This window comes from Marmota monax, unplaced genomic scaffold (assembly GCF_021218885.2).
Source record: "Marmota monax isolate L192 unplaced genomic scaffold, Marmota_monax_Labrador192_F-V1.1 WCK01_AAM20220418_F8-fsc00202, whole genome shotgun sequence".
In the NCBI taxonomy this organism is placed as follows: Eukaryota; Metazoa; Chordata; class Mammalia; order Rodentia; family Sciuridae; genus Marmota; species Marmota monax.
The window spans coordinates 3,127,964-3,200,052 of record NW_026695005.1 but is presented as its reverse complement, the minus strand read 5'-3'; the positions used below and the strand labels follow the sequence as shown (position 1 = coordinate 3,200,052).

Below are 72,089 nucleotides of genomic sequence, written 5' to 3'. Positions count from 1 at the left end.
TTTCTTCTTCTAATTTTTTTTTTGTAATTGGGATTGAACCCAGGGGTGCCTAAAACACTAAGCAACATCCCAGTCCTTTTTATTTTTCTTTTCTTTTAATTTAATTTTTTAAATTGTCAATGGACCTTTATTTTACTTATTTATTTATGGTGCTAAGAATCGAACCCAGTGCCTCACACATGCTAGGCAAGCACTCTACCACTGAGCTAAAACCCCATCCCTTATTTTTTACTTTGAGACAAGGTCTTGCTAAATTGCTTAGAGCCTCCTTAAATTGCTTAAGATGACCTTGAACTTATGATCCTCCTGCTTCAGTTGGGATTACAGGCATGTGCCGCCATGCCTGGCCTACTAAACTGCTTTTGAGTCATCTTATGGAATCAAGCTGGGATGATTAGTTATAGGGGTCTGAATGAGCAGCAAGATCAGCACAGTTTGAACTGCACCTCCAGTTTGCAAACTGCTTTTAGATTTGAAAAAGATAAGTGTTCAAGAACACTGTTCTTGTAAAGGAGGAAGTATGTTTGTGAGTGTGTGTGTGTGTGTGTGTGTGTGTTGGAAGAGGGTAGGGAGAAGTGCAAGTGATGATGACACTGAGAAGTTAAAAGTTTAGCAGAACTGAGTGCAACATGGTCAGAATTTTCTCCATAAATCTCTTGGATCCAAGCCAAGGAATATTTGTGGGATTAATCACATTTGCTTTCTGTTACAAGAGACTCTCCTTATATAGTATACTCTTATGTAGTATACACTCATTAGTCCCATAAATTTTCATGTTGCTTAGATGTCTTCTTTTTGCTCTGTATGTTCATTCTGTGCATCCACAACCATACATTCAGTTTTGATTTGTATACTGATTAATCCCCAGGCTGAACTCTCTGCTTATCTCAGACCATTATAGCTAATTGACCTAACTTGATTCAATCAGATGACTCAAAAGCAGCCTAGATTCACTTGTTAAAGCACAGGATTTTCTATCTAGACTCCTAAGCCTATTTCTTTCCCTTTGTTCTTTATATTGGTGAGTGGCACCACTATCCATTCACTTGCCCAAGTCAGAACACAGGAGGTAGGGAGTGGTCACCTTCCCATCCAATGCTGAATCTGTCCTGCTTACTAATTTGACTTCTTTAATATAAACTTCTCCTTCTCTCCCCTCCCAATTCCACTTTCCTAATCCTCTCTCTGCTTTTTTAATGAATTGAAGCAAGACTCCTATCGTGTCATCTTCTGTATTGTTTTCTAGACAATTACCTATTTTTTAGCCAGCATGATTTTTTAAATACAATTCTCTAGTCATTGTTGCTTTCCTGCTTAAAATCACTAATGCTTTATATTACCCTTAAGTTCCAAATTCCTTAGTTTGAATTTTGGCCCTCAAGTGCCTTCCCAGCCTTATCTTTGATCATTCCCTCCTTGCTACCTCTTATCCTACTAAAATTTTCTATTTCCTTCCACAGGCCATGATACCTTTTCCTTCGGGCCCTTTGCTTATGCTGTTTCCTCTATTTGAACCTTTTCCCCATTTTCCCCACTCTTCATCTCACCATCATCTGTTATTCATTCGTCTTTGGGTATTGTTGAAATGAACTTTTTAAACACTACCTATACACTTTTTCTCTCTCCACTACAAATCTGGTTGAGATGGTCCTCTTAAATGCTGTTACAATACCTATCAATTCTCATAATTCCTATCAGTCACCACAAGGAATTGTAATTGCTTGGTTGCTTATCAATATCCCTGACTAGACTGTTGAATTTATAATTATTCTGGCCCATGGAGGATAATTGTAGAGGGTCTGGATGAATGGAAGTATGAATGAATGAATGAATGACAAGTTTCCAGGAACTCTGTCATCTGGATCAGTGTGACTTGAAGCAAAGGTTCAGTGTTCATGTCTATAATTAAAATCTGATTGTTACTTTAGGAAGATTTCATTTTAGCCCTGAATTTTGCATTTTTTACAAATTAATATTCTGTTCTTTTAGTTGCTATTTTCTATTTGTAGTTTAGGAGAGAGAATCTACTTTTTGTTTTTAAAAGATCTAGTTCTTCCCTCTTGTAAATAAATCATTGCTTTTTTTTTTTAATAAAACTAGTTAATTCAGATCCAAATCAAGGGGGAAATTGACAAAGTGGTGACATACAGGATATCCACTTAAATATTATGAACACTTGGATGGATAATCTTATATTTCATGTAGTAAAAATGTTAACAATAGTAATAACAAAAAATCACATGGTATCATCATTTGCTCTCATTTTGCTATTTTGATATAGATTGGTTGAAGCTATATATCTCAGTTGGACAAAAAAATGGCTTATTTCTGAGAATTTTAAGGAGTTTCTATTTTGGACCATAATAAATAGGCTGCCTTTTTGTTGTTCCTGTCAGGACTAAGGCCTGATGCATTACAGCTTTTAGAGGACAGGACAGTCCCTAATGATTTTAAGTCTTTTGTAATTATGGCAAATAATTTCCTTCATAGTTTCACTACTTTTAAGCTGTGGATTCCTGTTCCAATGAAAGTATTGTTGCATTATTTAGATTAAAGAATTCAAATTTATTGTAATAATCCTAAAACATAAAATTATTAGTTTCGATAACAAGCTGGGGTTCAAGAAAAGGAAAGCAAATTGGGAAATTTTGTTAAGAATATGGTCACTTGGAGCCCAGCCTAGTGGTGCATTCCTGTGGCTTGGGAGGCTGAGGAAGGAGGACTGCAAGTTCAAGGGCAGCCTCAGCAACTGTGTATGGCCATAAGCAATTTAGTGAGACCCTGTCTCAAAATAAAAAAGGGTTAGAGGTGTGGCTCAGTGGTTCAGTGGCCCTGCGTTCAATCCCCAGTGCCCCCCAAAATTATTTTTTTCTGGATTCTCATTTAAGGTCATGTCTTGAGCCTATGTACTTCTCTTTTCCTGCTTCCCTCTCCTACAGTCCACCTAAAGAAACAAACATGTTTTAAAAAAAAGAAGAAAGAAAAAGGAAAAAATGGGAGTAATGTTGTGAAACTACTGGAAAAGAGGGAAAAAGTATCCTCGATATGTGAGAAATGTGAAGATTCCCTGATGTGAAACAGGGAGCTGAACTGAAGCAAAAACTATTCAGGCTGGAATAAATAAAAATGAGGTAAACACGGAGGGAGGCTCTCCTGAAGTAAGTGGTTGATTTCTTCAACTTCTCCTAAAAAAGTTTCCATTTTGGAACAAAAGTGGTTTAAATAAGGATGTGCTCTTAGAGGGCAGTAAGTGAGGGTTAAATATTATTTTAGAAACTATAGTAGCAACCCCCATAGTATGTTTCCCTAGATCTTACTTTATTCATGGATAGTGTACTAAATGGACTTAAAATCAAAGAGGAAATAAAAATAAAACCAAAGCCCATTTAGAAATTATTAAAAGTCAGATATCATGTGTGAAGATCTATGGAATATGATCCAAACCATATTCAGAAAAGAATTCCAGACACATGAAAATTTTAATATAGAGACAAGATTGAAAATAAGTTGGTGAATGTATACTTGTTATTTAACGGTTGGGATGTAATGTGTTTAAGAATTCTGAAGGTGAGCCTGTACTGACCAGGGAAGCATAGCTATTAAGTGAGTAGTGACATCAGGGTTCAATGAATCTTTTAGAAGAGTTACATAAAGTCATTAAGAGCCTTATAATTCTATATTGCTCCAAAGCACAGAATGACAGGAAGTTTTCTTCTTTTCTTTTTTTGAGGCAAGCATAATTCTGATCTCAAAATCTGAAAACAAAAGCACTCAAAAAAATTAAAGATAAATTTCAAGCATAGAGACATAAACACCTTACGTAAAATAGTTTCAGATAGTAAATATTTGAAAAGTAAGCAAACACATTGCTTATAGTGAAAATAAATTTTTGTCATCTACAAATGATGAAGCTCCTTTTAATTTCTGTTAAACAGAAATTATTTGTAATGTAATTTACAGATAAGATGGTGAATAATATCTACCTAACTATACCTACAATGGCATCATATGGGGTAGAATTCAACTTGTGGCAGTGTGGTTGACCTCTTATCCCATGGAATGTAATAGTAACTTCCACAGGGAAAGTCTGATAAATAAGTAAAAATTAGCCTAACACCTGATTTTTCATATTGAATTCTCTTTTGCCTCTTAAGATTTTGAATTGGTTATTTGTGTACTTGTCTTATTTCCCTTTGCTTTCATGAAATAAGAACTATAATTATTCACCTTTTTTTTCAGCCTAGAACATGCTTTTTTATCAAGCAGGGGATAAGAAAATGCTTGTTGACTAAATCTAATCGAAGGGGCTGAGATAATAGAGAGAAGTTCACTGGTCTTGGAGGTAAGGGTTTGGTTTCAAGGCCAGCCTGCCTTTCTTCCTCCTTCCCTACTCAGCTAGCACTTCCCCTCTGGGGAAACTCTGATGCCTACTCTATCCTGCATTCTGAATGAGCTCACTCCCCTGTGTTTTCCCACAAACCTGTGCTTCCCTCTCTGGGGGTATGTAGCACTCTCCTGTGTGTCCTCTGTAAAGACAGTGGATACCTAAGTTAAGACTCTTTTTTCTGTGTTTGTAGAGACTAGCCCTGATCCAGTATGTAGCAAGTGTAAACAATTTGTTACAGGAATGGATGGTTTAACTTCCTTGAGATTAAGTTTATTCCATCTGAAAAACAGGAATGCGAATAATACATGATACTTAGAATGGAGAAAATTTTCACAGGCAAATGCTGTTCCATAACTATGCTAATATAATGAATATACTAATGCACAAGAATAGAATCTTAGTAAATTCTACATTAATATTTTAACCTCTAGAAGTTGAAGCTTTTAATATTTTTCTCAAAAGTTGTCCAAACTTGACACCTGTAGGAAAAGTTTCAATTCTTTTGCATCTTATTTGAGGTGTTTTACCAAGAACAGATTTTCCCTTAAATTTTAAGACTATTTATGATTTGGAGACCTCTGACTTGACTGTAGTTTTTTTTTTTTTTTTTTTTTTTTAAATAGAGCCAGCCCTATCATCAAATTTCCCAAGAGATGACATGTGTGTGATTGAAGAGTTTTTCAACACCCACAGCTTAGTTCAGATGATGTGTCATTATTCATTCCTAGGCAGGTAAAATGGGAATTTGATTTTCATTTTGTAAGTGATAAAATGAGAACTTATTAAAAATGAAAGTTCCTGCATGCCATTTCCAGAATTTGTTGTTTTTAAACCCTCCTCTTGTGGACGTGACATAAAATGCTTTGTAAAAAAGAAATTAAAAATGTTTTGTGGAAAAAAAAGCCAACCGAGCCTTCATAGGCAGTGGCCACAGGACTGAAACGGGGATTGGGAGAGACAGTCAGGACCCACCCGTTGCATTGGTCATCCGGCAAAGGGAACGAACGGTCACCATTTGCATGGGATATCACCATGGCAGAGAAATGGCGTCACGGGCGGAGGAGATAACTGCATTGAAACCAGCGCGACAGCATCAAATAAATCTATAAGAGTAAACAGTAACTCAGCAGTCAAACAGAACAAGAAGTAACATGAGCAGCATAAAAAAGCAAGGAAGAAAAGGAGTACAAACAATGAAGGACAGCCTAAATATTCAGGAGGACCTAGAGTCAGCAGAAAAATGGTCATATAAAGAACTCAAGGAATACCTTAGACAGATGGAATGGAAACTTAAAGAAGATACGAGACAGCAAATCCAAACAGTGAAAGAACACTTTGAAAATGAATTACATAGACAGATAAAAGAAGAAGTTAAGCATCTTTATCAGGAGATTGAGATTATAAAAAAAAACCAAACAATAATTCTAGAAATGAAGGAAACGATAAACCAAATTAAAAACTCAATTGAGAGTATCACTAACAGAGTGGAGCAAGTAGAAGCCAGAACATCAGATAATGAAGACAAAATATATCATCTTGAAAAGAGCCTAGCCAACTCAGAAAGGCTGGTAAAAAATCACGAGAAAAACATCCAAGAGATATGGGATAACATAAAGAAACCAAACCTACGAGTCATCGGGATAGAAGAAGGTACAGAGATTCAAACCAAGGGAATGAGTAACCTGCTGAAAGAAATAATTACAGAAAACTTTCCAGAAATAAAAAAGGAAACGGATATACAAATTGTAGATGCATACAGGACACCGAGCACACAAAATCACAGTAGACCAACGCCAAGAAACATTGTTATGAAGATATCCAATATACAGAACAAAGAGAAAATACTAAAAGCTACAAGAGAAAGGAGGCAGATTACATTCAGGGGTAAACCAATAAGGTTAACAACGGATTTTTCATCACAGACGCTGAAAGCGAGAAGATCCTGGAACAATGTATTTCAAACACTGAAAGACAATGGATGCCAACCAAGAATTCTGTATCCAGCAAAATTAAGCTTCAGGTACGATAACGAAATAAAAATCTTTCATGATAAACAAAAGCTAAAAGAATTTGCAGCCAGAAAACCAGCATTGCAAAGCATCTTGAGCAAAACACTACACGAGGAAGAAATGAAAAACAATAACCAAAACCATCAGTGGGAAGTGCCTCTATAAAGACAGAGGGCGGGGGGAGAGCTAACCATGGAGAAACAAACTAAATTTAAAAAAAAAAAAAAAAAAGAAGATAAATAATCAAACATGGCTGGAAGTACAAACCATATATCAATAGTAACTCTAAACATTAATGGCTTAAACTCTCCAATAAAGCGACATAGGCTGGTAACATGGATTAAAAAAACAAATCCAACAATATGCTGCCTCCAGGAGACACATCTGATTGGAAAAGACATACACAGGCTGAAGGTGAAAGGTTGGGAAAAAATATACCATGCACACGGTCCTCGTAAGCAAGCAGGGGTGGCCATCCTCATATCGAATAAAATTGACTTCAAGACTAAATTAATCAAAAGGGATAAGGAAGGACATTATATACTGTTAAAAGGAACCATTCACCAACAAGACATAACAATTATCAATATTTATGCACCAAATAATGGTGCTGCGACATTCATAAAACAAATTCTCCTCAAGTTCAAGAATCAAATAGACCACAACACAATAATTATGGGTGACTTCAACACACCTCTCTCACAATTGGACAGATCCTCCAAACAAAAGCTGAATAAAGAAACTATAGAACTCAATATCACAATCAACAACCTAGACTTAACTGACATATATAGAATATATCAACCATCATCAAGTGGATATACTTTTTTCTCAGCAGCACATGGATCCTCCTCAAAAATAGACCATATATTATGCCATAGGGCAACCCTCAGTAAATATACAGGGGTGGAGATAATACCATGCATTTTATCTGATCATAATGGAATGAAACTGGAAATCAATGATAAAAGACGGAAGGAAAAATCCTACATCACATGGAAAATGAACAATATGTTACTGAATGATCAATGGGTTACAGAAGACATAAAGGAAGAAATCAAAAAATTCTTAGAGATAAATGAAAATACAGACACAACATATCGGAATCTATGGGACACAATGAAAGCAGTTTTAAGAGGGAAATTCATCACTTGGAGGTCATTCCTCAAAAAAAGGAAAAACCAACAAATAAATGAGCTCACACTTCATCTCAAAGCCCTAGAAAAGGAAGAGCAAAACAACAGCAAATGTAGCAGAAGGCAAGAAATAATTAAAATCAGAGCGGAAATCAATGAAATTGAAACAAAAGAAACTATTGAAAAAATTAACAAAACTAAAAGTTGGTTCTTTGAAAAAATAAATAAGATCGACAGACCCTTAGCCATGCTAACGAAGAGAAGAAGAGAGAGAACTCAAATCACTAACATACGGGATGAAAAAGGCAATATCACAACAGACACTACAGAAATACAGAAGACAATTAGAAATTATTTTGAAAACCTACATTCCAATAAAATAGAAGATAGTGAAGACATTGATAAATTCCTTAAGTCATATGATTTGCCCAGACTGAGTCAGGAGGATACTCACAACTTAAACAGACCAATAACAATAGATGAAATAGAAGAAGCAATCAAAAGACTTCCAACCAAGAAAAGCCCAGGACCTGATGGGTATACAGCGGAGTTTTACAAAACCTTTAAGGAAGAATTAATACCAATACTTTTCAAGTTATTTCAGGAAATAGAAAAAGAAGGAGCTCTGCCAAATTCATTCTATGAGGCCAACATCACCCTGATTCCGAAACCAGACAAAGACACCTCAAAGAAAGAAAACTACAGACCAATATCTCTGATGAACATAGATGCAAAAATCCTCAATAAAATTCTGGCGAATCGGATACAAAGGCACATCAAAAAAATTGTGCACCATGATCAAGTAGGATTCATCCCTGGGATGCAAGGATGGTTCAATATACGGAAATCAATAAATGTTATTCACCACATCAATAGACTTAAAAATAAGAACCATATGATCATCTCAATAGACGCAGAAAAAGCATTCGACAAAGTACAGCATCCCTTTATGTTCAAAACATTAGAAAAACTAGGGATAACAGGAACTTACCTCGACATTGTAAAAGCTATCTATGCTAAGCCTCAGGCTAGCATCATTCTCAATGGAGAAAAATTGAAGGCATTCCCCCTAAAATCTGGAACAAGACAGGGATGCCCTCTATCACCACTTCTATTCAATATAGTTCTCGAAACACTGGCCAGAGCAATTAGACAGACGAAAGAAATTAAAGGCATAAAAATAGGAAAGGAAGAACTTAAATTATCACTATTTGCAGATGACATGATTCTATACCTAGAAGACCCAAAAGGGTCTACAAAAAAACTACTAGAACTAATAAATGAATTCAGCAAAGTGGCAGGATATAAAATCAACACGCATAAATCAAAGGCATTTCTGTATATCAGCGACAAAACTTCTGAAACGGAAATGAGGAAAAACACTCCATTCACAATATCCTCAAAAAAAATAAAATACTTGGGAATCAACCTAACAAAAGAGGTGAAAGATTTATATAATGAAAACTACAAAACCCTAAAAAGAGAAGTAGAAGAAGATCTTAGAAGATGGAAAAATATACCCTGTTCATGGATAGGCAGAACTAACATCATCAAAATGGCGATATTACCAAAAGTTCTCTATAGGTTTAATGCAATGCCAATCAAAATCCCAACGGCATTTCTTGTAGAAATGGATAAAGCAATCATGAAATTCATATGGAAAAATAAAAGACCCAGAATAGCAAAAGCAATTCTAAGCAGGAAGTGCGAATCAGGCGGTATAGCGATACCAGACTTCAAACTATACTACAGAGCAATAGTAACAAAAACAGCATGGTACTGGTACCAAAACAGGAGGGTGGACCAATGGTACAGAATAGAGGACACAGAGACTAATCCACAAAGCTACAACTATCTTATATTTGATAAAGGAGCTAAAAGCATGCAATGGAGGGAGGATAGCATCTTCAACAAATGGTGCTGGGAAAACTGGAAATCCATATGCAACAAAATGAAACTGAATCCCCTCCTCTCGCCATGCACAAAAGTTAACTCAAAGTGGATCAAGGAGCTAGATATCAAATCAGAGACTCTGCGTCTGATAGAAGAAAAAGTTGGCTCCGATCTACATATTGTAGGGTCGGGCTCCAAATTCCTTAATAGGACACCCATAGCACAAAAGTTGATAACAAAAATCAACAAATGGGACTTACTTAAACTGAAAAGTTTTCTCTCAGCAAGAGAAACAATAAAAGAGGTAAATAGGGAGCCTACATCATGGGAACAAATTTTTACTCCTCACACTTCAGATAGAGCCCTAATATCCAGAGTATACAAAGAACTCAAAAAATTAAACAATAAGAAAACAAATAACCCAATCAACAAATGGGCCAAGGACCTGAACAGACACTTCTCAGAGGAGGACATACAATCAATCAACAAGTACATGAAAAAATGCTCACCATCTCTAGCAGTCAGAGAAATGCAAATCAAAACCACCCTAAGATACCATCTCACTCCAGTAAGATTGGAAAGCATTATGAAGTCAAACAACAACAAGTGCTGGTGAGGATGTGGGGAAAAGGGTACTCTTGTACATTGCTGGTGGGACTGCAAACTGGTGCGGCCAATCTGGAAAACAGTATGGAGACTCCTGGGAAAGCTGGGAATGGAACCACCATTTGACCCAGCTATTGCCCTTCTTGGACTTTTCCCAGAAGACCTTAAAAGAGCGTACTACAGGGATACTGCTACATCGATGTTCATAGCAGCACAATTCACAATTGCTAGACTGTGGAACCAACCCAGATGCCCTTCAATAGATGAATGGATAAAAAAAATGTGGCATTTATACACCATGGAGTATTACGCAGCACTAAAAAATGACAAAATCATAGAATTTGCAGGGAAATGGATGGCACTAGAGCAGATTATGCTTAGTGAAGCTAGCCAATCCCTAAAAAACAAATACCAAATGTCTTCTTTGATATAATGAGAGCAACTAAGAACAGAGCAGGGAGGAAGAGCAGGAAGAAAAGATTAACATTAAACAGATACATGAGGTGGGAGGGAAAGGGAGAGAAAAGGGAAATTGCATGGTAATGGAGGGAGACCCTCATTGTTATACAAAATTACATATAAGAGGTTGTGAGGGGAATGGGAAAATAAACAAGGAAAGATATGAATTACAGTGGATGGGGTAGAGAGAGAAGATGGGAGGGGAGGGAGGGGGGATGGTAGAGGATAGGAAAGGTAGCAGAATACAACAGTTACTAATAGGGCATTATGTAAAAATGTGGATGTGTAACCGATGTGATTCTGCAATCTGTATTTGGGGTAAAATTGGGAGTTCATAACCAACTGGAATCTAATGTATGAAATATGATATGTCAAGAGCTTTATAATGTTTTGAACAACCAATAAAAAAAATTAAAAAAAAAATGTTTTGTGAACTGTGGAGAGCTAGTAATATACTATAATATTATAGTATATCATGAAGGAATTATGTCTTGATTTTATGTAAAGATGGAGAAAGTGTTCTTTGGAATTTATTAAAAACCAAGGAAGAGAATAGTTTAGAGACTCAGTAAAATCTTGCAGTGAAAGAACTGTTTCTTTTGTCACTGTCTTCTCAGCACCAAATCTGGTCCACTTCTCTTAACAGATTTGCTTGTGTGCCTGGTTATTCTAGGGTCCAGACATGTCAGGTTACCTCAGGAGACAGTGGTGTAGTGTCACGATCACACAAAGTCTGAGAGGAGAGCCAGGAAACTCTGAGCAAGCCTGTGGGGCTGAGATCAACATCATCTGGGGGCCTGGGGATTTTAGTCATCTGTCGTGCTTGTGACTCAGCACCTCTCTCTGCCTCCCTAGGTTGATTTCTTGCTATTCCTCTCTTTGGTTTTTTCTTTCTCCTCTCCTCGTTTCTGCCTAATGACTTCTGCTTATTCCCTTTTATCTTTAAAAATACAAATGAATAACAATTATTCAGATTTATTGCCAAGCAAAATCTCATTTTTATTCTCACAACAATCTGGTAGGGCGTCTTTTTCGTCTGTTGATTATCTGAGTTCCCACATTGATGCACAAGGACTCCCAAACTTATCTCCATAGGAAAATACTACTGAATTGAAAACCAATGCCATTTCACTTAAAACATCCTCCCCATTTAATATTAGTTTTGGTAATTAACAATCATCAATATACTGTGTAAATGAAATGCAAAGCATAATAGTAAAATTTGCAAAAGATGCAGAATTTCATAAAGTATATGTCAACAGGAAAATCATTGATAAATGAAGGCCTGGGAGTGTGGGTGGTTAACAATTAGAGAAGAGAAAATAAACATGGATAAACAAAGAAAGATTTGGGTAGTAAAGTCTTGGGAGAAGTTTTAAAGGTTTGGAATATAGTTTTCGAAAATGTAAAATTTAACATGAACTATGTTATTATAGCATTTTGTTTTGACTCTCCTAACTCAATGACTTGACACTTTGCTTATTCGAATACCTGACATTTATTTAAAATTGTAATTTAAGTATTGGTAATACTTTAAAAAATACATATCTGTTTAAAATTCTAATTTTATTTTTTAAGATAAAGTTATGGTCAAATATCTTTCCATCATTTGCTTAGAAATTTTGGATGTTCTGTAATGAATTTTTTAAAAGTGACTTCTCTGTTATCCATTATTCTTTTTAAAATAATGACTACCTCCTATGCTATTACTTTTCTGATTTTGAAATGAGGAAAATGAAGTCCACAGAGGTTCACTTGCTTGTTTTAAGATTTTGTTATTGGGCTGGGGATGTGGCTCAAGCTGTAGCATGCTCGCCTGGCATGCGTGCGGCCCGGGGTTCGATTCTCAGCACCACATACAAACAAAGATGTTGTGTCCGTCAAATACTAAAAAATAAATATTAAAATTCTCTCTCTCCCTCTCTCTTTAAAAAAAAAAAAGATTTTGTTATTGGTAAGGGAACTGGGATTAGAATACAGACATACATACAATTTCACATATTTTCTTAAATATTAAGTTAAACTATTTCTATACCCTATTAATTTCCTTTTTATGTCTCAAAGGTTCCCAGAGAGATTCTTTTAGGCAGGTCTGTCACCAGATGGTTTAGAGTGCCCCTAGTGGACAGACCTCTGCTTCCAGAACATTCTTAGACTTCTGGTTGTCCTGGAGTCAGACACAGATCCTATTCAATCAGTTAACATTAGCTTCATGGCAAGGTTATATAATGCATAACTTAGTTACTTACTGTCAAGGAATTGTTTTTAATTCTTTGCAAAGATGCTTCCAGTGTGACTCTCATTTTATGTCTTCTCATAAAAGGAGCAAATAGTGCAGTAACTCCTGGCATGGCCTATTTAATTTCTACATTTTTCAAATGCACTATCTAAATAAAAGATTTGTCTATAGTTTCACCTTATTTACAAAGAAATGAGTGAAAACACAAGATTTCATTATCTTATTCACTATTCTACCAGTCTCTGTCTTACTGTCACAAAGCTATCTGAGGTAGAAAAGGGAAATAATATTACTGTATATTTTAAGGGTGAAGATACTGAGGTTGGTTTGGTGTCTGATGGTTAGTGAGAGTTCAGGACTAGAATAATTCTGCTTCCTGGCTCAGTGCTTTCCCCAGTTTCCATGATAAAGAGGAAGAAAAAGGCAGGAATGAAGGATAGGAGAAAGGTATTTTACAATTATTAAGTGCAAATAATGTGCTTAATTTTCACACTATTTAAAGGAAGTTTTAATTTTCAATTGTTTTGCATATTATGGTTGCAGAGAACTATTTTATATTCATCCTTTCTCTGTGTCCAGAAGATTAATATTACATTTATTTTATGTGTGAAGAAGTTATAGAAAAGTCAAACAATGTAGACACATTAGGAAAATTAGTTGGCAAATTCAATAGAATAGTCATCTGTTCATAATCTTAGTATCTGGCAATTATTAAGATAATTGACAAAAGAGAAATTACCTGGATTAATTACCCCTTTTACTTAGGGCACCTTTAACAATCTCATCTGATTTTTTCATCTTGATTCAGCAACATATTTTATTTATTTATTTTTCTTTTTTAAAATCGTTTTTCTAATGACTATAGATCACATAGGTGTTTATGGGATTTAAGAATTTGATTTATTTTTAGTTTTTGGTCAGAATAGTTTTTATATTTTTCTATGTGGGAAAATAATACTCAGTTCTTCTTTTTTCTTTTTTGGTAGTTTGGAACTGAACTACTGAGCCATATCCCCAGTCCTTTTTTATTTTTCATTTTGCAATGGGGTCTCACTAAGTTGCTTCCCTCAGGAGCAACTTCCCTCTTCCCTCAGACACCCCAGTCACTGGGATTACAGGTGTACAGCCACCATACCTGGTTCCTTAATTGCTTCTTATGCTCAAAATCAGTGATATGTTTTACTTATCATTATAGGTTAGGCTCAAGGATTTGTGTGTGTGTCGGGGGGAAGGGGACAATGATAAAAATCCTGTGTCTTTACATTTTTAACTGATACCCTGTCTTATTGTTGCATTTGTGTACTCAGGAATATGTGCTTTCTGCAGAAGGAATGTTTATAGGTAGAACTTTTAACTCTGTTGTAGGCAATTATCTGAAATGGAAATTTCCTGAAACTTTCTGATTTTATCTTATTACCCATTTCATATTTAAACCACATTTACCAAATGAAAAATTTAGCTTATGAACCTCTTTTGGAAAGCTCCTGAAATAAATAAAAGTTATTTTTAGACACATGTCCTTGATGTGAATGCTTATCAGCATGGTATTTTTGTGACTCTTGGCACATTAAACTTCCTGATTTTCCTGACTGGTCATGTGAGGGCAAATTAAGATTCAATATGAAGAAAAATATTTCTCTGATGGCAATTGTGTTTAATGCTAAGGTATAATAAATATCTGTGGAATATCACATCTGACTTTGAAACAGAAAAATACTGGTAACTTTCTAAGACTAATTGACAGGTAGACAGGGAGTATTTCCTGGGGATTGAAGTTCACATATTATTGAGAGCCTTGCAGTTAGCCAAGCACTGCATTCCACCAAACAGGACTGAACATGACTCGAGTGCATTCACATATTATGCATAGCAGTGTATCATTTATCTTACCAAATATTTATTGGGTTTTGGTCGTATATTTTATTTAATAATCTTTGTTTGGCTGAATCACTCTAAAATAAGATTGAACAGAATTTCTGGCTAGATTTTCAATTTTCATCACTTTTGTAAATTATCTTTTACCTTTGAGACCATTAAAATATTACATTTAGCAAAGTTTAACCAAATAAAAAATACTAAGGAAATGTTTATCTCTAACATTTGTATGGCATCTTAAAATACAGAAATAAAGTATCTTTGTTAGTTACTACCTTTGACAGTTCAAACAATAATAATTTAATTAGTCTGGGTCCATATTCCTTCAATTATAAAATAACTTTTACCCCATATGGTACTTGGAATGATTAGGTGTTCTATAAATACTAATTTATGTCTTTCATGTTCTTAATATATGTTTTATTATTTCATACTTGTAAATGCAATTATTTAAATTCTAAAAAATGATATGTTGTTTATTATGTTTCATGAAGGCATTTTTTTTTAGAATCTACAAGTCAAGAATCCTGTGTTTTCAAAATTCTTTGCTGTTTTTCACTCTTCCTGGTTAAATTTGTATTCTCTACTAAACAGATGATATTCTGTATTAGCAGTGCTCATTAGCCATGTATCCTGATAAAGTCCATGTGTATACATGCCAGGCATTCCGCATACCAGGTACAGGGAGTGGAACATCCTGAATGGGCAGGCTAAGTCTGCATGATGAGACTAGTTAAAGATATGAGGCTTCTGAATTTCAGTGAAGGCTCTACCCTGAAAGATTTGCAAGATCAGATACAAGTTTCTAAGTACTTCCACAGATATAGAGCAGCTGATGGTGAAATAGAACCAATCCTATAAGATGCCTGAAGTGCAATTCTAACATGCACCTTTGCAATGCATAACTCTATTTTGTTTTAATGTTTTGGCAGAGTTTATTGCCAAAAACCCAAATTAAAAGAGGAATGACTTGGAGTGGGTTTGGGGTAAGGTGAAAGGAAGGTTTATTGGTTTTTTTTTTAAGGAAGAATGGGAAAATAAGGGAAGCACAATGGCTTTTAAATAAAACCCATTAATTACATCAATTTTTGTTAAGAAGTAATGGTCCTTATGACTGCTTCTTTCTGAAATTCAAATTCTTCTTTTTTATTTTTGGGTTTTTTTCAGCTTGTATACTGGAGGAAAGCTGACCAGGTGTGTTAAGACACATCTCACAAGATGACTATCTACTTTTACTGCACCTCTAAGGCCCCTTGGATTCTTTGGGTGGGGTGGAGTAGAAGAGAGGAACTTACTTTGTTTCCTAATTATTCCTGTTTCCTTCCCCCTTGAAATTAATTCTGCTAATAGTGCATTTATATAAGGTTTGAGTGATGTGGGAAATACCTGAGGGTTCAGGTGGTATTTAGGAGAGACAATAGTAGTGACTAAGAACTCATAATAGGCTGAGCCCAGTGGTACACAACTGTAATCTCAGAGACTTGGAGGCTGAGGCAGGAGGATTGCAAGTTCAAGGCCAGCCTCAGCAATTTAGTGAGACCCTCAGCAACTTAATGAAATCCTGTCTCAAAATAAAAAACAATTAGGAATGTAGCTCAGTGATAAAGTACCCCTGAGGACAATCCCCAATACCAAAACCAAACCAAAATAACAAAAAACCCCTCAAAGTAACTTTGTCTCTTACACTTTATACTTTAAAATTAGTACTTAGTAAATCAGAGCAGAGATATCATTTTAAAGAACTCATTCTCAACTGAGCTTACTTTTGCCCCAAAGGATATTTGGCAGTGCCTAAAGATATCTTTCCTTGGATTAACTGTTCTTACCTGTTCTTCTAAACCTTTCTTTCCACCTTACTCCACCCTGCCCAACTCCAAGCCAATTCTTTTTTTCATTAGTCTTATTGCAGTGAACTATGTCAAAACCATGAAATGAAATGAGACCACATATTTCAGAGGTAAATGTTAACAGGAAATGCGGGAGGGTGTGTGCCTGTGTTATTGGCATTGGAAGGTAGAAGCCAATGGTGCTGCTAAACATCCTGCAGTGCAGAGGACAGCTCCTCCACAGTTATCTAGGCTGAATGTCAATAAGGCTGAGACTGAGAAACCCTGTTGTAGAAGAACAACTTGCTTTCAAGAGAGTGAATCTCAACTATGAAGAAATTAAGGTATCACTACATAATCTTTAAAAGTATTGATTGTAATGATGAAACTTAGTTTTTTTTTTTTTAAGACAATTTTTTTGGCAATACCTATCTAAGCACTGTTCAGGAGAATCTTCATTCATTCATTCAAAAAACACGGAATGCCTCCTGTGAGGCAGATCCTGTTCTAGGTGTTCAGTGTGAATTATGGGGCTTTTTTTAATATTAATTTTTTGGTTGTAGTTGGACACAATACCTTTATCTTATTTATTTTTATGTGATGCTGAGGATTGAACCCAGGGCCTTGCATGTTCTAGCTGAGCCACAACCCCAGCTCATACGGGGCTTTTTAATATCTCTTTCCTTTTCAAGAAGATGGGCCCTTGAGGCCATTAGACTTGTTGTCATCAAATATTCAAATAAAAAGTAACTGTTTACATTCCCTGTTCTGAGCCTATGCTTACCAAGTTCTTCTTAAAGCTTTGTTTTTGCAAATCATGTGTCCAAAGGAGAATGTGCTATTGAGGCCAATGTCCCTCTGTAACTGACAATTACATTACTTTGTGTGTAGTCCATTAGAATTGGCTTCTGACACCCACATGTGCTCCCTATCTCTTGCCATGTGATGCACTGTCCTCCCATGATACTCTGCCAGCAAGAAGGTCACCATCAGATGAGATGCCTACAACTTGTGCCTCCAGAATCCCTTGTAGTGTGAGAATTTCTTTGGATGATCTACAGGTGTACTTAGCCTAGAAGAAAGCAGGACTTTCTGTGAAACCCTAGAAGAGATTAATTACTGTGTACAGAGCAAATGCCATTTCATTGCCATTGTTTCCAGCTCACATGGTGGCTCTTCAGAGGACTGCCTCGGTGGAAAGCCATCAGCCAGAGTCTGTGATTAGAATCAAATCTCCTGGTACTTTCCCATGAACTGGTATACAACTGAACACCCAAAAGGGATGGTAAATGAGACTCCAGATCACAGACAAGGAAAGTCCAGTAGTCCACAGCACATTACACAAGATCTTTGGATTAATTTGGGGTATGGGAAAAAATTTTAAAATTGAGAAGGAAAAGATGAGTGTTAGGTTTCTGGCTTGAGTAAGTGGGTGACTGTACTGTCATTTATTGAAAAGAGGATGATGGTAGAAGAATGTATATGGGGGAAATTTGAGAGTTCTGTTTTGGACATGTTAAATAGAAATGAATGCCATTTAGACAGTTCCAGAGAGATGCCATAGCTGGTAATATAGATTTTTTAAAACGAAGCAGGTTGTATCTAAAGATGTAAATGAACTCAGAATGAGCAATTCATTTGACAAGAAGATCCTTAAGACAATGTAGTTCCAGGAGAGAAGAAAATGTCTCAAGGAGCAGTGATAGTAAAACAGCTGATACTGTTAAGAGTCAAAAAAAAATAAAGGACAGAGAAGTGAAATTGGTTTGGATGTGATGGAGGTTATTGGTTATCTTGCTTAGAACAGTTTCTGTGGAATCATGGGGACAAAGTCAGGCTAGAAGAGTGTCTTAGTTTTTTTTTTAAGACACTGCTGTGACCAAAGGACCTGACACAAACAATTTTAAAGGAGGAAATTTCAGAAGTCTCAGTTTATAGATGGCCAACTTCATTGCTTTGGGCTGATGAAGGAAGAACATTATGGCAGAAGGGTGAGGTGAACGAAAGCAGTTCAGGACGTGGCACCAGGAAGCAGAGAGAGCTCTGTTCACCAGGGACAAAATAACTACCACTCAGTTAATCCCGAATCCCTATCAGGGGGTTTAATGCAGTGATTAAGTTAAGACTCTCAAAACCCAATCATTTCATCTTTACATGTTGTCGCATACATGTGCTTTTGGGTGGATACCTCAGACTTTTTTCCTGTTCTTTTTTTGTTGTTGTTATTGTTGTTGTTGTTACTAGGAATTGAACCCAGGGGCACTTAACCATTGAACAACATCCCCAGTCCATTTTATTTTTTTATTTTGAGATAAGGTCTTGCTAAGTTGCCTAGGGCTTTGCTAAATTGCTCAGGCTGGCTTTGAACTTTCAGTACTCCTGCTTCAGCCTCCTGAGCTGCTGGGATTATAGGTATGCGTCACTGTACCCAGTTTACACCATACCAATCATATTGATGAGGAAAGGAAGTTTGGAGATGAAAAGGATGACTTCAGATATCATTTTCGGTATTTTGTTGAGCATACAAGCAGAGAAATGTGTTTGTAGCTTGCAAAGGAGGTGTGAATGAGAGAACAGCTCTTCCTCTTTCCATTTATCCTTCTATACATCTACCCACCCATTCTTTTATTATGTATAGTTATCACACTGAGAATTTGGAGGTTATTATATGCTACAGTCCTTGAAACTTCACAAGTGTGAAGTACATAGGAGCAGGAACACCTCATCTATTGGAAGAAGAGGAGAAAAGGTAGCATTTACACTTCGGAAGACTTTATTTGATGGGAAAATGAGGGAGTTCTCATCCAATTCCTTTTACTTGTGCAATGAAATAAGTCAGGTCATCAGCAGATAGTCGGAGGGATGGTCAGGAGTGTTGGAGATTTGAGAAGAAGAATTTTAAGTATTAGAGAGAGAGGAAAATTCAAGAGAGCAGCAGCATGCCAAAAAGGTGGACAATGGGATGAGCTGTCACATCAGAGGAGAATGTTATAGCACTAACGTTATTGAGGATCGTTAGTCTGTGGTAATAATACATAGCAGATGAACTTTTAGTTGGCTTCTTCATTGTTTTTAAATTCTCTTTAGGCAATGCACCTCTTATTGTCTGTACTTGGCAAGGACAACTTCCACTGCTGATCCCTATTTGGGCTACTGCAAGGGAATTAAGGACATTTACAGGGAAGAAAAGACCATGGACTCCAAAGAGAAGAACAGATCTATCTCAAAAGCTATTTGTGAATTGAAAAATCTAAATCCTCTCTCCACCAGGTGCTCCCTGTACTTACAGTTCTAAATAGTATCATTACTTCCATTTTACAAGTAAGGAATGTAGGAAGTTCACAGAGGTGTAAGCCACGCAGGCCCAACAGTGAGCTGGTGGATAACAGGCATGGCTGAAAGCCAAATCCAGATTCTCCATCCAAGGCGTTTGTGCTTCTTCTTCTTCTTCTTTTTTTTCTGTTGAGCTATACATCATCTCTAAAGTCCTTTCATTTTTTGACCCTTAAAGGCCAAAGACTATAGCACAAGCAGTTATAATTAGTGTATTATTGTTTAAACATAATAATGTGAGACTGGTAAATATAGTTTGTTTATATAAATATACAATAGGAGATTTTATCTTGATATGTGATCCAAGAAAGAGAATTGTGAAAGGCTAAAGATGAGTGTCTGATATCTATTCAGACTTATAAGATAATGAGTGAGTTCCATGGGGTCCTTTTTTTTAATCCATATGCTTGACAAGTTCATTTTTTTCTTTTTCATTTTTCGCAGTACTAGGGATTGAACCCAGGGGTGCTCTACCACTGAGCTATACCCCCAATCCTTTTTAAATATTTATTTTGAGACAGGGTCTTACTAAATTTCTCAGGCTGGCCTATAATTTGGGATCCTCCTGCCTCAGCCTCTCAGGTCACTGGGATTACAGGTGTACCACTGCACTTGGCACTTATTATTCTTTTTTAAGTGTCTCATTTTAATATATTATGAAGTAATTCAGGTGTCTAAATGTATGTAAAGAACAATAAAGACACACATGTAAATACCATCCAGCTCCACAAGTAAAAAATTGCACTTATGATTTTGCTCTGTGGGTTATTCTTGTCTCATGCCACCTCTTTTCCTCTAAGAAATAACTACTCTATGGAATATGGTATTTAGCAATATGTATATCATGTAGCATCTGTAAAACTTCACTGTACACTTGTGAAAGAATGTATATGGAAAAGCAAATAATATCTTAGTAGTAGCATTGGGAAACTAGTTTTGATCTCATAGACCCCTGAAAGAAGGGCCTTAGAGAGCCTCCAGGGTTCCCTAGGCCACACATATTCTAGAATTCCTGCTCTCAATTATATACTTAGCAGTGGAATTTTGTGGTTGTGTGGTAAGTACATCTTTCGCATGTTTGCAAACCGTCTTCCAAAGGGTGTACATTAACTTAAAGTCACCAACATAGTTCATAGTTTTCTACATTTTGACAGGCATTTGATGTTACCAGTCTTTTTAATATTCCCCTCCAATTTTATTTGTTTTAAGTGGTACCTTATTGTAATTTTAATTTCCTTCCTTCCTTCCTTCCTTCCTTCCTTCCCTCCCTCCCTCCCTCCCTCTTTCCTTTCTTCCTTCCTTCCTTCCCTCCCTCCCTCCCTCCCTCCCTACCTCCTTCCTTCCTTCCTTCCTTCCTTCCTTCCTTCCTTCCAGGATTGAACTCAGTGCACTCAACCATTGAGCCACATCCCCAGTCCTATTTTGTATTTTATTTAGAGACAGGATCTCACTGAGTTGCTTAGTGCTTCACTTTTGCTGAGGCTGGCTTTGAACTCTTGATCCTCCTATCTCAGCCTCCCTAGCTGATGGGATTACAGGCCTGTGCCACCAAGCCCCGGTATGTAGTTTTAATTTTCATTGCCATTGTTATTAGCAAAGTCCAACAACTTTTCATACATTTATTATCAATTTCAGTTTCTGTTTCTGTGAATGATCTGGTCCTTGTCTTCTTTTCCGTTTAGTTTTGTCTTTTCATTTTTCTTTTTTATTAAAGCTTTACTGAGATGTAATTGATAATTTATAAATTTAATATATATAAATTGACATACTAATATATTTTGAAATGATCACTACAGTCAAGCTAATAAATGCAACTTTATGTAGTTACTAATTTTGTGGCATGGAAAAGCACTTAAAATCTACTCTATTAGCGAAATTTGAAGTAGACAATACAGTATTGTTATAGTTGCCAGATGTTTATTATATTAATGAGTTTGTTGTGTGCCAGTCATTTTTGTTAAGAGTTAGGTATACAATCAGAGTTGATATTCAAAATACCTAAAAAATTCAAAAAACTCTCATTAATATGTTCTGAAAACAGCCTTTTTCAGTTATATAAATTGAAAATTATCTCTCCCATTTTGATCCTTTTCATATATTTTAATATTATCTTTTAATGTTTTAAGTATCTGAATTTATAGTTTTTTTCTTTATAGTTATAGATTTTGGGGTTTTATTTTAAAAATGTTTTCTATCTTGAAGCTATAAAGGTATTTTTCAATATTTTCTTCTAATGCTTACAAAGTTTATTTTTTAAATTTAGTTTGTTCATATATCTGGAATTGACTTTTGCATGTAGTATCAGGTAGGAATAATTTGTGTGTGTATGCCTGCATTATTTAATGAGTGCTTTACTTTGCTCCTCTGATCTAACACTCTGGCATTGTTTATTTTTTAAATAGGTGTTTATGTATGTGTATGTGTGCATGTCCATGTATTTCTAGGTTTTAAAACTAAAATTCTTTTAATCTGTTTCTTAATTCTTATAGTAATATCATATACCCCCCCCTCTTTGTTGGTTCTGGGGATTGAATCCAGGGGTTCCCTACCACTGAGCTGTGTTTCCATCACTTGTTATGTTTTTACTTTGAGACAGAGTCTTACTAATTGCCCAGGTTCGTCTCAAACTTGCAATCCTTTTGCCTCAGCCTCTGCGTCACTGGGATTATGGGTCTGTGCCACTGCATTTGACATTGCTAGGTATTTTGAATATCACCTCTGATTGTATACCTCTTAACAAAAGTGACTGGCACACAGCAAACTCTCATTAATCAGTGTCATCTAACTAAGAGATAGAGCCTTGATGGGCGTGGGTGATAATGGAGATCACTTCAGAGGCCAGACTGGGGAGAGCTTTCTGTATCAGGATAAGGAATTTGGCCTTTATCCTGATATTCACCAGAGCTTTAAATAGGGAAGGAATTTTATGAGGTCTGAATTGAGAGCATATGAAAATTAAACTGAATTATCCTTAGGTATTGTAGATCTCTAGTGAACCTGTGAAGTGGAGGTTCAGAGGGATGGAATGAAATAAACCCCTCCCCTTTTGTTGTTGCTGAGGTAGAAGCATGCTAATAAACTATAGAACCAAACATTGTGTCTCCAGAAGCACTTGGGTCATTGTGTGTGACTCTGTGTGCATGTAATATGTGTATGTTCACATGCACATGGGTTTGACTGGAGATTTTGAATTAGGTATATTGATTTGGCTTTTTTTTTTTTTTTTTTTTTTTTGGCATTACTGGGGATTGAACCCAGGGACACTCTAGTGTTGAGCCACATCCCTGGTCCTTTTTATTCTTATTTAGAGATAGGGTCTCTCCAAATTGCCCAAGCTGGCCTCAAATCTGTAGTCCTTCTGCCTCAGCTTCCTGAGCTACTGGGATTATAAGTATGTGCTACCATGCTCAGCTGACCAAATATCTTGAAGAAGATTGGTTGAGATTACATTTGTTGCTAATACTGGAAACTGACTCTGGATAATTTAAGAGAAATAAAAATATTAGTATTCCTTGGATTGACACTGGGATTGACACTATCCTAATGTCTAGAGAGTAAATTTATCAACTAAATATGGAAAGGTCAAGAACTGGAGTAACTCTAAAGCTTAGTCTCAAGAGCTCATAGATGTTTTCTATCAAACATGGCCATTATTGTGACTTGATACAAGCCATCTTAATCTTTGGGTCTCCCAATTCCAAATTTCACAGTGCTTTAGGCTGAGGTTTCTCTTAAATATGCTTCTATCTGATCTTTGTCTTTTAGTGAGAACAGAGGCTGTTGATATTTCCCAATATGTATACTTCCTTTCCTTTTATAGCAGTAATACACCTTTTTTTAAAATTTATTTTTTAGTTTTAGGTGGACACAATATCTTTATTTTACATTTATGTGGTGTTGAGGATCGAACCCAGTGCCTCGTGAATGCAAGGCGAATACTCTACCACTGAGCCACAACCCCAGCCCCAGTAGTAAGACATCTTTTATATTTTAAGAAAGTTAGTTTTTGTCTATCATATGTATTACTAACATTTCCCTGTTTTCTCTGTTGTATATTTTATTTTTTATTTAAATACTTTTTTCTGCCACATAGATGCTTTATCGTTAGCCATATTTATCAATTTCTTTCCCTTTATGACTTTGGGGTTTTGTGTCATTCTTAAAAAGGACTTTTATACTCCAAGATGATAAAAAAAAGTTAGTTCATAAATTGACTCTTGAAGAAACAATAGGGGAATTTATTTCATTTTTTAGTAAAGAAATTGGAGAAGGAATTGTAAGCATCACATATAGAATATGTAAAATCACAAACATTTCTGATTTATTCAGGAATAATTTTCAAAACTGAGTTTAATGAGATCAGAGAAAACTGCATTCATCTGGGAGTACATGCCTTGAGATTGTAACTGTGCAAGTTCTGTTTGCAAAGCTAAGAAGTTTAGATGTTTGTCTTAAAACCCATGCAGAAATAATAGGTTTTAACCAGGGTATAATATGATGAGATTTGAGTTGGAAAAATCTTGGGTGATAGTCTGAACAAGTGGGTGATAAAGAAACTGACAATTGCTCTCATATGAGAGATAACAGAGGTAGAGAGAGGTGGGAGGTATAATTCAATGTATTTTTGAGGTTAAATCTACAATGAAGGCTGAGAGTCAAATCATACAACTGATTCAAATTAAATTAAATATTTCTGACAAGTGTTGATATTATGCAGTGTACAATAGGCATGTGTTAATTTATTTTAATGAGTGAGCAAAATTATGTGAAGAAAAGAAAGTTTGTGGGTGGAATATAGAATATTATATTTAGACAATAGTCTTAAATTCTATGTAGCTTCAGTCCTCATCAAGCCATCAGCAACAGGCTTTCAGCACAGTTCCTTTAGCACCAGTCAGTTTTGGAGACACTCTGCTACCTGGACTGTGAGAGTCAAGTGAGAAAGTCAGAACAACTCGTTCTGTTCTGAGGTAACAAAGGTGTGAGGGAGAATGATCAAGAGACATTTGGTTCCATCTCAGGAACACTGAAACTGCTCTGCTGAATATTTTGTTTGTACTTGTTCTGTCAGGAGTCTGCCTTCTTTAAAAAAAAAAATGTGTTTTTCTTCCTTTTAGAAGTTCCAAATGGGAAAAGATGTGGGGTGGAGCAGGATGACAGAGGCCCCTACCACCTGTACTCTCCTCTCCACACCCCACTGGGTCTCAAGTCTCCAAGGTGCATAGCAGACTCCTCAAGTGAAGGTGAGGATGTGAGATAGTTTGAAATTTTCCCTTGGTGATTCTAATATGAGTTTCTCCCCTTCTACTCTTATTCCTCCCATCAATCCTGAAATATCACTGTTTCAATGCCAACAGTTAAGGACACAAACACAACTCCTGGGTGGTGAGAAAGGCATGCGATTATATTCTTAGAATGTATGCAGTGCCAAGCTGGAAAATGTAGTCTTATATATATATCTGAATATGTGTGTCATAGATTTTTATTGACCTAGGAGCTGTTTTAAATAGGGTTCACATATCTTTAGGAATACATCAAAACCAAGGGCAAATACAAATGGTTTTATTCACCCTGGGAAACCTAAGTATGTGCTTTCTCTATACTCCAGCTTCACTGAGGCAGCACAGAGATGAATAATTTGGATTCCAAACATACTGGCTTATTCAGCTAAGTGAGATATATTAGCAATTAACTTACATGTTTGCATTGATAGACTTAGCCCAGTAGTTTAAGATGCCAGCTGGAGTTATGCTAACATTTTTCCTTGTTCTATTAATTGTAGTTATTAAGATTCTGCATAATACGCAATCTTTCTTGGCACCGAGTGCTGTTGCTTTTAATATGCAAATCTAGGATATTTAACTTGTGTGCATGGGCGTGGTCATGAGCATTAATACACGTGAACACACATGCACACACAAGGCAAAGAAGCTGATTTCTGATAATTCTTGGATGTATTTCCCTCAGATGAATAAATGACATTTAGACCTCTTTAATGTAGTTGACAGAGAAAAAGAAGGTACATAAATAAGTTATCTTGTTTTTATCATTTTTCATGAATTTAAATATTGGTCTGTGACATGAAAGATTTTATTTTAGGGCTTACTAGAAAGCACTAAGGAAGTTTGAAGGTGTTGTATTAGTCAGGCTAGGATAGACTGTGCTTCACAAACAAACCAACTCAGAAATATCAGTGTTAATAATATATAGCCACCTTCTCCATACCTCACAGGTTTTCAGGCAGCTTGCTTTGAACCATGATTCAAGGATACATCTTGACTCTATCATCTCAATGGTAGTTTTCCACATTCTTTGAGGCAAGAGATGAAAATTGGTGCAGTGTTCCTCTGGGGTTTCGACTGGCTCAGCCTAGAAGTTACATACATTGATTGTATTACACATTCTTTGCATCAGAGCTAGTGATATGGGCCACCTATATCCAGTAGAACTAGAATTGTGAAGTGCGTACTTATTGATGAGAATTGCAGATTTATGCTACACTTGTGCCATAATGGCTGAGATAAGGGAATAAAATAGTGAATTTGTAGGGTTAAAAGCTAATTTTATTCAAAAGATTTTGCTCTTGTTTTGTTTGTGTGCTTTACAGAAAAGCACAACTAATGAGTGCTACCTGGTTAAAAGCTTCTGTGTTTTGTAATTTTTCTGAGATTCACATCTGCTGGGATCTTTATATCCTTTTGATTTATGGTTGTCATGCATCTAGGTGATCAATATATAAAAAATGACATGTGCATCTGAGCTGTGATACTGTGTTTGTGATACTGTGTTCAAGATGTGGCAGATAACTTATTAGCATTTTTAGATAATTTTACCTGAAAGAGGAAAAACACTTTTTTTTAGATCCTGTGGATTGAACCCAGGGCCTCACACATGCTAGATGAGTACTTTTATCATTGAGCTACAACCCCAGACCTTTTAAATTTTATTCTGAGATGGGCATCTTTCTAAGCTTCTCGGGTTAGCCTCAAAATTGCAATCCTCCTCCTGCCTCAGCCTTCCAAGTAGCTGGGATTGCAGGTTTGCACGACTGCAACCTGGTGATGAGAAAACATTTTTAAAGAAGATGTTTGGAAATTGGTAAATTTTATAGTCATAAAAAGTAAGAGAGAGATTATTGATATTGAGAGATTAAATCATTGGCCTACTTTTCCTCCCATAATAATTACTTTCCTTATTTTTCAAAATGAAAAAAAAAATATTCTTTTCATGTAAAAATACAAATATAAAAGGAAAATATACAAATATAAAATGGAAAAGGTAAAACACATTATAACTCTATCATCCCTAGATAATTATACTGCAGTCTAGCAAATAGCTCCCAAGTCTCAGTAGTCTGTTTTATTTATTTTTAAAAAATATATATATTTTAGTTGTTGATGGACCTTTATTTTATTTATTTGTTTATATGGAGTGCTGAGAATCAAACACAGTGCCTCACACATGCTAGGCAAGCGCTCTATCACTGAGGCACAATGTCAGCCTTCAATAGTCTATTTTAGTAAATGTTTATTTCTTGCTTATACAGACTCTGTAGATCCTCTTTATCAGATGCCTCTGGGCAGCTGTCTTCTAAACCTCAGGCATCTAGGCCACCTGCAGTTTGTGATGTTATAACAGAGGCCTCCAAGGTCTCTACAAAAGTAAAGAGAGTATGGAGAAAACACATCACTGTATTTTTATGTAAGCTCTCCAGCCTGGAAGAGACATACCACGTCGTATTTGTTCATGTCATATGGCCCAAACTAATCACATAGTTCCATTTACAGGAAAGGCAGCTTGGAAATTAGTCACTTCCCAGCAGGAACTTTGGAGTCCACAGAGAGAACATGGATCTTTGGAGGTCAGCTGCTGTCTCTGCCATACCACTGTGGATATGGGTCTTCTTAGATCACTCTCCCTAGACTCAAATACACTCAATTTCAAAAAAATGGTGTCATGCTATCATAGAAAACATACTAAACATTCAGTTTGAAAGCTAGACTAATAGTTCTTAGTAGTAAAATGTACCTCATTGAATTTGATGCTCTATTAAAAATGTCTATATGGAGAGCTTAGTACTGTGGTGTATGCCTAAAATCCCAGCTACTTGAGTGATTGAGGCAGGAAAAGCACCAGTTTAAAGCCAATTTGGTCAACATAGTAAGACTCAGTAAAATAAATAAATAAAAATAAAAATAAAAAATTATATAAGGAAAGGAAATATTGGTTTTACTAGGAGAAAGTAACTAAAGATAACCATTGTTTTCTTTATGTAAAGTATGCTGAAGGATTAAGAATCTAGGCAGACAACTGTGGTTCTCAAAAAATTTGAAATTTGAAATTTTATTTTACCCGAACTTTTATGCTTAGTTTTAGTCCAGTTATAAAACTTAAAGTTATACTGCTGGAATTTTGGTGGGTTCACTAAATTACATACAACTATCTTCAAGGAAGAAAGAAACAATGAGAGTCTTTTCTACCAAATTGGCAACATCTTCTTCCATGAATCTTAGGAAATAACAATTCTGTTTCTTGGTCTGTAGCTGGCATTTTAATTACATTTTAATAGTATTTTTGAAGAATGTTTTTATTTTGGAATAGTTTTATATTTGCTGAAAGTTTACAAAGATAGAAGAATGGGTTTCTGAATACCCATCATCCAGCATTGCCTAATTTTTATCTTACATAAGCTCAGTATACTTGCCTAAGAAATAATTAACATTGGTACAGTATTGCTAATCAAACTTCAGAGTATATTTGTATTTTACCAATTTTTCCACTAAAGTCTTCTTTCTGTCCATGGCTGGCTCAGGATATCCTGTTTACATTTAATTGTCATATCTTCTTATTCTTTTCCAATCTGTAACAGGTACTTGATCTTTCCTTGCCTTTCATGACCTTGAGATTTTAAAGAGTTCTGGTCAGTCATTTTGCAGAATGTCTCTCATTTTGGATTTATCTGATATTTTCTTATGATAACACTGGGGTTAAGGACTTTTGCAAAGAATGCCACAAGGTGAGGCTTTCTTCCAATTGCATCATTTGAGGGATCACATGGCATTAATGTGACTTATCTCTGGTGATCTTAACCTTGGATAACCTTAACCTTGGTTAAGGTTGTGTCTGCCAGACTTCACTGGTATGTTATTTCCATATTAAATAATAATTGTTATGCTTCACTATGCTGGGTGTTGATTCTTGGGTATATTCTGTTCAGTGGTTTACATTCAGCTCTCATGGGTATACAGCTTTAGTGGGCACCCGTCTTCTCCTCAGAGCTACATACATACATAGCTTTGTTACCTCATATATGTTACTCCACATTCCAGTCACGGGAAATAAAAAGTGATTCTTTTTGCCCATCTTACATGAATTGGTGTCAGTGTTTGACACAGATGCCTGTTTAGGAACCTTAAGCAAGAAAGCCAGTGAAAAGGAGGGAGCAAGTAGCACAATTGGTAGTACTTTGTGTTGGCAACTTACACTGATGCTGTGGAATCCTAACTTAAGATCTGGCCCAATGGTCCAGTACTGTCCCCAAGTAAATTCCAAAGTGAACAGCTACTGCATATTAGTTGATTAAGCACTTAGATCATCCCAGATTAGGAAACTTTATGACATTTCCCACAGTTAGTACTTAATTGGGTGGTGATGCCCAGTATTATAAAGGATCCTGTGACCGGACCGAAGTGAAAAGTAGAAAGTGCTTATGTGCCAAAACAAGATAAGGCCTCCAGTTTGGTGGAGCTCTCTAAGAAACAAATACAGTTATATATATAAGTTAATAAATTTCATGCTTAATGCTTAGATTTGAAAATAAGTAATGCCTTAGAAGTTACTCTGTTATTCTGTCTATCCTATGCAGTGAAGAAAATCATTTAGACTCTTAGCATTTTTTCCACATAGGGAAGTTGATTTATGATTTGGCTTTTTGTTGCTTTTTTATTTTTGGAGGGTGTTGGTGGGGATTGATCCCAGGGATGCTTTACTACTGAGTTACACACTCAGCCCTTTTTATTTTTTATTTTGAGACAGGATATTGCTAGGTTGCCCAAGCTGGCTTTGAACTTACAGTCCTCCTGCCTCAACCTCCCAAGTCACCAGGATTACAGGTATGTGCCACTGCACCTGGCTATGATTTGGCTTTTATAGAGATCGGTAAGTTACCATGAAATCATGAGAATGGGAACTAAAAGTTTTATTTGTAGATAAGATAACATTTATCCTTTTATTTGATATTCATTTAGGAATTTTTATCCTGTTATTATAAACATAAATAATAGTTTAATTTATAAGAAAAAATTATTTTAAGGCATTTTGTGTTTATGGGGAAATTCTGACATATTCTTTTGGAATTGAAGATTCAAACTGCAGCATGGTTTCACTAGATTTTCAATGATTATTATGTCAGCACAGAAATGATATTGTTTCAACTGGTTTAGTTTTTTTTTCTCGAAGAATGTGTTGTTCCTGCCATATGGTGTTGCTTGTGAAAACAGATTAGATGCTGACCTTATTCAGTGCTGCAGCGATGTCTCTTCTGATGAGAAAGTAGATTCTCAGTGTGTGTAGGGGGCGAGTGAAGTTTCTATGCCCAGGGTTAGTGCCAGCTAGGTTTGCCCCAAGCCACTGGCTCTGGTCTCCTCATGTTACAGCACTTGCTTCACACTTGAAGTCTCAGTAGTAATCCCAAAGCATGTGCCAATGTCATAGTGGCTGCAGCAGACACATATAGTGCCTTCAGCTAGCCCTCCTGTGGGAGGCTAGGACTTCCATTGAGTTTCAGTCACCAGTGCTGACTGCAATTCCTCATGAAGAGTACTTTAGAGATGAGAGAAGTTCTTAGAAGTTGAACATCAAAATAAGTAGTTGGGATCTTGGGCTCTGTGAAGACTTGAACTGAGCTTTTCCCAGTAGATTTTGTGTCATACATCTGGAGGAATATGGTGCTTGAGTGACATTTTCTTAAGTTCTAAACTTGATCTATTACCCCATGATATTAATTCAGATTTTTTATTCTATTTCTTCTATTTCATGAATTACTTATCATAGGAATTCTCTTCATTTTTCTCTGTTATAAAAATAGGATTTTCATAGTTATCTGATTATTTAGCACGAATAAAACCTTCTCCCATTTTCTTTACTACCCTCAGACATTGTATTTGCTATGTCCAATTTAAAACACTAGAAACAAAAAGTCTGTGTATATGATGAAGTACAAATATATATTGCGGAGAAGCTTTCAAGGACAGTCTCAAAACTTGATCTAAGAAAAATAGAAAAGGAAATTGCAGGGCCAGTAGGGGTGGAGGGAGAGGAACTGGCCTCTCTCTGATCAGATTTTTGAGACTTTAAAGACACAGAGCTAGGGAGATGACAGGCAGGTAATGACCTCTCTATGGCCTATCACCTCCAGCAGGGCCACAGAAAAACAGCGGTTCTCTGTGAAGTTGTTTGGAGGGGGTTCTCCTTCTGGCTCCAGGTTTCAGTGAGCAGCAGGCTAAAGCAAGCCCAGGGAGAGAGAGATGAGCAAACGACAGAGATACTTCTAATAATGCCACTGTGGGGATGGAAGCAAAGGGAATGAAGATGCTAGGAGACTTGAAATAGACTATAACCCTCCATGGTTTTGAGGGTGGGTCTGTGGAGGGACAGAGACAATTAATTCAGTTGCAGTCATTTGATGGTCACAGATTTTTTTTTTTTTTTTTTTTTAGGAGTTCTCTTTGCCTCTATGCTTGCTGTTTAATAAACACATCCTAACATATTTGGGCTAATTTATGTTCTTAATCTGTTTGTGGTGAAAGTTTATAGTGCATTTTAGAAATCTTCCCTGAGAACAACAACCATGACAAGGGTATTCTTTGAGGCAACTAAAGACAGGGAAATTAAAGAAAAGAGTGGAAGAGAGAGGTTTTTTTTCATTTTATTATAGCAATAGCTTGAAGAAATTGTTGAATCCAAATTCTTTGTCATGTGGGAAAGTAAGGGACAGCAGCTAGCCTGCTGTGACTTTAACAGAAAGGCATCCTTTCCGGGGTAAGAAAGAAATAGAGATGACAAATTCTTTCACAGGAGCAATGAAGAAATTTTTAGGTTTATTTCAAAAATTGTAAGAAACCTATATTGCCAATCTTCGCAGTACATCATACGGGAAGAATTCTGAGTCATGAAAATGAGTTCTCTAAACTTATTCTCCTAATAGCTCATAGCCAATCATAAAAGATGTAGGCAACTGTGTTCTAAAAGCCTAAATAGTCACAAAGGTAAACACTGGGATTTAAGAACAAAATGCACTTAAATACGAGGGAAAAAAAACCAAATAAAACAAAATGCTGCAAAAACTTTAGAGAGGCCACTAAATTCTCTGGAATTAGTCTTTTTAGAGGAACTGGCCCATTGTAATGCTTGTAAGCAGTGTTTATACTCAGTGAACTTAGTGGCTTTCTCAAGCCTACTTTTTTTCTTGAAAATGGTAGGTCCTGACATCATGTAGAGGGTGTAACAAAAACACTAGGGCAAAGAATCAAAACAGTTTAGACAGATAACATCTTTGAGATGGTCTGTTCATCCTTACACTGGAGAACTACAGAGGGAAGAAAGAATCCAAGGGGGTCCTCAGCGTCTTCCTGAAACTTTATGAATCTGTTGATTGTTGCCACACTTAGAAAGCCACATGAAAAGAGATGGGTCAGAGATGGAAGATCACAGAATATCTTTGACACTCACTTCTGGAAACAGCTTTGGGAAATCTGCATCTGAATTCTAGGTAATGTGATAAGAAGGTTTTGCATCTGGCAATTTTATATAAAAATAGAGAAAAATAATCCCCCATGAAATCTTGGACAAATTGTCCTTATGTCAGTGTGCTGACGAAATTGTAGAACATAATTCTTTTGCCGTCCATGAAAACAATATAGTAGACAATATGTGAGTTCAGAGTTGTAGCTCAACTCCTGGAAGAATCTGTGGAACATTTGAAAGCACTACACATATTTCTTCTTTAGTTTTTTGGTTGTCTGGGTGATTCATTTTCAGGCAGGTATCCAAGCTAGACTAAAGGTAAGTTGTGCGCTATTTGGCACAGGCTTTAGTCCTGGATTTGAATCTTGGCAGTCACTCACTAGCTGAGGACACATGGGCAAGTTGCTTAGCTTCTCTAGGCCTCAGATGTAGGTAACAATAGTTTAAGTGTGGAGAGTAAGTGACAAAGAGGCACCAAGAATGATGCCCGGTTGGGGGTGAAGCAGGGAAGGCTGTAGTTGACATCAATAGAGGTAAGAATTTGGGGGAGGAAAGGCAAGGGTTTTAAGGCTGGTGTTCAGTGTTGGCCATATAAGATGGAAGATGTCATTCAGATATACAAATGAAGATGATAAATGGGCAGTTGGATCAACAAGTCTGCAAAGAGGTTTGGGAAGGAGATAAATATTTGGGAGTTGGCAATGTATGGATAGTATTCAAAGCCATCACCAAGACTTCCAGTGTATTTAGAAAAGAGGCATTCTGATGCAAAGAGGATAGAGATTGGAGAGGGAATTTATAAGGAAACCTGCAACAATATGACCACAAAGGAGAAAGAAACCAAGAGAGTGGATGTGAGCTGGGTGTGGTGGCACATACCTTTAATCTCAGCAGCTTGGGAAGCTGAGACAGGAGGATCCTTAGTTCAAAGCCAGCCCCAGGAAAAAGCGAGGTGCTAAGCAACTCAGTGAGACCCTATCTCTAAATAAAATACAAAAAAATACAAAATGGGATGGGGATATGGCTTAGTGGCCCAGTGCCCTGAGTTCCTTATGGAAAAAAAAAAAAAAAAAAAGAGAAAGAGAGAGAGAGAGAGGGTGGGAAATGTTTTAAGGAGGAGAGAGAATAACCCATGCCATATGGTGTAGTTTGGTCAAGTAACATGAAGATTGAGAAATTACAGTGGATTTTGCTACTTGATTATTGGCAGTGTTGAGCGGACCAAATTTAAGAGTGGTAAGGATAACATTTGGAGTAGATTTAAAACAGAGTGAGCTAGGTGCACACCTGTAATCCCAGCTACTTGGAAGGCTGGGGCAAGAGGACCACACATTCAAGGCTAGCCTGGGTAACTTAGTGAGGCCCTGTCTCAAAAAATAAAAAGGGCTGAGAGTGTAGCTCAGTGAAAGACCACTCCTGCATTCTATCCCCAATACTGCATAAACAAAACAAGCAACACATAAGAAGTGAGAAGTAAGAGGAGAGAAGTTGGAGACAGTGACTATAACTTTGAAAAATTTGCTACAGAAAAAGGAAAGAAATTGGGCTGTTGCTGACAGAAAAAGTGGAGAATAAAATGCTTTTTTTCCCCTGGCAGTGAAAAACAACAGTAATAGTATATGGATATGAAAAATTTAGAGATTCAGTATAAAATGAAGAATTGGTAGTAGAGTAGACAGAGAAGAAAAATGCTTAGAAAAGTCTGGGCAGCCACAGAGGAAGGTAATCAAGTTACTTCTGCTAGGAAAACGGACATTTCTAGATATCTAGAGGTACAAATAAACAATGGAACACTATTCAGCCACGAGAAAGAAGCAAATCCTTCCATTTGTGAACATGTGGACGGAAGTGGAAATCACTATGTTAAGTGAAGTAGCCAGGCATGGAAGCCAAGTACCACATGATCTCACTCATATGTGGAGTCTGGAAGAGTTTTATCTCACAGAAGTTGAAAGCAGAATGATGGTTACCACTGGGGAAGGGGTGGGGGCAATATGGGGAGAGGATGGTCAAGAGGTGACAGTCTCTTCTAAGCGAAATAGGAAGTAAGGGCATCAGTTAGGAGTGAAGGTGAGAAAGAGCCCTTAAAAGTTTGAGTCAGGAGAAGCAGTTAGGGCAGAAGAAAAATGAATAATAAAGGAACGATAGCATCTTTGCTGGCAGTTTAAAGGCCTGCTCCAGGTAGTGATTAGAACATATAAGAGGTGAGATCTTTTGTTTTATGTAAGCGTTTCAGCCTTCCAGCTCATCAGAAGAGGTTTCAAGTAATTGATTTAAGTCTTGAAACAGTTGTGTTCTACTGAGACTGAATTTCTACTGACTTTAACTATCACAAGTTGAAGTGCAGGCTTTATCCGTCCTCTGACTGGAAATGTATTTTTCACTTAAACATTATATATATTACAGTGGGCACTGGGCCCTCGCTCCAGAAACAAAGACTGAAGAAATAATTTAAATTTTATGTAAACGATCTCTCTTTGGATATGAATTAAACATTTCAAACTCAACATCCCAAACAGAATTCTTGAGTGTGGCCTCCCTGTCCCCGCGGCCTCCCACACTGCTCTCCTCCTGCTCCTTTCTGGGCCTCCTCAGTCTCAGCAAATGCCACCACCAGCCATCCAGTTGCTTTAGCCAAAAGACCTGTCAGTGCACATCCAAGAGTTTTCCCCAAAACTGTTTACTCCTTTCCTTCTCCTGACGTCGTCATAACTCAGCCTCTCTTACTTCTCACTGAGATGATCATTCAACTAATATTATCACAGTAACCTCCTAACTGATGTCTTTGCTTCTAGCTGTGTCTCTGCAGCACGACACAGAAAAGCTGGTCCCTGGCAGCCCGTTCAGGGCCTTCCAGTGATTTCCCACTGTGCTTAGAATCAGATCTGTGCTTAGCCTGCACCGCAGGCATGTCTGACCTGCCTAACTTCTACTTGTCCCACTGTCACCTCTGCTTCCTAGATTTTGACATAGGGGGTCACCTTTCCTTTCCTTTCCTTTCAGTGATGTGTAGAAGTTAAGCGCTTTCCTGTCTCAAGGATCTTTGTAACTCTCTGTTTCCTTTGCGTGGATCCTCATTTGTCAGCTCTTTGTACAGCTAGTTTTTTCTAAAGACTTTTTTCTTTTTTTTAAGTTTAAATGCCATCTCCTCAGAGAAGCCTTTCCTAAATTTTCTATGTAAAGTACCTCATCTTATCTTGAAGCTTTTATTACATAATTTGCTTTTTTTTTTTTTTTGAACCCAGAGGTGCCTTACTACTGAGCTATATTCCCAGCCCTTTTAATTTTTTATTTTGAGACAGGGTCTTGCTAAGTTGCTTAGGGTCTTGCTAAATTGCTGAGGCTGTCCTCAAACTTGTGATCATCCTGACTCAGCCTTCAGAGTTGCTGGGATTATAGGTGTGTTGCCCCCATGCCCAGCTATAATTTACTTTTTCTTCATAGAACTTAATGAATTCTGAATTTGTTTTGTTTATGATTTTATTTTCTACCTCTTCCTACTAGAAATAAGGTCCTTCAGTACAAGGATCTTGTCTGTCTGATTCTGTTTGTGCAGGTGCTAAAATAGTGACTGGCTCATGGGGTTATCCAGGAAATGATATGAAGTGTTGATTAAAAAAAATGGAACCCAAAACATGGATATTTTTGTGCTTTCAAATTTGTTATTTATTGTCAGGAAGCTACCTTGCTGAATTGTATATAAATGGTGAATAACTGTGTTTAACTGTATGTAAAAGTATCCTCTCTGGAAACATATTGCCTGGATACAAATGTCTGGCTGTGTAACCTTGGGAAAGTTATGTAACTTCTCTAAGCTTCAGTTTCCTTTTTTGTAGAACAGTATTTTCTAAGGATTAAATGAGTTAATTAAATATAGTGCATGGTATAATAAGGACTCAATAAGTATTATCTAATATTAATTTTTAATTCTTACATGTCATACTATTTCTTATCCATAGACTATAGAACTAGGAAAGATAAAAATGATTCAAATAGCTTTTAAAGATATTTTGAATGTGCCATCTGCTAGAAAATTATTTTGAAAGTTCCCCTTTGATGAAACTATTTATGCAAAAACTCTATTGGATCAACAAAATATTAGCAAGTCAAATGCATCAATGTATTAACAAAATTATATACCTTAAACCAGTGGAATTTTTACTAAGTATGAAAGGCTGGTTCAACATTTGAGATTCAATTAATCTATCACACCATCAAGTTAAAGAAGAAAAATCACATGATGTAGAAACAGTATTTGACAAAACTCAACATCCATTAATGATTAAAAACTCTCAGTTAAGCTTGGCACAGAGGGGGAATTCTTCAGTTCAATATATAGAGATGAACCAATAGCTAATGTCATTCTTGTTAATGAGAACTGGATGCTTTCCCACTAAGACGGGTAACATGTCAAGGATTTCCTCTATCATCACTCCTTTCAATGTCATTCTAGAAATCCTAGCTAATGAAAGAAGAAAAAGAAACAAAACTTAACACTGATTGGGATGGAAGAGATATAACTGTTTTTGTTCAAAGATGACATGATTTTCTGCATAGAAAATCCAAAAAATCAATAACAATCCAAACTCCTAGAACTGATAAGCAATATGGCAAGGTTACAATTCATTATTAATACATAAAAATGTTAATACATAAGAATGTTAATACATAAAAGTCAACTACCTTATCTCAATTTTGCTGTGAACTTTAAGCTGCTCTCAAAAAAAAAAAATGAGTCTCTTCAAAGAAAAAAGATTGTTAGGTCTTTGGCTTGAACTGTAAGAGTAGCTCAGAGTAATTTGGTGTCTGGCCATATTCTGTAAATGCCCAGTTCACAGATTTAACAAATGACCGGAAAAAAACAATTTTTGAAAATACTGTTAAAGCATCTAGTAGAGAAGTGGCTCTATAAAGACTTGCTGCAATGTGGGGACACACTTATCTTGCTCAAAGGAAAGTGCTTGAGAATAGTTCATATATATGCTTTCTATGAAGAAATCACCGAATGATTCTCCTTAAAACTTATTCTATCATATGTAATTTTTGTTTAATTTATGCAGAGGGAAATGGGACTTATTTTCTAAGGAACAAAAATAATGATAATTATCAGAATGTGACTATAAATTTCCATAATTTTTTTCATTTTTTAAAAAGTCTGCTTTATTTGTAGGTAAATCTCTTTTCCTTTTGCTAATAGGTATGCTTGTGTAATAGTGACTTACAATAGAAGCTTATAAACAGCATTACAAAAGAAATATCTTTAACAGCAACTATCAAATTTCTATAATATAGGTAGCGATACATTTTTATAATATCCCATTCACTCATCCATGCTAAGTTGAATTTTCATGCCTGTTGAATTTTTCCCAAAAGAAAATCAAATAAAAACTGTTTGCTTATAAATTATACATTGTCCTGTAACTAATTAAAAACCATTTTACGATATATCCTAGAATATTAGTTCTTTCTACCCGTTTATTTTTAACACATCAGGAGATGATTTCAGTTAAACACTAATGTGTTTTTTTGTTGTTATAAATGTCCATATTAAAGAGTAAAATGTACTGGAGAGAGGCCCACCCATGCCCGTCCCGCGCTAGGGTTCCTTATTCACCAAAGCGTGGCTCCACAGCCCAACATCAGGGTACATATAGGCTTGAGGCTGCCATGCCACAAAATTGGGATATCGCTACTTCTATCAAGAAACAACAATAAGGACTTGGTAAAACATCACCAAGGTCCCTATGGGCCTGGCTTCGCTAGTAGTATCTCTACTAGGCGTGTTGGCAGTTATCCTGTTGCTGAGGTAACGGAGTCTTGCATGGGTTGCCTCTTTCTTGTTTCTCCTAACAGCCAACTTTTTATGATTACCTTTTTATTAGTCTATAATCTAATACCTCTATATTCTCACATCCTACCTCATAAATAACTCAGCCAACCCCCCAGCCTCCCGTTCTACCATTAGAAACTGTAAACCATTATGCAAACCTATTGACTATATGGTAGAAGATAACAAAACTCATTATTTCTGATTATAGCAACACAACTGTAAATGTAAAATTAGAAGCTAACTGACCTATGTTTGCATGTTTGGTATGTTGAGTGCTATAATATTGATCTCCCCCTTAAAGGTGAGTATTGGTAACCTGCAGGGACACTATAAGACAATAGGGTGGAAGCTGTAGTACCTCGGAGCTACACTGCAAGAGAGGAAGACACATAGACATCATGAAAAAACAAAGGAGAAAAGTGCCCCAAAGAAACCAAGATACTACAACATTAGAATCCATAGATAGTCCAGTAGATGAAATGTCCGAGAATGAGTCCAAATATACATAACTAAAATGATCTGAGAATTAAAGAACAACCTAAGTGAGCAGACACAGGCAAAAATTGATCACTCCAACAAAGAGAACAAATACAGGTAGCAAGAAATTACTTCAAGAAAGTGATAGAGATGCTAAAACACAACAACAACAACAACAACAAACAAACAAACAAACAAAAAAACCCAAAGAGAAATCCTTCAAATGAAAGAAAAAATAAACCAAATAAAAAATTCCATAGAAAGTATCACCAACAGACTAGATCACTTGGAAGTCAGGACCTCAGACAATGAAGACAAAATATAAAATCTTGAAAATAAAGTTGACCTCACAGCAAAGATGGTAAGAAACCATGAACAGAACATCCAAGAATTTATGGGATAACATCAAAAGACCAAATTTAAGATTTATTGGGATAGAGGAAGGTTCGGAGATTCAAACCAAAGGAATACACAATCTCTTCAATGAAATAATATCAGAAAATTTCCCAAGCATGAAGAATGAATTGGAAAATCAAATATAAGAGGCCTATAGGACACCAAATGTGCAAAATTACAACATATCTACACTAAGACACATTATAATGAAAAAGCCTAGCATACAGAATAAGGATAGAATTTTAAAGGCCATAGAGAGAAAAATCCCAATGACATTCCTCATAGAAATAGAAAAAGCAATCATGAAATTTATCTGGAAAAATAAGAGACCCAGAATGGCAAAAGCAATCGTTAGCAAGAAGAGTGAAGCTAGTGGCATCACTGTACCAGACCTTAAACTATACTACAGAGCAATGGTAACAAAAACAGCATGGTATTGGCACCAAAATAGACCTGTAGACCAATGGTACAGAATAGAGGACACAGAGACAAACCTACGTAATTACAGTTATCTCTTATTAGACAGAGGCACCAAACACATACATCGGAGAAAAGATAGCTTCTTCAACAAATGGTACTGGGAAAACTAGAAATCCACATGTAACAAAATGAAATTAAACCTCTATTTCTTGCCATGCACAAAACTCAAAGTGGATCAAGGACCCAGGAATTAAACCAGAGAGCTTGTGCCTAAATTACATAAAAGAAAGGCAAAAGAAAAAGTAGGCCCAAATCTCCATAATGTTGGATTAGGCCTCAACTTCCTTAATAAACTCCTATAGCACAAGAATTAAAAGCAAGAATCAATAAATGGGATGGACTCAAACTAAAAAGCTTCTTATCAGCAAAAGAAACAATCAGTGAGGTGAATAGGGAGCCTACAGAATGGGACCAAATCTGTACCACAAGCACATTAGATAGAGCACTAATCTCCAGGATATATAAAGCACTCAAAAATCTTAACACCAAAACAAACAAACAAACAAACAAAAAACAAAACAAAACAACTCAAATAACCCAATCAATAAATGGGCCAAGGAACCGAACAGACACTTCTCAGAAGCCGATATACAATCAATCAACAAATTTATGAGAAAATGTTCAACATCTCTAGCAATTAGAGAAATGCAGATCAAAACTACTCTAAGATTTCATCTCACTCCAGTCAGAATGGCAGCTATTAAGAATACAAACAACAATAAGTGTTAGTGAGGATGTGGGGAAAAAGGCACTCTCATACATTGCTGGTGGGACTGCAAATTGGAGCAGCCAATCTGGAAAGCAGTATGGAGATTCCTTGGAAAACTTGGAATGGAGTCACCATTTGGCCCAGCTATCCCACTCCTTGATTTATACCCAAAAGACTTAAAAACAGCATACTACAAGGACCTAGCCACATCAATGTTTATAGCAACACAATTCACATTAACTAAATTGTGGAACCTACCCAGATGCCCTTCAGTAAATGAATGGATAGGGAAACTTTGGTATATTTGGTATATATAAAACTTTGGTATATATACACAATGGAATATACTTTGGTATATATAAAACTTTGGTATATATACACAATGGAATATTACTCAGCATTCAAAGAGAATAAAATCATGGCATTTGCAGGTAAATGGATAGAGTTCGAGAATATGATGTTAAGTTAAGCAAGCCACACCCCCAAAACCAAGGGCCAAATGTTTTCTTTGATATGAGCATGCTGACTCATAATGGCAATGAGGGGCATGGGAGGCATGGAGGAACTTTAGATAGGACAAAGGGGAGAGAGGGGAAGGGAGGAGGCATGGAGGTAGGAAAGACGGTGGAATGAGTTAGACATCATTACCCTAAGCACATATATGAAGACACGAATGGTGTGAAAATACTTTATGTACAACCAGAGACTGGAAAAATTGTGCTCTACATGTGTAATATGAAATGAATTGCATTCTGCCATTATATATAACAAATTAGAATAAATAACTAATTTAATAATAAAAAAGGTCCAAAATGTCTGATGGTATTTAAAATCCAGGCCAATTTCTTCACATTTGCCTTCTCTTTCACTCCATAGGGATTGTAAAGTGTTTAGGGAAGAGACTATCTAATGTTTGTTGAATGAAAGATTAACCTGTAAATTATGTTTCATATCATCTGAGGGAATAGATCAGTGTGTCAACCTGTATGTCCCCTTTTCCTTTTCTCTCTCAGGTATTTATGAAACACCTGTGATGTACCAGACATTGAGATAAAATGACTAAGAAGCTTCTTCTGCCCTCAGGAAGTTCACTGTCTACTTTGGGAGGGATGCGTGGATGAGTGTCTGGATAATTTCAGTGGAAGCTGATAGATTCTATGACAGTTGTGTGAATAATTTGCTCAAGTAAAATTTATATACAATCTCCTAATTGTATCTCAAATGTAAAGTTTCTACTGGTGATGCTATTGTTCAAAGAATATCTACTTATACTCAAGCTGCTGTTGGCTTGGTCTCAAAATATTCATTTTGTTTTAAGAACTAAAGACCTCTCCTTCTGGTAACAAAAAAGAGTAAAATGTAGTCATTAGCATTTGTGTAAAATTACATTCATGGTATTTCACAATTTCCAAATAAAAGGGAGAAGATAAGCCTAAAGCTTTGTCACCTCGGTAACCTTCCAGCTTAGTTCTCATTCTTTATTTTCTTTTGGATAAAGGAATGAGAATATAAGAAAAAAGACCCAAGAACCATTTGAGAAACAAACTTTGGTATGAAAGGAGTTTTCTATTACGAGTCTGCATTGAAGTTTAAAGTAGGCTCAGGAAATCAGTGCCTGCTTTCTGAAAAAACAGACAAAAAGGTTCCTGGTATCCTGCCTGACATTCAGAACTGGCATTAGCACTGAAGCAAGTGGCCTTGTTTCAAGGGTACCCAGGTGCCAGGCCGCTGTTCTCTGAATAGGCATTGAAGTAGCTTTTAGCAACATTCATTATCAAGCAAGGACAAAGAAGGTGGGGAGGGAATGATAACTAAGAAGTGACTTCCAAGCAACTGAAAATAATCAAAATATATATAAGCTTTTTTTCTGAAGTTCAGTGGTACCTACTATTAGCAGAATTTTTATTGTACAAAGATTAACTCATATAGTTTTATATATCATATTTTAAAACATGATATGAAGGTAATTTACTTTCACTGTTTTTATATATATGAAAAATGAGACCCAGGTTAATTTTAATCTGACTGCTCTATTATTTGAACATATACTTTTTAATGCTAAGGTTTAATTAATACACAGTGAAAAATTCAAATGTTATATAGATATTATAAGGATAGCTCTGTAACATTTTATGAATGTGCCTTTTGACATTGTAATTACCCACCAAGATCAAGATATAAAAATTTCCAATCACCTGAGAAACAATAAATATTAAATTCATTTGCCAAAGACAGAGCCTCCACAATGAATAAATACTTTAATCACTAATTAAGTCTCAAGTCAATTATTTTTGTGCATAACTTCCATTGCATAATACATTGACAGAATTTGTGCAGTCAATTTTGCAGGTTGATAGCATGGATGGAGGTAGTGATCAAGTTTGAAGCTCTTTGCTTTTAGCTTCTTCTCCCTTAAATAGTTTATGGCATACCCCCAAAATTGAATGTCTAAAGGGTGAGGGTTTATTGGAAATATTCCTTAAGTTGACTTTTTAGATCAAGACTTTTTCCTTCCCTCCCCTTCACTCCTCTCCTCTCCTCTGTCTCCTCTCCTCTCCTCTCCTCTCCTCTCCTCTCCTCTCCTGTCCTTTCTCCTCCCCTTCTTTCCTTTTTGTCAAAGGGATTTTGAGAGAGCCAATTTGGTGAACGTAAGTGATTCTTAAGTTGTGTCTTATATTAATGTAACCAAAATCTGAGTATGCTGAATTTTAAACAGAGAAAAATGAACATGACTCATTCATTCAACAAAATTTTGATATTTAGGCTGAAATTAGGTGTGTGGACTGACTAGGTGCTAGTAGAAAGCCGAATGTCTTTCCATTGTTTGAATGTTCTGCCTCCAATGGAACAATAGATTTTAGAGAAATTCAGAGATTTCTAGTGAAAATAAAGCCAGTTTCAAAGATGAGTCACAGTTTGAGTATCAATCATCTTCAAGGTTTTGTAGGTTTATTTCTCTTCTTACTTTAGAAGTTGTTTGAATTACCAAGTACTCAACCTTCAAGTGAAGAGGGAAAGTGAATGTTTGAATTCCTAGAATTTTGATTTTTGAAATAAGTGTATCAATCCTAGAGTATCCTTATGCTTTTGGAACATGACCAAACCACGGGTGTGAGTCCACATGGATTATATGCTGTTACATGAAATCACGGACGTTGAAGTTAAAGCTATGAACTGGGGGCCTTGAAGATATGCCTCATTGGTAAAGCATATATTGTAGCATACACAAGTTTATTCCCAGAGGAATAAAAAGGCAAAAGCTAAAATGATTGACAAAAACCTTCAGCAAATTATACAAATAAAATATTCTTTAACAGAGCTTGCTTCCCCCCCCCGCCCCATTTTCCCAACTTTTTACTAGGCTTCAAAATACTTTGTTAATATTTTCATTTAACTTAAATCAAAGTTAAACTATGAATGATATTGACCTTAAAACAGAGCACTTTTGTATGTAGAAATTCAGTTGAACTATTGGAACACTTTATTTCTAAAACTCTATTATCCAATTAATGAAAAAAAAAAAAAAGAACAAACTCCACTGACAAGGGGATTGAGGTTGTGTAATTCACCATAGAGGACATTTTTCTGTCTCAGTGAAGAACTGCATTTCCTCAGGTAAGTTTGATTTATAAGCTCAATATAATTTTAGCCAGCAAATTTTACAAACTCCTTTTCCTCAACAACCAATATAGGTTTTTACAATTAAAAAATACCACTAAAGAGCTTTGGGAAGGTTCTCCATTGGAGCAACCTTCAAACAAGTGTATTCACATGTAAGTGAAACATGAGCATCATGTTCTGAGTTGGGGAAAACATCCTGTAACTGATAACCTGAGGATTAGTTTTGAGTAGCACAAGGGCAATGTGAAATTGAAACAAAGCTGGATTAGGAACTTGAGGAAAGAATCAATCCTGTTCCAGGCAGAACAGGGCTACCTTCTGTAGCTGATGACCAAAGGACGAAAACTCCCTAAAAGACTAATAAATAATTCAGAGTTCAATCTCAAGCCAATGATGACTATGAATGACTTTGTAGGCAAACTTCAGATTTTCAGTCTCTATTCAAACACAATGGAATAGGAGTCATTTATGTATTTATTTTCTGTACCTCAAGACTCACAACTCAATGAGTATTTACTATGGTAGAGTAAAATGTGACCAAAAGTTGTTTTTACATGAATCCTAGGAGAAATGAATTGTTCATTGTTTCATTTGTTCTACAAAAGTTTACTGAGCACTTACATGTGCTAAGATTGTAATGACAAACCAAGTAAATTTTATTCTTGCTATAGAATTTAGACAAATGTGGCTGTGTTTAGACTGGGCTGTGAGAAACACTGAAAATTCCAGGGTATCCCTCCAGGAGCCACTGGTATAGGTAAATGAGGTGGGAGCAGATGGGCCTGAAGTTCCTGACCCATCTTTTCTCCAATCAGTTGCTCTTTCTATTGTCCCCATTGAGCTACCTTAGAAGATTTTAGTTGCATTAAATATCCTGATGCTAAAGAAGTTTAATATTCAAAACTAGGTGGTGTAAACTGCTCCCAAACATCCTCCTTTTCCTAGTCTCTTCTGTTCATTTTTTCACTTATATGCTCAATAAATGGTAGACAACAGGGATTGTACTGATTGTACTGAATGGATTATAAAGCAACTCATTGCATTCGAGAAGTATTTTAATCTAGCAGTCTTTTACAGTCATTTTTACTACCGCACAATTAAGACTATTGGGATTACTCCTATAGGTTACAACTATGCTCTGCAGCCTCTTCCATAATTCATGTGCTACTGAATTGAAGAGCATGCTCCTGGACCAGGGAGAAGCCTTGGGAGCCAGAGCTGCTGTTCATGCAGGAGAGTTGTAGACTACTTTCTACCTCTCCAATCTGTGGTACTGAACCTTTGTCACATAGCATCCCCCCTTCACATGCAAGACATGCCAGGGACATAGTGAGATTTTGGCCATCAAGATGAAGAAGAACTCAAATAAGTTATTAGGGATGAGCAGTTCCTTTCATATTAGTCATAACTCCACCTCTCTCCCACAGTTGATTGCAGCAGATCCTGTGTCATGACAACGAGGAGGCTGAGACCTGCTGCCCACATTAGAGGACCTCCCATTGTGCTTCATTTAGGCTCCTCAGTGCTGAGTAAATGTTCCTGGAACTGAGCTGAACAGGAACAGAACTCCCTCCTACATGCATCTCTAAGCTGCTTACAGAGGTGCCTGCTGTTGAGGTGACTGGCAGTTCCTCCTTACTCAATGCTTGATGGAAGGTTAGGAATAGGGTTCTTTTATCCCTAGGCAGGGCTGACCTCATGGGGTAAAATGATGGGGCCCTGTGAACAATTTGATTTGAGAGAACTTTGCTAGAAGCATCTCTCCTCAAATACTCTTTTGGTTTTTGAGTCAGCAATGTTCTTTTCTAATGATTACAGCAGTTTGTCTGCAAATATCCCTATTAAAATGGGGATCCTTCAGTTCCTGTGCCCCAACAGCCTTGTGATGTTTTTTTATCACATATTTCAATCTCAATAGTATTATTTAATTCTTCTGATTGAATTCAGTTAATTAACAGGAACTTGACAACTAGGGATGACTGAATCAAAAACAGAAAAATGGGTGTTAAGCACAAAGCTCTCTGTGTGAAGATGAGGGTACTGAAGAAGGCAGCCCTGTTCTGCCAGGAAGTGGACATGTGAGTGACATTAGAGGTATCAAAAATATACATTTATATATTTCCTCTTAGGCATTATAATTTCCATTGCAAGAAATTAGGCACTGAAGTTCAAAGCTACTTTCATCAGTAAAAGATGATAAATGCTTTTATATTTCTATCCTTAGATATATTTTGTATCAATTTTTAGGTATGGTCCTGAACTCTTATCTATTCTGATAACTGCATCTTTTATCCTGAAGGAAAAATAATAATAAATATTAAGTCAGAGATGGGCTATGAGAAATTTTCACATTTACTAATAAATTTTTATTATAGTTTTTTGCCAAGACTAAAAATTACTCACTTGCCTCTGCACACTGTCTCTAGGAAATATGTGCCATGCATTAATGTTTTTCAGTCAATCTTAGACAAAAATATTTTAAAATTTCAATTAAAGCACATGGAAGACGATATTGAATTTGAAGTTATTAAAAATTCCATAATTTTCAAACTAAAAACTTCCATCTACTTTTTTTTAATGTCTCAAAAGACACAAAATGTATAGGAATCTTTGCTATGTTCTAAAAATTACTCAGAGTTAAGTATTATGAAACTTAATTTGGCATGCTTATCTAATTAATGAGATCTGACAAATGGTTGGTTCATAATTGGAGTGAGGTCATATTAAAGACATTTTCAAGACTAGACACACAATTGACTCATTAAATAATTTCTGTTTGCTATTGTTATCTTCTTCTGCTTAAAGACCTCAGTAGGTCAAACATGTTTAGTATGTGAGGTGAAAATAGACTAACTCTTTCATTTTGCACTGAAAGTCAAAGAGTTCTGTACATCTCCTTGAAAATGGAATATGATGGGCCAGGCACATATCTGCGATGCATGCCTTAACTCTAAGCATGGTTCTAAAGTGGTTAGTTACTCTTATTAAAGATCAGTTTTATTCTTTAAGTTTCATAAATTTGTGTGAATATTTTTTTTTCAATATGCAAAATTAGCAACCTCCTATTACTCCGTGTTACTAGGAAGTGAAGATTGTTTAGCCTTGTACTCAAAGTTCCTCAATTTGACTTCTAATCTTTTTATAATATTACCTCATGCTAAACCATAGCCTACACCTTCTACTCTATTTGAATTTGTCCAGCAAACTTGGCACATGGGTCTTTCCTCTATTATTCCATCCCAATGGACTGTAATACTGTCTCATTCATCCTTACTCATTCAGACTCTAACCATCTTTCACATTCCTATTGAAGTTGTCCCTCATGGTTGAGGTTTCCTTTGACTGCGTTGTTCCATGGTACCTCTACTCCATGTCCAAGTTCTGATATCCTGTTTGTATTAATCACTGAGCATTTAATACCAATAAACATTTCCTGAGTGTTTACTGAGTCCAAGCATTGTCCTAAGTGCATTTTCTTGTTTAATCTTTAAGTCTCATGAGAAATATACTGTTTTTCTTTATTTTATAGATGAGGAAACATCTCAGGGAATTTAAATGAATACCACCAATTAGAACTGATAAAACCTATATTCAAAAGTATATTCTTACCTACTAAATAATATTGCCTTAAATTAATATCAAATCTTTCATCTATTTTAATCTTCGTGACCTCTAGTTTGGAATTTACATTCTCCAACCTCCCCAAGACTGCCCCTCTTATAAGTGGTTTCTAGAGTAACGCTGTACATTTAGTTGAATCTCAGTAAATGCTCATTGAAGAATAGAAAGCATATGTCAATGTGCTTTTTACCAGAACATCTATTTTCTTTTCTTGCCTTTGATTGAAACTATATTTTTTCTTTGTTCACTAAGACACATGATTGATATGAGCTATTCAGTGTATGAGATATTGTCTATGAGTGCCATAGAAATCTTACCAGATTTTCTGGAATGAGAATGTAACTTAGTGGTACAGTGCTTGCCTAGCATATGCAAGACCCTGGGTTCAATCTCCAGCACTGCAAAAACAAAACAAAACAAAACAAATTAAAAAACTTATCAGATTTCTTACTTCAGAAATATTGAGATAGTCTCAATTCTGGGGCAATGAAAAATGTAGTGTTAAGGTAGACTTTGAACATATAGGGCAAATCTTAAACCAAATCCTACATAGGAGCAGAATGTTGTGACATCATCTGATTCTTTAACATTGATATGTCAATGTTGAAACCTTGAGTTAAACATCACCTGGCTTGCTGTGAGTTAAACTGGGAAACTCATGGTGGTAAAGGAAATCATTTAGTGTGGGAATGCAGACCGAGGCCTTGTTTCATTCACTAGAGGTGGTTAAACTCAGATCTTCATCTCTCGTTTACATCCTCAGTCTCTCCATTTTTCACTACCAGGTAGGAAATCTTGTTAGTTCTGTTGGGATTACTAGAAACATACTCAATGAGGACACTAAGGGAAATCCTTAGTTGACTGTGAGAAAGCCACGGGACTTCCCTTGGGTAGACATTGGGATTAAGAAAACAAGCAGGAATTCACAAATAAAATGAAATCTGACACATGCTCTTGTTCAAATACTTTCCTTTTTCAAACAATATTTAAAAACAAGGTATCCTTAGATGCCTACTCTAAATGATGTTTAAAAAAGAGAATGCACAGAACTCAATGATTTCTTTTCCCTGAACATGCCTACTGGGAATATAAATTGTGTTTGTTCCTATTCTCTGTCTTCCTTTCTTCCTCTCTTTCCTTTCTCTGAGCTACTGTCCCACCTGTTTTTTTATTTTTACTTTTTTGCTGCTGATGCTGGCCTTGAAATTATGAACTTCCTGCCTCAGCCTTCCAAATTACTAGGAATGCAGGCACATGTATGAATAGCTATTTCTTAATTCATGAAGAAGAAAAACTTTTCAGATTATCAATGTATTTTTTACTTTGTGACCTTGATATACCTAAGAATTACGCTTATAATTTTTCTGTAGTTACTCTTGTTCTAGCCAAGTATTACAAGTGTTTTTTGCTAGATGTATTTATCCCAGTTGAAATTTGCCTGATCTTTGTCTTTGAAATTCCATCTCACAGTAATTCAACAAAAGTGTATGTATGTATGACTGTTACAGAACTGTGATGGATGGGGAGATTTTTACTTTTCAGTTTGGTATGAGTGACTTTGCCCGATTTGGTAAGAAATAAAGTAAAAAGAACCTTAAGTTCACCCCTCATTTGATACAAAAGACAAATGAAGAGCTTAAAAAGAAACAATTTTAAAAAAAGAAGGAAGGAAGGAAGGAAGGAAGGAAGGAAGAAACTAGCCCAGTATCATGGTGCATGCCTGTAATCCCAGTGCCTAGAAGACTGAGGCAGGAGGATACCAAGTTCAAGTCCAGCCTTAGCAATTTAGCCAGACCAGACTCTTGTCTCCAAAATGAAAAATTAAAAAAGGCTGGGGATATAGCTTGTAAAATGCCCCTGTGTTCAATCACCAGCACCGCCACCTCATACCAAACCAAACCAAACCAAACAAAAACAATAACAGACGTGTGACTATCTCCATTCATCTTCAGATATCGCAAGTGTAACATTAGACATATCCTACTCACTTAAAAGCTGATGAAAATCAAGTGACCCTGTAAGTTAGCTGACCAGAAAGGAGTTGTTTTTAGATCCCATCTGGTACTTTTTTGGCAGGGTGGATGTGATGGTTATTAGGGGTTTAAACCAGGGCAATTTGCTACTGAACCACATCCAAGCCCTTTGTATTTTTTCGAGACAGGGTCTCACAAAGTTGCTTAGGGCTTTGCTTGGTTGCTGAGTCTGGTCTGGAACTGGCAATACTCCTGACTCAGCCTCCCAAGCTGCTGGGATTATAGACATGCACTACAGAGTCTGGCTTTTTGTACTTTATTCTATGGCTTTATTGCCATTTTTTAAAAAACCTATGAATTATATAAGTAAAATCTCATATATGTGTTATACTCTGAATTTCTAAATTTCTTTCAATTGAAGGAATCTTTGAGCAAAAGGTATTAATCAAAGTGAGATTAGAGTTTATAAAGAATGAAAATGAAAGTATTGGTGGTATATAACAGAGATGGTAATGACTATGTTGGAGAGTAGATTTTTTCTGCAGAATTATTTATAAAATATATTTCTATGAAGCAATCCTATATTTTTCTAGGATGGCAAGCAGTAGGATCTCCCTACTGACTTCTATCTTTAAAGAAGAAAAATATTTTCACTTACCCCCTGAAAAATGATAGGAAAGAAGTTGAGCATCTGGTAACATGTTAGTGACATAGTGTTTAGTGTTTCTTTTTCTTACTGAGCACCAGAGAAAGCTCATCTGTGGCATACATAATCCCAATTTAGCAATTTGCTCTGATTTGCTGTATATATCAGTATTACATTCAGTTTTGGAGTAGGAATAGTCAACTGCTTCTCTGTTCCTGCATTTCCTCTCCCTTTATCTTTTATGTCAGAAATTGTTAAAGCTTTCAAGCTTTCCCTCAAGGAAGAGTCAAATGGCAAATATGTCCAGAGAAAACTCAGACCTTACCAGTAGATCCGGTGCTGGCCATGTAAATGAACTGATATGATTGAGGAAGGTTCTGAGAAATAAATACACTCTGCTCGGAAGAGGTAACTCACTCATTGTTCTATAGTAGTATGATATAATTTTTTTCATTGAATCAAGAAGAACTTGCAACTTTGTCACTGATATTCAATTATTCCTGAAAGGTTATACTGTTATTTTGCCAATACCAATGCATATGACTGGTGAAGCTGAGCTGAGAATTTTCTGAGAATTAACATACCCCAACAGGGGTGGTAATTGGCTTGAGGGACTATTTTTCTATTTCTTTGCAAATATTGTAATTGGGGATTTTTAATTATATATTTTTTTCCAGTGGCTGAGAAAAATGCTCTGATAAACTTGAAGTTTTTTAAATAATATTGCTTGATTATTTTAAAGGAATTACTTTTGTGCTGGGGTAGGTGCCACACATCTATAATCCCAGTGATTGGGAAGCTGAGGCAGGAGGATTGCAAGTTCTAGGCTAGCCTCAGCCATTTGGTAAGAATTCAACAACTTAGCAAGACCCTATCTCTAAATAAATAAATAAATAGATAGATAGATAGGGTTGGGGAGGTAGCTCAGTGCTAAAGCTTCCCTGGGTTCAATCCGAAATTAAAAAAAGAAAAAAGAAAGAAAAAAGAAGGAATTACTTTGTAAGAACATAAGGCATGGTATGTGGCAGGAAGTGGAATAGAAATAGTCAAAGCATATTCAGGACTATATACAATTTAAGGAGGTCTAATCCATTGTATTGCCTTGTAAATGTCATGTCACAAAATGTTAAAACTACTTTTAAAAAGTGCTGCTCTTCTTATTAACTTGATTTTTGATTTGCTTAAGCAAAGGGTCACTAGAGTTGAGTTTTTCAGAAGATTGCTTGCTTTAATTTTTTTTTTTTTTGTTTTGTTGTTGTTGTTGTTGAAGCCTGCCAGGGCAAGAAGTGTCACTGATACTTTCTCAGCATATAATAGTTCTTTGTATTTCTTTCACTGGTTTCCTCTGTCATTTCCTTATTGGAAATAAAAAAGCATTTTCTTATAATAGGAATGACTTACCTGATCACAGTCTCTCTCATGGGTTTAAGTCGAATAAAGAAAAAGGTGAAATCCATAGAAGGAAACTGTTGCTATGTGTACATTAGGGAAATAGTTACCTGAAACAGACTCACCTCAGGGAGTTTATGGCTCACGTGAAGAATCTATTCCAGGAAATCTAGATTTAGCAATTGCCTTAAGATGGTTATCATTTGCTTATTCTTGATGTGTATAGATTACATCCTCTGAAATCTTTATTTCATGTCAATTTATTGCCTAAAATTGGCCTTCTCAAAAGTGACTACAGTTTATTTTTAAGTTACAAGACAACAATAATCATTCTTTCAATTTTATTTTTACTTGTAGAATGACTCATGACTAATAGTAGAATTTAAGTATCCAATTGGAAAGTCAATGTGTGATTATGTTAAGCAAAATAAGCCAGGCTTGGGTGGGGAGTGTCTTATAAAAATTGAGAGAAGATCAGTAGAACGGATGAAAGAGACCAAAGGGAGAAAAGAGGGAAAGGGGAAATACTGGGGAATGATGTTGGCCAAACTGTTGTTATATCATGTGCCTGTACGAATGTGTAATAACAAATCCCACCATGATGTAGAACCATATTGCACCAATAGAAATATGGAAAAAATTCAATGGGTGAGATGCTGATTAAAAAGCAAGTTTCAAAAAGGAATAACAAAGCTGAAATGATGATGGTGTTTGGAAGGACTATATACAAAAGAAACGTTTACATTATTGATATTTTTGGTATATATTTTGTTAAGGAAAACATTTTTGGTATTTATGAAAGCATATCACATGGATTTAAAACAAAAATTGTTTACTAAAATGTTATTCTGTTATAGATTTAAAAGTACATCATAAGTTAGTCAATGTTTTAATGTATATTTTATGTCTGAATGAATTATGGAACTTTGGAAAGACTGTTAATTGATAGTAAGATCAATTTATTCACAACTCTAGACAGTCTATTGCTTAAAATGCTCTTGATTTTAACACCAGCTTTTGGGTGATGTAAGACAGAGGTCATTTTTATGATAAGTCACAGTTTAGGAAAATATAGTCCACTATCATGATATGTGTGTGTGTGTGTGTGTGTATTGTATCTTATTTTAATTCTAGAAAGTTCCATGTTTAATTTGTGTTATACCAAGAGTGGGATCACCTATATCTGAACTTTGGCTATGACACTTAACTCTGGCTATGACACTTAACTCAGTGTGACTTTGGTCAAACTAAACTGTGGTTAGTGTTCTTACTTATACAATGGGTTGATGATAGTATGCATTTCATAGGCTTGTTGTGAAGACTAAGTGTATTAATTAAAATTGATGAATTAATTCTAAGTTCCTAAGTATCATACCATCATTATTATTTGATTTCAAATAATGCATTACCAAATAATGCTGAAATCAGAAAGATCTGGGTTTAATTACTAAACCTGGAATAATAGCTACGTGACATTGAACAAATTAACTTGTTTGAGTTTTAATGTTGTTCTCTACTGGATAAGTCAGTTATTTTATGTAACTTACTAGTAGCTGTTTGGGCATGATTAGATGTGTAAGAAATGTTATTAATAGCAGAGGAATAAAATAGTTGTAGAAACAAAATCTATGTGAAGAATTAAAAAACAAAGAGCTTGCAAGGGGAATGATTTTGAATTGAGAGTTTGTAGATTATAGCTCGAGGGTGAAACCCAACCCTTGAAATTATGACTATGACTATGAAAAATGGTGATGGAAAGACACTGAAGCTTTTGCTAAGATCACAGGGTTTTGGGTGGTGGATGGGTGGGAGAGTGGCTATAAATTTAAAGGAAAATTCTTGTAGCACAGTATCCTCAGAAGTAACTCTGAATTTGTATTCAGAGTATAAACTGTCCACAGCCATGGTTGACTGCTGAACTACATAGGTACAGACAGGGGGTATATTAGTTAATGTTTTTTAGTCACTGTGAGTACCTAACAGGAACAATTTAGAGGAGGAAAGATTTATTTTGGCTCATGGTTTCAGAGGTTCAATCTGTGGTCAGCAGGCTCCAAGGGTATGGCAGAGGAATACTACTCAGCTCCTGGTAGCCAGGAAGCAGAGAGAGAGCAGCCAGGAACAAGATATAGTCAGTCCCCAAGGGCACACCCCCAGTGGCCTACTTCCTTCAGTCATGCCCTGCTTCCTATAGTTACCGCCCAGTAGTTCATTCAAGTTATTAAGGCATCAAATGGATGAATCCTTTGATGAGGTTCCAATCCTCTTGATCTAATCCATGCCTTAAAGCCCCACCTCTGAACTGGCAACCCTGGGGGCCGTGCTTTCAACACCTGAGGTTTTTGGGAACATTCCAGATTCAAACCATACCAATGGAGTTTAATGAAAAAGCAAGCAGACATTAGAAAGAAATCTAATTTTGAAAAATGTAGGTATATAGATTGGAATATGCGAGTGGAATGCCATCTTAACTGAGTCAATTTATTAACTCTCCACAGTATAGGTGTCAGAAAGCTAAAACTGGTTGAATTTATAATATCATGGTACAGAGTCCAAAGTTAGTAGAGATAATAAGAATTACCGAGGAATCCTCAGAAGCAAAAACCACAGAGAGGCTGAGCTGTCTGCCCACGTCCTTGACTTAGCCACAGAATTTTGTAGGAACAGGGAGACATGCAAGGATCAAGTGAAAAAAGCAGCATAACAAGCCATTGACTGTATGCCACAGGGGGCTGCAATGTCTTTCTCAAATCCAGGCAAGTTAACTGCTTGCTAGAATAGCACTCTAATGATTTTTAGAAAGACAAAACAGAATTATGAGTATGTATAACATGCTATCTACTCTATCCAATTTTCTACGACAGATTTATAAGACATGAAAAAAGAAACTTGTGACCTATACTTGGGGGGGGGAGCAGTTAATAGAAACTGACTCTGAGTTGGTCCAGATGTTAGATTTATAAAGCAGCCATTACAGATTTAAAATATTGAAAGAAGACATGTTCAAATATTTAAAGAAAACTATTTCTTAGAGAAATGGTAGATGTATAAAAATGCAAATTTTAGAACTGAAAAGTACAATAAGTGAAAAATTTAAAATTGTAGACTGTCTTAACAGAAAGTTAAAACAAAAGGAGAAAACTATTAGTGCACTTAAAAAAAATCAATAAAAATGACATGATCTAAGAACCAAGAAAAAAGATTTAAGAAAAATAAACAGACCCTCAACAACCTCTGGGAAATTATGAAATAGTCTAATATATGTATAATTGGAATTCCAGCTGAGGAAAAAGAGAAATTAGGAAAACTAAAGAAATAATGGCCCTGAACTTCCAAATTTAATGCAAAATGCTACTTTACAGTCTCAGGAAACTCAGCGAACCCCAAGAAGGATAAAGATAGAGAATGTTACTCTAGATTACAATATAGTCAGAATGATGAAAGGTAAAATATTGAAGGCAGCCAGCCTAGAAGAAAATGTGGAATACATTTAGGAAAATTACTGATAATGGCTGACTTCTCAGTGTAAACTGTAGAAGGCAGAAGACAATAGGCACCAGGTACTGAAGAAAGACCCCAAACTTCCAAATGAGAGTTATTTGCAAAAGCAAAGCAAAAACACCTTCAACTAAACAAAAATTCAGATAATTTGTCTGCAGATCAGCTCTACAATAAATGCTAAAATGAAATTCTTTTAGTTTGAAGTGAAGTCATACCAGATGTCAACTTGGGTCAAAATGGGAAGAATGAAGAATAGATTTCCTGGATATAATCATGCCAATAAAATGAGTACCAGTACTCAAATCATATGCGTACCAGAAATATTATAGGATTATTGACTATTGATTATATTAATTTGTGTGTGTGTTGAATAAAAGACTATAAGCAATGTGCCCATGGTGTAATGTGAACTGCAGAACTTAGATTTACGTTAGTGATGTAAGAGTTTACACCTGGGGCGGACACCCAAGACCTCACCCAGTTATCAGCTGCAAGCACAGCTGAACTAGGACTTAAAAACCCAGACTTCTTGGGGCGAAGGAACTAACAGGACCTGGACAGAGAGACAGAGGCCTCCATCGCTGTTGTACCCCCTGCACCAGACTCCTCTGGCCCAGATCGAGTTCCAGTGACCTGGATTTAAGACTTGTCACAGGTGAGTGTCTGAGACCCTTGGGTGTAGAGTCAGTTAGGACTTTGAATTAGGATGTGTGTCTGAAGTGTGATGAGCATCAATAAAATAGGTTTGATTGAATCTAGCTGCGCCTCAGACTGAGTCAATAATAATTGCTCGTGACGAATCCCAGTCTCTTAAAGTGTGGTTTTGGGATTGAACATGTGACAAAGCACCCCAGACCATTCTGGTGTCCTCTGAAGTGCTGCTGCCATGATTCTAGGGTAGAAGAGCACTGAGGACTACTTCCCACTCCCACTGTTTGCGCTCAGGAGTGGGCTTCCCCTGTGCCTTGTGTGGTAGGTTGAATTTTCAGAGGTTGGGAGAAGAGCAGAGGACAGTCCCAGAGGTTACAGGGATGTGAAGAGACGGAGATTTGTCTTCTCATGGGAGAATGCGTATTCTGATTTGTCTCAAGTATAGTGTATCATAAAAGCTTAAGAAACTACTGGAAAATCATGTTGGTGTCATTTTGGGAATGTCCTTTTTTCCCCCTCTAAGGACTAAAGAAAGCAAAGGAGTATTTTTACCCCTGTAAACACTAAACCCCCCATATTGCAAAGTAGTTTCAGCACTAGTTAGGCACCTTTATTTTCAATAGCTTCTTTCCTATGTATACAGATGCTATAATCTATTGCCATCTTTATTTCTTTGAAAAAAAGACACTTAAAAGTAAACCCTTGGGTTGAGGATGTAGCTCACTGGTAGACTACTGGGCCTGGTATTTGATCCCCTGCACCACAAAAACCAAACCCAAACAAAACCCTAAACATCCTATTATTTATTCCAAATATTTCACTCGACATGTATAAGAAGAGAGAATATTTTCTTAGGTACCATTTATACTATTATCACAACTAACAAAATTAAAATGGATTTTTCATAATATCTAATGTCTAATACTTAGCCTATATTCAAATTCTACCACTGATTCCATGGTGCCTTGCCCACCCCCCCAACAAGATCTAATTAATTACCTTTCTGCATTTGCTTCTGAAGTTGCTTTTAATCTATAACATTACTCCCTTGCCCAGGTTTTAATCTAGGATACTACTCTACCTTACTTTTCCTTTTATTCCTTGCCTGGTAATTTATGAATTGCAATGAATAGAATCAGAGACATTTTGTCTCTTTTTCCATTCATCTATTCAATTCACTCACTCATTTTTGCAGGATTATTTGTTAAGCTACTTTTTGCATACCAGGCACTTCACTTAAGCCTGGATACACAAGAGGAGCATGCAGTGTCTTCTCTATGGTATTCAAGAACTGTTCTGAAGGAAACACATTGTCTTACTGATGAAAATACAGGTTCTGAGAATGTCAGTAAAAATATGCATGCAGACGCACATACATCCCCACATGCTTAAGAGATTATGGCAAGCTTCCAAACACAATATAAATTGGTTTTTCTTATTTAAAACTCTGCTTCAGACTTTCTGATACAGAGCCATGACATTTCAACTACAGTTCTGCTCCAGATAGTGTCAGGAAGTTGGGAGATTTTCTTTTGCTTCTGGAGGCTTACAAAGCCTGAGGAGAAAAGCTAAGAGAGGAAACCTGGCAGAGGAGGAGTTTTATTTTTGTATTTAAATCATCTTGCTTTTATGTAAAAATATTTTTCAGGATGTTGAAGAATGCTCTGGAATGCCTTCCAGCCCTCAACGCACTGGGAGCTGTTCCTCCCCTTGTCTATCTGGACTTGGGGAAGCTGTTTCAGGAGTAGGCACGAGGAGGCCTGAAAAAATGGGGAAGATTTGTAAAAGTGGAACTGAGAAAAACAAAGCAGTCTCTGGGTGCCTAAAATACAGGGTGTAAGATTTATGGTATGTCAGCTTCATTTTTCTAGCAGGGTTTTAGAGAGGAGGAAGTCACTTTGCAAAGAAGAGAAGAGTGAAGCTGATGTTGAAAAGAGTGATGCAGAGGATGGTGGCATTCGTGTTGTCCTTGGTTCTACTAGTGAAGCTTATCCATGAGACAAACAACTTCTCTGAATTCTCTTAGCATATTTTCCTGTTTTTATTCTTTTTAACGTCAACCTTAGTTGGGTTTCTTTCTCTTACAACCCAGGGTCCATATTATCTTCTTTCTACTTATTTATCTCCAATTATTTGGATGGTAAATAGAAATTAATGTAAAAATATTGGAACAATAATAGCAATGATTTATATGCCCACATAATGCCAGGCATTATTCTTTGCACTCTACTTATGGCAACTTCTTTAATCCTCACAATGATCCTGTGAAGTAGGCATTGGTATTATCTCCATTTTTATGAAACACAGTGAGATTAATTGGTCCAAGTTATCTGTTAAGCACTGCAGTCAACATTCTGACCCAAACACTCCAGCTCTGCCATGCCTTAATCACTATGTGTACTGCCTCCTGTCAGCATGGGTCACCGTTCCCCACCATTCTTTTAGCTCACTGTGACTTCCATGCCATCTTGCTATCATGAAAGCAAAAAGAAGCAAAAGTGCCTGTTTTGAAAGCAACAGCCCCATTTCACAAATTTCTGGTTTGTGTTCACCACTGAGCTGCTTCTCCTCTACATTGATTGATTCTGTTGTTCCTTAGCCAACAAGAATTTGGTAAAGCCTGTGCCTGAGTTAAATTAGGCCCAGGTAGTCACTCTGAAACAAGTGCCAGGTAGTGATGGATGTGAGTACCCTCAGGACTTTAGGTTAAGCTCATCCCTAGGCATGAAGTTTTGGGAGAAAATGTTCTAATGGTGTGTGAGCTGGTGTGTTCCTGAATAAGTAAATTCCTGAAACATTTAAACACATTTTAGTCTCTCAAAATGCTCATTGATCATCTCTCTCTCTCTCTCTCTCTCTCTCTCTCTCTCTCTCTCTATTCCTCTCTCTCTTACACACACACACACACACACACACACACACAGACACACACACACATTTTTCTCAACCATAACAACTGGAAATTGTCATAATCCAAGCATCACCAGAGGCTTGCTGTGATATTACTGCTGTCACCCAGAAAATATGACCAGTCACATCTGCACCCTTTGCCTGACTTTTTGTTGCCATATTGTGTCATCATGGGATGCTCCCTCTGTACACCATTCTTCAGTTTTTATCATGACCATTGTTTTAAACTATATGATCATCAAAGATTTGTTTCAAAGAGTTTTGTTCCTTGGGAAGTGTTTGGGCTCCAGCTAGATGGTCTACCACAACATAGCTGAAGATGTAAATGGATGAGGTTTCTTTAAAAGTGTCTGTGTGCTGCTGTGGTGGGGGGGATTACGTGCTTGTTGATTTATTTTACAAATTATTAAGTAAGGGGCCTGAGTTGTCTACGAGCTCTTGTTTCTTTAAACATTTGTCCAATTAGTGACAAGTACTCTCTTGTTTTAAAATGTCACGTCATAGTACAGTGAATGCTCATGCATGAGTGCTTTAGAAAGACTTGCTTTTTATTTTTAATGTGTGATTTGAAGAAACCTGTTAAGATCTTTCTCTTTGTTAACCCATATTAAAAATAAGGATTTGGGGGCTGGGATTGTGGCTCAGCGGTAGAGTGCTTGCCTAGCACGCATGAGGTACTGGGTTCTATCCTTGGCACCACATAAAAATAAAATAAAAATGATTATGTCCACCTACAACTAAAAAACAAATATTAAAAAAAAGTAAAGATCTCTACCACAGACTGGGCTAGAATCACTCCCTATAATGAGGTATCACTGATAAAAATTATTGTGTAAGAAAAAATATGGTTGAAAAAATGGCATCTTAGGGTATGATTCCTAACCAAAGCTGAGATATAAGGGACTTGTTAAAATTTAAGGTAACCAAGTTTAGCATAACATGATGTAATAATAACTAATTCATATACAAAATAATCTATACTTTATCAATTATATAGTACCCTAATTGAAGGAAGAATTTAGGAACAAAATTTTTACAAAGCAGAACAAGGAATCTTTTAGGGGAAATTTATATACAACTTTGTTGTCTTGATTGTGTCGGTAATTTCTCAGTTGCCTAAATGTTTGAAAATATTAAATTATACACTTTAAATGCATGCAGCTTATTGCATGTCAATATACATCAATAAAGTTGTTGAAAAGAAAAATTAGTAAGCACCCTGATCATATATAGTGCTCACCTGTGAGTCCCTCTAAGGCTTGGAAGTGTGCTCTATTCACCATCACACAGGTAGACTTTCATCAATCTCACAAATAGGCATGTATGAGATTGGGTGGGAGTTCACCAAGAGGGAGATTTCTTAGACCATTCAACATGAGGACCAGGGATGAAAATGAGTGAATGTCTTAACTCTATGGGGAAACAGGATTTTAGTGTCTCATGTGGCTATGGACTGGAAAAATAAAGAAAGTAACTTTGGAGAAGGGGGTCACTGAGTTATTCTGGAAGGTTCTATGGACTTCAGCATGTGTTGCTGTGATGAAGGGCCTAGGTGACCAGGCAGAGAAGATAAAAGGATAAGAAATGTATGTACAAGAAGATTTATAGTAAAAATGACGACACTAAGGGAAGAGAAGTGCTGAATGAAGAGGGGCATATTCTTTGAGTTCCTTGGAATAATACTCAAAACATAAATCAGGCATATTTCATGATGGTGTTGAATTCTACTCATATATAGCACAATTTTTAATTCTTGATGTGAAATTTTACTCCTATAATAAAACAAATAGAGCCAAAATCTATTATCTGTTTACCTCTCAATATATCAATTCCTTTATTCTTTGGAATAATCTTGGGAGATATAAAATATCCATAAAACTGAGATAAAATTAAATAGTATATATTGGACTCAGGACTGCACAGTTTGTTGTATCACACTAAAATGTAGCCAAGATTTGCAACTATTTATACCTCTGTGGATAGACAGAAATTTCTTCCTATCATCGTTTGTTCAGAAACAGAAGACATCTGGTCATAGATTGTGTTGAAATAATTTGGCTGGGAAATAAAGAAGAAAATCATTCATTTAACAGTTTGCCAGATGGTTGACAAAGAATGCCTTTACTAATTTATGGGGCAATTTTTCTCAAGTACTGTGCTGTTTTTGACAACATAATGATCAAATGAACAGAGAGCTTGAGACCAAAAAATACAGCTGTACTACAATAACCTGCTAGGTACTCTTGAAATTTTCAGTGCTCAAGGGATTCACGTCAGAGCACAGGTTTTCAGGGTACAGGGAGAACAGAGTTTTTTGGTTTCAAATTCAAAATCTTATAAACTGTATTATTAAATAAATTAGAGGCATCAAAGCATTCCAAGTTCTCATACTTGTCTGAAAGGGATATGATTTAAGGTTAAATGACACAAACATATGACCACCTTGACCAGACCAAGCCCCCTTCAGAATCTTTTGAGATTGGTAGCAATATTCATGTCCCACTTTGACTGATAGTGTCCTTTCATCACAGTGGATTAATCTTTAAGAGGGAAAACCTTTCTCAAACAAGAAGTGGCGATTTTTCTTTCTGTTGGCAGGAACTAAATAAAAGAAGTACCTTATTGTTCTTTTTGAAAGCCCTGAATCTAGGCCTTGTTTGCTGGACTTTACTATATTCTAGATCAGCATCTTTGGAAGCTCTGCTGGGAAAGCATCCTCTCCTGCCACCCTGTGCATGGGGCAGTTGTAGGGGTGGCTTTGGAGTCAGAGCTGGGGCCGAGTCTGTCCAGTCTAGTTACTGCTGTGTGCTTTGGAGAAATTACCTGATCTCTCTAGATTGCTGCTTCTCATAGGATTGTTTTGAGGACTAAATGAAAAAATGTTATATTAACTATTCAGTAACTGGTAGCAATTGTAATAATAATCATTACCTGTCTCAGGGACAAACACCCATCCTCTGTTTACCTTCTCTACTAAAGGGCATAAATATTTCCACCAGTGAACTCTTCTTTGGCTTCTGCCTTCTGTCTGAATCTCTTCATGAACTCAGATGTTTGAGTCTGTCCTGTTTTTCTTTAAATACAGCTGCATCTGTCTTAGCTCAGTTGCCATAAAAAATCATCATAGACTGGGTGGCTTAAACAGAAATCATTTTTTTCTCACAACTGTGTCAACTGGAAATCCAGGGGAAAGTGTGGATATGGTCAGTTCCTGGTGACGTTTCTCTCCTTATGTTGGAGATAGCCACCTCCCACATTGACATTACATTGGTAGAGAGAATAAGCTCTCTGGTGTCTCTTGTTGTAAGGCACTGATTAATCTAATCATGACCTCATATAAATCCAATCATTTCCCAAAGGCTCCATCTCTAATTGCCATCACATTGGGGGTTAGAGCTACTGTGTATAGATTTGTGGAGGATGCATTTCAGACTGTAGCAGTGTCTGAGCACACGGGCCATTCTCTCTTTATCTTTGTAAGTTCTCAGTTCTCATTGTGGTGCTCCTCACAGAATAGGACATTCAAAACTGTACTGATGCCCAGACAGTGATCAATTCAATTTCTGAACTTCTCAGAGTTACCCAGGAGCTCTGCCATAGTGAGCTGTAGACACTAGAAGTCTGAAAAATCCTAAGGCTGCAGGATCATCAAAGGAAACAGGAGACAACAGAGCTATTATTGTCCTCAAAATTAGTAAAACTTCCTCAAAGTGGCACTATGAGGTGGGTCCTTCAATTGTCACCATTCTGGGCAGATGACCACTCAGCAGTATACTATAATGGTTAAAACACAGGTTCTAGAGTTCAGATGCCTGAGTTTAAATATCAGCTCTGTCATTTTTGAGCTGTGTGACATTGCCCTCAATTTTGTCATCTGTAAAGAAGGCTCATAATTGTAACTTCCTTATGGCCTTGTTGTCAAGATTATATTATGCACACTCATCTATGCACATGCAAGTACACATACACACACATACACTGCTTAGGACAATACCTGGTACACAGAGTGCTGTATAAGTGTGAGCTGCTGTCTTCATTTTGCATTTTGGAAAATAGGACCACATGTCCTTGTCATCCACTTTTCTTTCTTTTTTTGTGGGGGGGTACTGGGGATTGAACTCAGGGGCACTTGACCACTGAGCCATATCCCCAGCCCTATTTTGTATTTTATTTAGAGGCAGGGTCTCACTAAGTTGCTTAGCACCTTGCTTTTGCTGAGGCTGGCTTTGAACTCACAAACCTTCTGCCTCAAGCCTCCCAAACTGCTGGGATTACAGGTGTGTGCCACTGTGCCCAGCTGTCATCCATTTTTCTATATATTCAGAGTGGGTGAGAACCTGGAATACTGAGGCCAATCTGATGCCAACTGATTAAGCACATCCCATTTTTGAGCACCTGCTGTCTTCCAGTCTCTTTGGCCAAATGAAAAGGACTCGATTCTAAGATTAAAGGAAGTGTGTGGTTTTCTGTTTTGGCTGTAAGGGAACTGATAAAGTATGTACATAAATTAGGAATTTATCCAGGGGATGAATCTTTTAAATCTTTTATTTCAATTTGTCCTACCTTTATGAGCTTTGCCATTTTTTTTCTTTTTCCATTTTCCAAGAAACTGTAGAGGCAGGACAGTTCTAGCTACTGATGAAAATACACACTGTTATTTCATGTTATTAGTCAACCCATTCTGGTCATGTACTTGCAAATGGAAAATTTAGAGAGGTGGGGAAAATAGAAAGAGCACGACTGGACTATTGTAAGAGTCTGTGTTGTACTAATCTTAGCTCTGATCTTCTTTAAAATTTTTAAATGCATTTTAGTTATATATAAGCATGGGGTACATTTTGGTACATTCATAATTGCTTATAATATAGTTTGCTCTATTTCAATCCCCAGTGCTATCCCTTTCCCTCTTCTGCTATGAGTTTTCCATGACTATGTAGATGGCTAAGGAAATGGACATAAATTCAGATTGCCATTTCATGTGGTTATTTCTTTATCTAGTTAAGGAGTTGCTCAGCAGAAATTATACACTGTGATTGTGTTTTTAATAAGCAACAGCTACTTTTGTTGAAAACCTACTTATCATATGTTAGACTTTTTAAATTAATTTTTATTTATATACGACAGCAAAATGCATTACAATTCTTATTATACATATAGAGCACAAATTTTCATATCTCTGATTATATAGAAAGTATATTCACACCAATTCATGTCTTCATTCATACACTTTGGATAATAATGTCCATCGCATTCCACCATCATTTCTAACCTTATGCCCCCTCCCTTCCCTTCCCACCCCTCTGCCCTATCAAGAGAACAGACTTTTTTTAAAAAAAATATATTACCTTTGAAAAAGACATTTTAGCTATATCACGTTTTCTGTTTGGGATATGTAGGGTAGATTTTTTTACATTTCTCTAGCACTTGCTGGATTGTAGAGGTCAGTTAGAAAAGGATATAAAAAAAGTATATAAAAAGGAATTTTTACACCTTGATTCTTAAGAATAAATTACCTGATCCAGAAAATATACTAAGCTATTTTTTGCATACTTTTAAACATTTTATTGCTAAATATAACTGTAGTTAGTATGATTTACTAAACACTCCTTCAATGTAATGTTGGAAGACACCATTTATAGAAAGCAAAGAACAACATGTTTCTCCATATATTTATATGTCTCCAAAATGCCAATTGCTATTTCAAAATATGCTTGAGACAGCAAAATTTACATTGATAAATTACAACTCTTTGAGTCATTAGTAAGAATGAAGAGCTCTTGGGAAAGCACTGAGGATGTGGCTGGTGAGAAAGGTATTATAGAAGGGATAAGAATGTTCTAAGAAGATCACAGTAATGTTTTAGAATTGTGCATTTAAAGTTTCCAAATCAGTGTAAATATTTTATCATATTTAATGGGCTCAGAAATCTGGTGAAGAAGTAGGAAAAGTGCCATCATCTTTACTTTTTCATATAGGGAAGCTGAGGTTCTGAGAGATCAAGGACTTTACTCAAAGGTATTCACCAAGTTAATGGCAAGCTAGTATTAGAACTTCTGATTTTTTGGGGGGGTAAAAATGGGAGTTCATAACCCACTTGAATCTAATGTGTGAAATATGATATGCCAAGAGCTCTGTAATGTTTTGAACAACCAATAATAATAAAAAAAAGAACTTCTGATTTTTGATCATTTAGTCTTATGTTCATCATAATGTGGAATTTGTGACATTTTTTTCTTCATGAAAACCATAAATGAGCTTCCAGGGGTTTAATTTGATTAGAGTTTTGCAAAAACATTTCAGCATGCTGTTAATTTAGAAAACATTTAAGATAATCTCGAAAAAGTGGAATGTTATGACTCTTGCTTCATCTTTTATCCACATTAAAGTTTTGGGAGAGGAGTAGGCAGGAACTTTCACAGTGTCTTATGAGGAGTTTGATTTGGTCTCAATTCTTAGTTATGAAGTTATAGTAACTCAAGGACCTACTGGAACAATGCCATGGAAATTACTGATGAATGGGTGTGTTAGTCAACTTTCTGTTACTATCACAAAATACCTGAGATAATCAACTTAAAGAGATAGCTACTTAAAAGTAGAAAAAGTCTATTTTGACTCATGGTTTTGGAGATTTCAGTCCATGGTCATTTGGTACTATTGCTTTGGGCCTGTGGCACATAGTACATAATCTCTCAAGCACATGGAAAAGGAAACTACTCACCTCACAGGGGCCAGAAAACAGAGAGAAAAAAGGAAGGGATCAGAGCTCCACTATAGCCTTTTACACACATTCCCCCAACAAACCTACCTTTTTTCCACTAGGTCCTACCTCCTAAAGGTTCCACCAATGGCACCACAGTTTGGGGGACCAGGTTTTCAATACATCTTGCTTTGCGAGACATTCAAAATCTCAGCTATATCCTTAAAAAATAGATAGGTGATTGATATTTTGGCATATTTACTGCAGGTTGCCAGTATATAATACTCTTCTTAATTTTATGATTGTTATAATTCAGTAACATGTAAGTATCACCTCATGTAAAAAGAGCTTTTATTGAATTAGTGCCAAGTTAATGATGATACTGACATTAACCAATAATACATAAGAGAATGATCATCTTGATAAGCACAGAACTCACATCGTCTGTTATATAGACAGCTGGTTTATTAAAAATGCATGACAAACATTGATTTTGGATCCCACTTACAATACAACTGTTTTCTCTGATCTTTGAGAAAGGCATCATTGAGTACCCCATTTTTCTCAACATGCCTGAGCCTCAAGAAGCATACTTTTAGAATACTGAGGTGGAGATGATTACTTTGCCCCTGAGAGTTCCCATGGACAGTGGCACATGGACATGGACAGTGAACCTTGGTGTTTGAGATTATCTTAATCAGTCAAGAGCCTTGCAGGCTTGGCCTCCTCTAGTTTGTAAATTTAACCACATAAACAAACTAGAGCTAAGCATCCTAGACTTTAGGGTAAGAACTGTTAAATATAAATAGGAAAGGTACAAACACCTAGCTGAATAAAGCCAACAAACTAATTGTCATCTTGGAATAACTGGTGTCTCAAACCTGTGTGTGTGTGTGTGTTTCCTGAACCAGTGATACTTTTAACAAATGATTGTAGAAGAATGTGTTTTAACTTCAGTCTCTTTTTATTACCACAATGGTCTGAAACAATTAAAATCTTGGATCAAATAGTTGTTGCTGTCTAGATAAATCAAAACAACCTAATGCCAAGTAATAAATAGAAAACTCTGTTTTAGCTGTCTTAGCATGGATGAAAGAGTGTTTTTGCATGGAGATTGCCAGCTCCAGGAAGAGAGGAGCTATGAAAGTCTTGCTCACAGCTGCACCTCTTTGCCTGGCTCACGGTCCCATTTCTCTGTGTAAACTGTTCAGTTATGAATCATTCAACATCAGCATCCAGTTAACTTAACACAAATTTTTGAGTACTTAAAATGTGCTAGTCATTCACTGCTGAAGATGTCAGCTTTTGCATTGAACAAAATACCCAGCCTTCTGTGCATGTGTGTGTGTGTGTGTGTGTATGTGTGTGTATGTGTGTGTATGTGTGTATGGTGGTGGTAGGGGGTGTGTGCGTGCTCGCGCTCCTGCAAAGTGAGACAGACATTAAGTAAATAAATATGTAATGAAATGTCAGATGGCCCTAAGTGCTATGAAAGCTTAAAGGGCCAGAGATACAATACAAGGTGCTATTTTGACTGAGGTATCCAGGAAAGTTCTGAGGTGTTCATGTTTGAGCAGAAACGAAAGGGCAATGTGGACATCTGAGGACACAGTGTTCCAGGCAAAGGGAACAGTAAGTGCAAAGTAAAGGGAATTTCCTTGGTGAGTTCAAAGAAATGTAAGGCTGTCAGTATGGGGGAGGAAGAATGAAAGTTGTTTGAATCATCCATATTTAACTATGGAAAGAAATCATACTAATTCTCTCAAACTTGAGTTATATCCATAGTTCTGTTTCCCTTTTTTAAAGTTGTAGGTGGACAGTTAGCCTTATGAGGGGTATACATTGCACATTTTACTGCCTTTACTAATGATGTCATGTGGGAAATCTCACTGAATCTTCAGAAGAATCCCATTAGTATCCTCACTTGTCCATACATTCTGAAAAACTGAGAAGAACTTGCAGACTTTAAATAACTTCCTCATGATCATGGTAAAGGTCTTGTTGTAGGGACAAACGAGGCAAGGCACCGAAGATAGCAGGAAACTGTTTTATTTGGCTGCAGCCGGGTACAGAGAGCATAGCTTTTGCTGTAATCAATCAATCCCCTGAACCCCGAGTTCAGGGAGTTTCAGAGCTTGATACCCAGCCTGTAAGGGGAGGGGCTCAGAAGTTCACAGTCAGCAGATAAAAGCAGCTTTTTCTTTCACTGTTTTGGGAAAGTTAACCCTTCAAGGACAACACCTGAGAAGGGGAGAGCTTCTTTTCCCCTTTCTTCCCCATCGTGCTGGTTGTTACTATAGAGTCCAGTTGGTAACTTATCTTAAAAATGAACACATCTCTGTGAAGCCCAGCTCAAGGCCAGAGGCCTTGTTTGCACATTTCTACAAAGTACTATACTGGATATGTTTCTGAAAACCTAGTAAGGGGGTATTCAGCACCTGGAGTGCTGGTATCTTCCCGGCCAGTGGCCAAGTAAAACAGGGCTACACAAAAATAGGAAGTTTATCTACATTGGACTCTTTCTCAGAGACTCTTTTGCTGACAGTCCTACAATCAGCCATGGTGAAGAGGGCTTTTCTGTGGAGAAAGGGGGTGCCACTTCAGTCTGAGCCAAAGACAGGCTGAGGCAGCCAGAATACGGAGGCTGTGCATTCTACCATTCAGAGTTGGCTTCTCACCCAGGCCTAAGCCTCAGCCCTTAGCTGCACACAGTGCAGATACTTTCTTGGTATGTGGAAAGGGGGTGCATTGGATGGAAGTCTGGATATGAATTCTGGAACAAAACCTCAAGACTCACTAATTTTGTTGGGATCTTACTTGATCTTTTTCTATGGGAAATTAAATAATCAAACAGGAAGAAAAAAACAAAACAAAACAAAAAGACAAACAATTCAATGTTTTTCAGCAAGAGAACTCTCTGGCCCCAACTCTGTGCTGTATTTATATGGAAGAGCCATGATGTAAATTAACACCAAGGTGAATACTGTCTGAACTGTGGTCAGATTCTGAGGACTAAACCCTATGTGTTAGTGTGTGCCCCATTTGTAGGCCCAGCAGATTGGTATTCATGAAGAATGATATTTGTTTGAATCATCTGTATTTAACTAACTATGAAAAGAAATCAGGAGGGGATAAAGAACTATATAGGCGAAAATCAAGCATTATCATGAACATTTTTGAATCTTTCAGAGCAGAGGAAAACCTTAAAGAATAATTTAGCTCCCCTAACATTAGGCCATGACTGGTTCAGAAAAGTTGGCTGACAAGAATTAAATCTGTCCAGTGTTTATGATAAAATGTGTGCTGTTGAGAACTGATCTTTGGGTCACCTGTTGGTGAGCTCCAACTTTCTTGTGTTTTTTAGCCATATGGAGAGGATAAAAGCAGCTGCACATGAGGTGAGATATTCTATTCTGACAAGTTCTCTCTGTTCCTGGGCCTTATAATGTCCAAAGAGGAGATTCTGATTGTGATTCTTGAAATGCATTCTGACTGGGCACTGAGAAGCATGCTCAGACTCTGTTATTTCTTTCCTGAAGAAAGATAACTTATTTGAGACATCTATTTAAATGTCACTGTCATCTTATTTTTCTTCAAAGGAAATAATTAAATTTCAGTCTATTTTTGGATCTGAAGTGTCACCGTAATTCATGTTCACTCTTTTTGGCAAGTATTCTCCTACTATTAGGATTTTCCACTTACTGACTTCGTAATTTCCAACATAAGCAACACAGGGAATGAGCTAATATTAAGGAACTGGGTCACATGTGCAGCAGCAAAACATCAATGGAACTTTTAGATACCGAGTTTCATCATGGAGGTTGACCTATTTATAACAGAAAAAGAATGAGACGATTTAAAGACAATTTAAGTACCAAAGATGAAGTAGGTTCCCATTAATGATTCAGGGAGGGCTGTCCTTGGCTTTTTGCTTATTACCTTATAGGCATGAATACAACTGAGAAGAGAAACCGGCTATTAATTGCAAGTGGCATTATTCATAGGTCATTTAGGAATTATATCCATAACTGATTTGGAATTAGTGATGATATTTATTTAGTTCAACATTTTCATCATGATATTGCTTCTGCCATTAAACCTCTCTAACATTTTGTATTCCTTTCATTGTATTCAAATATTATAATAAATCCTAGTAAGCTATCATGAGGACTGGTTTCCACTTTGGCTACAGTGTTTAGTGTTGAATGATAGAAAGTTTTATAAAAAAGAGAATAAAAAAATATTAGCCATCTTCTAAATATTGATATGGGACTATTATGTAAATTAGATCATTCTCATTATTTTTGAACTATCATATTTTATATAAGAAAATAAAAAGTAGAAGAAAATTGAGCTATGATTGTGCCTTCATGCTATTATGGACTCCAGGTCAAAATATTTCTTTAAATTCTCAAAAGAGCTTAAATCTAACTTACCAAGATATTGTTGAACACTTTTCTGAAAAGGACATTATGGTTAGATTTGAAAATAGAAGTAAATAATTTAATTTCTTTCTTTGGGTTATTGTAACACCTCAAAATAGATTTAACTTTCTGGATATTTAATTTGCTCTAATTATTTAAACTCAGATTTTTGATTATTAAATGAAGCAGGTAAAACCCAATCATCTTCTATAAAAATAGAAAGTAATACAGAGAATCCATGAATAAAAATTTATAAATTATCAGTTTTATTCCTCCTGAAGAAAAACACATTGATTGTTGTATTCGTAAGTCAAATCATTTTTAAAGTTTCTGTAAATTGTCCATGTTAAAAGTAGGTAAATAATAACTTCTTATAAAAGCCTCATTGACGTTGTTAGCCTTTCTATATCTGGCAAACTTGGTCACCAATATAAATAGATATGTACCAAAAAAAGAGGACTTTTGGGTAGTTGCAGAAAATCCACAAGCCAAACTGATGTACCTTAACACATAGGTAGACATCATAGGTGTCTCTTAAAAGCATTTTCCTTCAATTTTATATTCAAAACTCTGCCTCTCTTTTTTCAAAATTCATCCCTCCAAAGATTAGAAACGAATTAAAAATCTGAGAGGAAAGACGTGACAGAGGCTACTGCCTCTGTATACAACAGTACAAAGCAACACCTAGAGCTAAGAGGAATGGAAAAGTCAAGAAAGTAACAGTGACAGTTATACCTACTATACATAATATCATTCTGTGGCAGACACCTGTGGACCGACATTTGGGAGTGGGTAGGAAGTGTGAAGAATTTTCTATCTCATATTAATGTCTACCAAGAAATATTCATCATAGAAGAGACAATAGCAACCAGCTAGGATTTGTCTAGGTCATGCTTGTCAACTCTGTCACTTGTCAGCTCAGTGAATAGAATTGCAATGGCTGCACAGAAAGAGGCTGTGCCTAAGTCCAGCAGTATGGGTGCCATTTACTAAGACTGACATCCTATTACCACCCAAATCCAAACTGCCAGCAACAGAGACCAACCCTGAGCTTCAAATATATGTTGCTGTTTCCTAAGGAGACCAACCAGCCCCTTGATGTCAGGACCTGTTCCATGCTGGCAGACCCAGAGACTTGTCCTAATAGGAATAGACCCATACACTGAGTATGGGTTTGAAATTTTTGCTTTTAGGGCTTTAGGCAATGCCATTATGGGAAAACTTACAGAGAGTTTGAGTCACCAGTGGAGGATCCCATATAATAGAACATCATACAAAAGACCCACTGCACTTCAAAAGAAGTATAAGAATGGGTTCATGATAATGGGATACTTTGGTTTTATTATATGTTAGAACATCTAGAAGCTGCAGTGTAGCAGGGTGTAAGAGGTTTACTAAAGGCATAGCTGAAGGTAATATCAGAGGCAATACTTTGAAAGAATGAGGAATCATCATCAGGAATTATACTTCCTAGACCAAAGACCTTTTATGGTTCTGTGTCTCCAAAGGAGGAATATAATGTATGGGTTCAGGAACCAAGAAATAGAAATAGAAGCCCCTCCTACTACTGTGTCCAATTTGGGGAAATTTGTACCTAATAACCCTGCAACTCTGGCCTCTCAATAGTTAGAGCTTTTGATCTGCAAAGCAGGTATCCTTTTGCCTGAAATTCTAAAAGAGCCCTATTGAATTATAGGAAGCAGCTTCTGGTGCGCACCTACAGCACTGCTACAATAACCCAGTCCATCTGCTAGTAGATGTAGGAGATAGTGGATGGAGTGAACCCCCTCAGAGAGAGAGGCAGTGTTTAAGCTAGAGTCTGTTGTCAGCTGATCAGATAGTTTTTCTATGTGTGTCACCACTGTCTAGTGGTTCATCATACTTTCTTCTTGGTTATGGTATAAATTTCATGCCCCATTCCTTCATAGCTTTACATGAATCTCAAAGTCCATTATTTTGGAAAATAAAAAACCCTTCTGTTTCGTAGGTACCTGGCACTTGAAACTAAAATATTTATTTTCAAGACAATTTTCTATGCTGTAAGTTTAAAATGAATTTACTTAGAAACTTCACCGATTTATCTTTTTAACAGGTAGAATCTGCCCACCAATTCACTGATATCATAAATTCAACTGGAAGACTGGATACAGTATCTCAAGGCAACATGAAAATAATTCAGCAATTAGAATTTATATTAGTTATCTCTTAATATAATAATAATATACTTAACAAATGTGAGGAGGAAGAAAAGGTAAGA

General features: G+C 36.4%; 1 long non-coding RNA gene across 2 annotated transcripts; it reads left to right on the top strand.

The window, feature by feature from the left end:
• Nucleotides 1–23,544: 23,544 nt before the first annotated feature.
• LOC124081360 (uncharacterized) lies at nucleotides 23,545–42,649 on the top strand. Of its 2 annotated transcripts, XR_009225244.1 has the most exons (4): nucleotides 23,545–23,734; nucleotides 24,881–25,006; nucleotides 29,799–29,875; nucleotides 41,413–42,649. It is a non-coding gene; the product is annotated as an uncharacterized LOC124081360 (long non-coding RNA). The 2 variants fall into 2 exon arrangements; XR_006848023.2 differs by lacking the exons at nucleotides 23,545–23,734; nucleotides 24,881–25,006 and adding an exon at nucleotides 28,942–29,543.
• The last annotated feature ends 29,440 nt before the right edge of the window (nucleotides 42,650–72,089 follow it).